Raw genomic sequence first — 62,363 nt, forward strand, 5'->3', positions numbered from 1 at the left:
TCTACATAGTTAGAAATCATGTGAAAGTTACAGCATCAGTTAAATCCTTAATTTTTTTTTTAATAAAAGTACAATTTGCTACTTTATATCCGAAACACGTGACTTCGAAAATAAGTGAATTTGTAGTTTTTTTTAATTATTTCAAGATATCAATTTATACTTATTTACTTTTATAAGGCTTTTTTTTTACGTCATGTAAATATGTACATAAACTGAACCCAACAATAAAATAAATTTACTATCTTTTCAATAATCTACAACAATAAACATTAAATAAGAAATAAACATACAGAAAACAATGTCAGAAACTTTTAATTTAGCCCTATTTTTAATCTGTGCACAATGGGAAATTCAAATTTAAGGCTTGGCAACTCTAGACATTACGCGAAGTGAAGTTAGTAAATGACGTATTTCGACGTCGTAACAACACGCTCTGTGAATTTGTATTTTTACAAATAAAACAAACTTTTATACGTATATTTACGTAAAAAATTATGTGTAGTGTAACAGAGTGGTGTAAACAGTGTTTTTAAGGAGTGTTACAGTGCTAAATATAAGGTTAGTGTCTTAAATTTGTCTTTTAAGCTACGTTTTCATTGAAATATCTACGTTCCGTCAAGGTAATTAAAGTTCGAAACAACTTGTAGCTCTGTTGTTTTCTAGGTTTCTAACAAACTATTTGGACAGTTTTTTGCTCAGTCTCGTTATTAAAAACTGTTTTTTTTTCATGTCCACTTCTTAATTAGTAGATTAGCCAAGTTTGAGTTCCAAGAGTTAAAAATTTTGCCAATTTTTTTTCTTGTTGAATGTAATTAGAAATTATAATTTTAAAGAAAGTCATTACAACTATATAGTTTTAATTTTGCTATGCTAGACACAAATTGATATTTGAACTATTTTACTTGAATGAATACAACAATTCACTCCCCTTATTTATACATATAACAAAAACTTTTTTTTTACTTTTTATCCGCATATTTCATGTAATAATTTAGGTAATTTTAAAAAACATAAACAAATAAAGTTTTTTTTTGTATTTCGTAAACATCCGCCTGAAAAAAATGGCGGTTCAATGAATCTAAAATTAGAAGTGCAGACGCGTGAGTCAGGAATTCGGGATACCTACCATGATTACAATTCTGAAAATATTCCGTATAAACTATATTAAGTACAAAATAAAAGGTCAATAGGTCATCTTACAGGACTAGTGTGAGTTGAAGAGTAAACATTGAAAGGTTCCGTACCTACCATTATCTGGAAAAAACGTCCAAAAATCACGTTCGTGATTCGTGGACAAAATATATATTTTATGCGACCAAGGGGGTCCAAGGGCGACCAAGGGGGTCGCATAAAATATATATTTTGTCCTACATAGTCTTTAGTACATAAGTATTTGTTGTTATGGCGACAACAAAAATACATATTTTTTACCCCTTTCGCTGTGGGTGCAGCGTGAGGGACTGTCAGACTCACCGACTAAACGCCATGATCCTTCTTATGCCCTTTACTTAGGGCTGCCTTCTCGAATTTCGCCAAACCCGGACAATCATTAAAAAAACCCGGACATTTGGCGTAAATGGACACTTCTTGAAACACCGCCCGGACGACCCCCGGACGGCCTCCAAACGAGGACAAATCCGGGGAAACCCGGACGGATGGCAGCTCTACCTTTACTTATGAACCAGGGCCGCGGTAACTCGCGCGAACAACCCCGCAGTAAGAACCTTAGGCCTGATAAATTGGTCGAACCAAGGCCTACACGCAACACTCATTGTGTTGTGGAGGTTAAAATAGCAGTGATCGGACTAATAAATACCTATTTACCATAAGCCTTCTAACAATTTGTCCTTATATGGGGTCAATGGGTTCGATTCCCGGGTCGGGCCGAAATCGCTTTGTGGGTTTTCTTAAACTTTCACAAAGCAGCCCGTAGTCTGAAAGTTGGTGATTGATTCACCCGTGCATCGGAAAGCATGTAAATGTCGGTCCAGCGCCTGATCTCTTTCCTGTCGTGTCGGATTGCCGTCCCATCGGGTTATGAGAGTGAAGGAATAGGGAGTGCACCTGTGTCTGCGCAAATGCTCGTGCACTATAATATGTCCTGCGCAGCTGGCTGATCTCCTATGAGAACAGCCGCCGTGGCCAAAATCGGCCGTGAACGCCATTATTATCGCTGTCAATATTTGGATGGGTATCCATCATTGTTCCTCCATGCCTCGGAATGCACCCATCTACGGAGAGACAGCGGTAATTACAGTTTTAACCTTTCCGTCCGAAAAATTAGACTGATAGACCTTTTATCTCACGAAAACGGGTGAGCCATACTAGTGTGTGTAAATGTACATGCACATAGTGTTTGTATGTGTGCGCTCGCTCGCGCTCAGTAGTGGCCGAGTCCCGCACTCATACACACACTACGTGCATGTACATTTACACACACTAGTATGGCTCACCCGCTTTCGTGAGATAAAACTAAATATAGACCGAGATAAAGAGCCATTTATTCATAGTAAGCTGAAAATTAGAAAATTAATTTTTGAAGGTCACGTTTACAAAAGACAGCTCCAAAAACGCCCGCCTTTCATCACTTCCTTTGTTTTTGCTGGGAAGAAGAAATTTTGGAACAAACTCCCCAGCAACTTGACCATGAGCTTTTCAAAACCTTATCTAGTCAGGAGGCTAGGCAGATCAATGACTTCGAACTAGCTATGAAAAGAACTGATTAATTATAGATTTGTACGTGATATCCTATTAAAATTATTAGTACTGACATATGCGTGCCTTGTTTCAATAATTAGCAACGTCACACTGCAAACTTAGGTGTAATCGCCCGATAGTTTCAATATTCTATCTATCTGTTGATTTGGTTACTAGCGATAGATTGACATGAGCCCCATGCAAGTAATGTAAAATTCCTATCTCTAGTAAGTTAAACAATAGATAGACAGTATATTGGGAACTGCTTGAAAGGTTCTTCCCTCCTTCAGACAGACACGTGTTGCTGGGGAGTTTGTTGCGTCACTTCTTCCCAGCAATAGCACCTAGGATGTAGTAAAGGCGCGACTCCACCGCGGTGCACGGAGAGGCTACGCACGTGTATTAAGCTTCGCTTTGTAAGAAAATGTATGTGGTTGTGTCCACTGCAACCCACGGAGAGGCTACGCATGAATTGACGTCATTGATACACGCGTGGCTTGCTCGAATAGGCGGTTACATAGCTCAACGCTGTCAACGTGGGGCTACGTTTCCACTGGAGTACTCGAATAAGACCCACGACTATGTACAGCTCGGTTATCGCAGAGCAGTTGTTGTAAGCGGTTACGTAGCTCAACGATGTCAGCGTGGGTCTACCCGTGCGCCGTGCCACGCTATACATAGTCGTGGGTCATATTCGTGTACTTCAGTGGAAACGTAGACCCACGTTGTCAAACAAATGAATACACGCAGCTAAAATGCGCCGTGTGTCCGTGCACAGCGTGCACTGCGGTGGAGCCGCGCCTTAAAGGGTGGGCGTTTTTAGGACTGTCTTCTGTATTTCTTTGACGTTTAAAAGGTGATTTTATTTTGCTGCAAGTCTGCACTGTGCTCTCATAATTGGCATTTTAGCGTCATATCATATCATTATGTACCTCTATGTACCTATAGCTATAGAGTATTATGTTATCATTTAAATTGCTCTCATCCGTCCACTTGCGTACAATACGTCGTATTACATGGACTCGTACAATCTGCATTGCTAAAAATATCTGACACAAATTGACATTGCTTGCAATTCCTGACCTGACTAATACGTGCGAAAATTACTAAAATATGCGCGAACTATCTTGGTAGAATCTTGTCAAAACAACGATTGCCTTTTGGTGAGAAATTCATCAAATGACGACTCCCGCTGTGTGTGCAGCGCTCGGGAGTATCAAACTCTTACTGACTAACACCCCGCCATGTTTTTTTTTTTTTTTTTTTTTTGGTATGGCATCTCGCAGTTCAGCCTAGGAGGCCGTGTACTGCTTAACCGGACTTTACCCCGCCATGTTCCTTCTGAAGCCCTTTATATACCAGCGCCGCGGTAACTTAAGGCGAGGAATTGGTCAACAATAATTCCATAACCGGCACGCGCATCTAAGGCGCCAAAAGGGGTCGGAGCGTCTGAGCGGGGCGAGGATAACAATACGCGCGCTAGCTTATAACTAAAAGTCGTAAGCGACAAAATGGTTTTGTAATTTTATTATTTAGAAATGATAATTTGATAAAAATTCCTTCTACAATTTTAAAGAGTATGTACATACTCAACTACTAAAAAAGTTAAGAGGTTTAAATCGGTCCCGTTTGCCCATAATATGTGAATCTCTTTTTAAAAAGAGGTATGTTTGATATATTTTTCTCTGTTATAAAAGTTACCTAATCATGTTTCTACGTCTAACAAAATAAGGTTTATATCATGAACTTTCAGGTAACCAAGTTGTATTTTGATCCGTTTTGTATTTACTGAGAAAAATTGAAATCCTTGGCGCCAAAAATTCCAATTCGTCCTCTTAAGCGAACTATCCCACAGCCCCGGCAGGCTTAAGCCTCGCTTAGTAAATCAACCACTGATAGCATAAAATAGTTTAAATACAACTCTTATCAAATAACTTTGCCACTCTGAAATCCGCCTTCCAGGGTCGTTCGCGCTCATGACCGCGGCGGTGGTACATGGCGGGCTTAAGAAGGAACATGGCGGGGTTTAGTCAGTACTGAGTACGAGTCTGACACTCCCGAGCGCTGCACACACTGCAGGAGGCGTCATTTGTTGATTTTTCATCAATAATAAAAGTCAACCATTTTCGCACGTGTGCAATTATGTTTTAGTACATTTTAACTATTATACAGTCACTTCGAACGGCAAATTATTTCTCGTAGTATTAAATATTAATCATGTAAGCTAATGACTGGGAAAGTACCCCCATACATTTAATTACTATTCAACATCTGGTATTAAATCAATGCACTCGTGTATAATAATAATTCACATTATGTATGCATGAGTGATCATGTATTGTTTTGTTTATTTATGAAACATTAGCAAACTTTAGTGTTCTTTTATATTATGTTCAAAGATAAAAAAGTATTTATTACTATAGTATTAAAGTCTGAAATCAGCAAAAATGTATTTAATATGCTAAGAAAATTGTTGTGCTTACCATTTTCAATAGAAAAAATCATGTTTGTTGTATGGGAGCCCCTTAAAATACTTATTCAACTCTCTAACTATCACGGTTCATGAGATATAGCCTGGCGACAGACGGACAGCGAAGTCTTAGTAATATTTCCCTTTGGATACGGAACCCTAAAAACACAGAAAAGTCCAAAACAGTATGCCTAACTGCGCCACGCGGTTTCACCCATGTAAACTTCTCTTACCCGGATTAAACGTAGTCAATGTCTTTAACATCATCAGTATCTATACACATAGTAAAATGATAGGAAAGTCAAAACTGTACATTGAATATTTTTTTTAAAGAATACTTGGGGGGTGATTTTTAGAATTTTTGTCTGGATGTCTGTTTGTCTGTATGTTTGTCCCGGATAAACTCAAAAAGTACTGCATGGATTTAAATCAAATTTTGCATATTATCACGCTATCACCTACGGGGGTTGAGTTGAGGTTGAGAGAATAAATGATTAAATAACCGAAATTGGAAATTCTATATTGCTCACGCAGACGAAGTCGCGGGCAACAGCTAGTAAAAATAATAAAGCTGCATTGTATAAATATTTCCTCTTACACCGCGTGGATGAGAGTTCTGCTCGTAACCTTGGAGGCGCGCGTTCGATTCTCAGAAATGTATCATTCATTTTTTATTAAGATTGTAGATATCTTTAAAGTAACTGTTAATAACTCATGTTTTTGTTTAACTAACTAAAGTTCTCACAGTTCAAATCCATCCTCCAAGCCTTTTTCCCAACTATGTTGAGGTCGGCTTCCAGTCTAACCGGATGCAGCTGAGCACCAGTGCTTTACAAGGAGCGACTGCCCTATCTGACCTCCTCAACCCAGTTACCCGGGCAACCCAATACCCCTTGGTTAAACTGGTGTCAAACTTACTGGCTTACAGTTCAAATGTAATCCAAAATTCTTTGCTAAGTACATATATCTTGGACACCTTAGGAGCATAGGTTTAATAGGAACCTGCAAAGGCCTATTTGAAATAAAAACATTTGACTTTGATCAATGACCGATTAAAGGTGAAGGAAAACATCCCGAGGAAACCTAGGCTAAGATGTCTTATAGTCTGAAATCAGCAACCCGCATTGAGGAAGCGTGGTGATTAATGCTCAATCCTTCTCCGTGTGAGAGGAGGCCTGTGCCCAGCAGTGGGACGATAAAAAAAAAAGGCGGTAACTATTTAAAAAACAAAAAAACACGCTTTTAAATAATTTAAAAATAATTCGGACATTTAGTTTGATGAGAGAAAGCGTGGAGCGTTTATGTAATCTTAACTCTTTTTCGTATTCCTGACAGCAAACCCTTTCATTTGATACCCTATCATGGGCGTGGATTTCAAATAGCCAGTCCGCCATTTTGGGGAGGCCACCATATTGGATTTGTAATGACGTTTCTTAGCTAGTCATGTATTGTTATCAGAACTCAGAGCGTGTGCAAAATTTCACCCTAATCGGATACCGGTTCAAATTAAGATAGCAAGATTTCTGAGATACATTGTTACAAGTGAAGATAATATAAGCGTGTTAATAACCCAATGAAAATACATAGCACCTAACACGTGCACATTTTATCTCTTATGGGTCTCTAAAGTTGCAACATTTGACCAAAGTTCAACAAATAAGCTAAAACCAACAAAACAAAGTTGCGGATAAAATACATTGATGAAAAACCCCAATGACATTATCTGACCTTTGTTAGAATATACAATATATTCTATCTTTAATAGTGTTCTTAAAACATCATAGACGCGGTTTCCCAATATTCTATCCTCATTCATTCCCAATATTTTATCTATCTGTGATTCGCTTACGTTACGAGCCAAGTTATTTTAAATTCCTATCTCTAGTAAGCAAGACAAATGATGATGATGTCCTCCTAGCTGATTATCGGCTACGGCGGCTGTTCTCTCTCATGTAAGATCAGTCAACTGCGCAGGACATATTATAGTGCACGCACATTTGCTTGCACACAGGTGCAGTCACTATTCCTTCACTCTCCGACGGATGGGACGGCAATCCGACACCACCGGAGAGAGAGATCACAAGCAGGACCGGCAAGACAGAAGAAAAATGGAAATTGGGAATGCTCGTAATTTAACTTCGCTTGTTTTTCTGTTGATGGGTGACCAACTATTTCATAACGACTTCCTCCGTGTATCGAAAGGCTTGTTAAATTGGTGTCGCTGTCATTTTAACATCTTCGGCAGTCGTTACGGGTAGTCAGAAGCCAGAAAATCTGACAACTAATCCTACCATTGCTGTCGAAACCTGGGTCGCGCCGAAATAGCTTTGTGGGTTTCTGAAACTTTCACAAAGCAGTCCTTAGTCTATTTGTTGTCTATAAATACACCCTCTTGTGTCGCCGGCGTCCCCGAATGCTACTCAGTAGCAGTCGTTACCATTCCACGTCAGAGGCCGTCAGGCGGAGTTGAGTACACTCTGACACTAGGGCTTGTTAGGTGATTAAACCTGCAGCTCACTCGACAAACAAGAAAGTTAATATTATACCTACAAGGCCAGCAAGATGTGAACAAATGCAGGTGTTTTAACATCCATGACTTATTTAAATTGTCTTCGATCTTAGAATTATTGTTATTTTATAGACTAGTTTAGTCTGGCTACTATTGTTAACGGGGTTTCTTCCGATCAGGTGGTCCCAATGTATATTATTTATGATCGTCATTCGTGGTGGTCTCAAGTATGAGTGTGGTATCGATTCTAGGTCAGGCAAGTACCAATGCAACTTTGTATGTACTTTCTAAGTATATCTTGGACACCAATGACTTAGTTTCGGATGGCACGATAAACTGTAGGTCCCGGCTGTCATTTGTCATTCATCATTGTCAGTCGCTACGGGTTGTCAGAAGTCTGACAAGCAGTTTTACCTAGGAGTATTGGGTTGAGGAGATAGGCAGTCGCTCCTTGTGGCACACTGGTACTCAGCTGCATCTGGTTAGACTGGAAGCCGACCCCAACATAGTTGGGAAAAGGCTAGATAGATGATGATATTGTGATAAGGTTGAAAATCTTTTCACAAATTGAGGTAGGTTGATGTCCTGCCGTATATACCAATAAATATTATTTAAACATTATTATTTATTTATAATTGCTGTAGCCGAGTTCACATCGAGATATATTTTTATCTTCTCGCTTAAACCGGTTGCGCGAAGACAGGTTTCTAAGGAAAATCAAGTGTAAAACTGCTTAGCGAAGGTTTTTATTTGTTTTTATTATTATAAACAATAATACGTGACTTGATGTTTTGTGTTTTTACCTAGGTATCGTGGTACTTCCCGTACCGGGATAAAATATACCTAGCCTATGTTACTCAGATATAGATCTCAGTGGCGTGCACTTGGAGAGGCCTATGTCCAGCAGTGGACTGCGATAGGCTGATGATGATGATGATGATGATGTTACTCGGGGATAGGGTAGCTTTCCAACAGTGAAAGAATTTATCATATCGGTTCAGTATTTTCGGAGCTTTCCCAACTGTGTTGGGGTCGGCTTCCAGTCTTACCGGACGTAGCTGAGTACCAGTGCTTTACAAGGAGCGACTGCCCTATCTGACCTCCTCAACCCAGTTACCCAGGCAACCCGATACCCCTTGGTTAGACTGGTGTCAGACTTACTGGCTTCTGACTGCCCGTAACGACTGCCAAGGATGTTCAATGACAGCTGGGGGTTCAGGGTAAAAATATACAACCAAAAAAGGTTCTTTGTAACATTAGTATAGATTAGAGATTAAAGATCAAAATATATAGGTATCAGGTGTTTTATAAAAATAATAAATAAATTAATGTAATAAACAAAAAATCCCACAACCCACAAATGTTCTTGAACTTTTAACTCTTTTTTTCGGTAAATTTTAATTTTTATTCGGTTTTACCGATTTGGTTACGATATAGTAAAAGCCAGTGCGGTTAATACGGTAACTGTTAAGGTCGTAAAACCGCAAATCTGGTAGTTAAGGTGTTTTATTTGAAGTATTCATTAAGTATTATGGGATTGTTTTTAGATTGGTATGTAAATGTCTGCAAAATTGATGTTAATAGATTTTAGGTAATATAGGGTACCGATTTTAGGGTTCCTTACCTAACCTAATCTAACCGGCTGTAGCTGAGTACCAGTGTTTTACAAGGAGCGACTGCCTCTCTGACCTCCTCAACCCTGTTACCCGGGCAACCCAATACCCATGTTATGGGATTTATATGAATAGGTTTTCAAACACAAAAAAGCAGGTCAAAACACTAGTTTTTAGGGTTCCGTACCCAAAGGTTACGACTCGGGACTCTATTACTAAGACTTCCCTGTCCGTCTGTCACCAGACTGTATCTCATACACCGTGATAGTAAGACGGTTGAAAATTTCATATACACATAAAAAACCCAATACTGAAAACTAGCATAATATATATGTTTTCGGGACTTCCATACAAAAAAACGTGTTTTTTTGGCCGTTATAGATAAACGTACGGAACCCTGCGCGTGGAAGTCCCGTTCGCACTCAGCCGTTTTTTTTTTTTTTCAGAATAATATACTTAGTTTTAATACTTAAAAAACGCCTGCGAAAGTGTCTACCACTAACTTAGGATTTCCGTGACCCAATTAATTCTAGAAAGTACATAAATAAAAAGCTTGGACTAACATGTATTAACATAACCGGATTTATCGATTTTCCCACTGTAACAGTGATTTTCCCAGCCAATCAACTACTTACTTTATAGTTTAATAATGACGTAAGTATTGTTACGTCATAATGACCGAAACACGGGTTTTTGTTAACTAAACCTGGGGCCCGATTCTCCTAAGTTAATAATGACAAAATCGAATAGAAATCGAATCGCAATATGATCGCAATAGCAGTTTTAACCATATCGGGCATTCTGCTACTAATAAAAGACCAATCGTATTCGATTGACATTTGATTGGTGTGCGATTGGTCTGCTATTTTGGTGATTTTGGTCTATACGGTAGTTTGCTGTACAATCATTTTGCAATCGTAAATCATTTGCAGACAAAATGATTCATTATTGAATGACAGAAAAGGATAAAAACGTTTATTTCAAAGAAAAAATAGCGGAATGCCACATACGCTTCAATCGTAATCGAGTCGGGATTGGATCTCAGTCGAACCGAGTCGAACGTGAATCGTATGACGCTTAAATAAAATTAGGAGAATCGGGGCCCTGACCTTGATAACTCGATGAAGTGAATTGACAGGTCACTCGTAAAAACAAACACTTAAACTTAGTCTATGTTATTGCTCAATTCATTGGGATATGGTGCTCGTGGCTAAAAACTAGCCACACGGATCAATTGACCATAAGGTTAACGTTTGCATTGGTCGGTCATGACAAGTTCTTCCGAACTTCGGAAGGTACGATAAATTGGTCCCGGCTGTCTTTACAGGCAGAAGCCAGAAAGTCTTACCAAGGGGTCAGGTAACTGGGTTGAGGAGGACAGATAGGCAGACACTCCATTTGTTGACCGTGTTTCGGAGGGCACGATAAACTGTAGGCCCGGCTGTCATTTGAACATCTTTGGCAGTCGTCAAGGGGTAGGCAGAAGCCAGTAAGTCTGACAGCCAGTCTTACCAATGTGTCTCGAGTTGGCCGGGTAACTGGGTTGAGTAGATCAGATAGGCAGTCGCTCCTTGTGGCACACTGGTACTCAGCTGCATCCATTTGGACTGGAAGCCGACCCCAACATAGTTGGGTGCAAGCTCGGAAGACATGTCACACTGCGCAGTAACATCTTTTAAGAAAAAACAGTCTACTGCGCAGACAATGCTAACTTCATACTATACGTCAGAGCAAGTTTACAATACGTATTAAAGTCGGGAATTATAATTAATTGCTTTAACAATTATAGCGTGTTGTGAGCGTGATAATGTCAATGACATAAAATTTAATTAAGTCATATTTTGTAAAATCCCTTAATTTAGCTTTTTTGTGACGTCATAGTTTTGAAAAAGTCGTGGTGGCTTAGTGCAGTGTTTCCCAAAGTGGGCGATAACGCCCCCTTGTGGGCGCTGCAGGTCTCAAGGGGAGCGGTAAGAGACCCAGAAAGAAAATAGGGGCATTGTGTAGAGGCCTGAGGGGTGATTTGTAATTTTATTTAGCTAGGAGGCCTCTTAGACAACGACTTGTGAACATCAACTAATATGAATTACGAGATTGCTCAGACTCGGTTCTATATTTCTCTCCACGTAATTCATATATCTGTCCTATTTTACTGAATATAGAAAAAATAAAAATCATGTCAATGTCAATCAGTCGCTCCGTTTCGTAATTAAAGTAGACACAAACAAACAAATAAAAAGGCAACAGACACACTTTCGCATTTTGATAGTTATTAGTACTCGTAGATATCTATCATGTTTTAACAAGTTTTTGTTAAATAACCCGAATTGTGAATTCCTGTATCAGTCGGCTAGTTCAAGTTGTACGACCAGGATGGCACGGGCAGAAGAGACAAGTCACTGAGGGTGCCATTCTAATCTGCAAAGCCTAGGTTCACTTCATTATTCAAATTTTTAACAAAACTACAACAGTGCATGCGCAAACAAGGCATGACGTCGAGGCGGCACTGGAGGGGTGCCAGTCCGGCTGTCACCCCTCTCTTTCTCGTTTATTTATGTTTTTTCCCGGTTTACTTAAATTAATTCCTCAAAGTTATTAAAAAAAAAACAGTTTTTTCAACATTTCTGGTTTATTCTGCGCCCTTTGAGTCAGTCAAAAAATTTTGCGCTCGCTGCACTCGCGCCTTTCACTTAACAGTGACTATTTTCTAATTTCTTTAGGTATTATTGCGTCACAAAAATCAAAAAATTTGCGCTCGCGGCTTCTTCTCTTTGCAGTGTTTTTTTTCCACACTTGTTGAGGTACTTTTGTGCCCCAAAACTAAACAATTTGCGCGGTATTTTTAACTTGTTTTGGTACTTTACTCTTCCAAAACTCAAAAATTTCGCGCTCGCGGCGCTCGCGGCTTTTTCACTTGTGACTGGTTTTTATAAAACATGTTTGGGTTCTATTATGTCCCAAAACTCAAAAATTACGGGCTCGCTTCGCTAGCGCTTCAAAAGTTTGCAGTGATCTGTCTCCGGTTTCTTTATGAGGCAAAAAGCCATGAATGACCATATTGCACCATATTTTGTCGTTTTTTTGGTGGGTGCTCAGTAGGTAGTCCGCCCCGGTTGCCACCCGATGCTACGCCGCCACTGTAAGAGTCAACTTGAGACCTAAGCGCCGCGGTATGTTACCTACCTGCGCTCAGGTTTCAAGTTGCGGGTTATAGTAAAAGTTTCGTTTAGAACTCTCCGTTATATAGGTCACAATAATTAATTATTTAATTTGAAGTTATAGTGGTTTTTAAATAGGTGAAAAAATGGGGGGCGCTAAAAAAAATATTTATTCTCAAAGTGGGCAGTAGACAAAATAAGTTTGGGAACCACTGGCTTAGTGGGTAAAAAAGAGCCAACCTCCCGAGGATGAGGGCGTGGGTTCGATTCCAGGTCATGCAAGTACTAATGCAACTTTTTTAAGTTTGTATGTACTTTCTAAGTATATCTTGGACACATGACTGTGTTTCGGATGATCAGTAGTCAACTTTTCAGCAAAGTTATTTCACGAGGGATATATAAAATATATTCGATAGATGAATATTAAATTTTACTAACATAGGTTTAATTGTTCTTTGTTTAATAACTCATATGGATGTCACTTATCTATACTAATATTATAAAGCTGAAGAGTTTGTTTGTTTGTTTGTTTGAACGCGTTAATCTCAGGAACTACTGGTCCGATTTGAAAAATTCTTTCAGTGTTAGATAGCCCATTTATCGAGGAAGGCTATAGGCTACTTTTTATCCGGGTTCGTGCAGAGGTTCCCACGGGATGCGGGTGAAACCGCTGGCAGAAGCTAGTCCGAAATAAAGATTATTTTATATCTTAGATATTATACATCATTGTATGTTCAGGCTTTTCCCAAACATAATAATTGATAAACAACAAATACAATGATGCACATTTATTGCATTTCCCGATATTTCCTAATAACTAGTTTAGTATTAATTGAATTTCCCAATAAACAGCGATAAAGTTACTAATTCTAGTACATAATATCTTTGACAACTTAACTAGAGGGTTTATCCAAGAATTAACCAATTGCGTAATTGCGGATCTTACGACTATTTACTACAGTGTCTTATGCAATAGAACCTCTCAAGTATGAGGGCGCGGGTTCGATCCCAGGTCAGGCAAGTACCAATGCAACTTTTCTAAGTTTGTATGTACTTTCTAAGTATATCTTAGACGCCAATGACAGATTAAAGGTGATGGAAAACACCTCGAGGAAACCTGGACTTTAAAAATCTGTAATCAGCAATCCCGGCTGTCACTGAACATCCTTGGCAGTAGTTACGGGTAGTCAGAAACCAGTCTAACCAAGGGGTATCGGGTTGCCCGGGTAACTGGGTTGAGGAGGTCAGATAGGGAGTCGCTTGTTGTAAAGCATTGATACTCAGCTGAATCCGGTTAGACTGGAAGCCGACCCCAACATGGATGGGAAAAAGTCTCGGAGGATGATGATCTTATGCAATAGAAATCTGTAGCTTTGGCTCAATAGCTACGAAATATATTTTAGTAACCTTTCACTTCTTCTTCTTTCTCCTGCCCTGTTCCCAATTTTATTTGGGGTCGCCGCAATATGTCATCCTGTTCCATTTTCCCCTGTCACTCGTCATACTGACACTCACTCCCTTCCTATTCATGTCATCTTTCAGGCAATCCATCCATCTTTTCTTAGGTCTTCCTCTTCCTCTACATCCTTCTACATTCATACTTAGCTCATTACATGCCCATACCATGACAATCTTCTACTTCTCATCTTTTCTGTAACTGGCGCAACTTTTTCACTCATCCTCCGAGCCTTTTTCCCAATCATGTTGGGGTCGGCTTCCAGTCTATCCGGATTCAGCTGAGTACCAGTGCTTTACAAGAAGCGACTGCCTATCTGACCTCCTCAACCCAGTTACCCGGGCAACCCGATACACAACTTTTTCACTATTGTACTAATATTACAAAGCTGAAGAATTGGTCTAAGTAAGTATTTATTTATTTTTGTCGTTGGCGCAATGGTCACCATGCTGGACTGCCCACACCATGATCCCGGGTTCGATTCCCGGTTCGGTCGACATTAGTGTGATGGGCATACATATATAGTTTATCAGTTGTGTTAACACAGCTAGTAGTACGTTAAGCTTCTGTAAAATTCAATAAAAAGTTTTCGAACTCGTGACCTAAGGTTATTGTAATATTATCTAATCTTACCAAACCTATTTCAAAGAATTATAAAATACAATAAGAGCGCGCGCACATTACAAACTTAGTAGGCCGACTTCCAGCCCGTTGGTAGGAAAAAACATTTTGTTTTAGATAAGCGTGAATTCCATCAAAATTTTAAGTCGGCATGATACCGAACAAATACTTACATGATCGTTGTTACGTGTGTACTTCCATTCATCTTCATACTGATTTATGAGCCCAAAAAAACTATCGGCCTACTAAAAGTTTGTAGTGTGCGCGCGCTCTTAGGGTTTTCCCTAAACGCAAGCTCACTATCACTAGTTTTTTTTTTTTGATAATACTGTAGTCTGCTAAATTATTAATTTTGTTGATAAATATATTTCATGTGACTAAAGATCATTTCCCGAGCCTTTTCCCAACTATGTTGGGGTCGGCTTCCAGTCTAACCGGATGTAGCTGAGTACCAGCCCTTTACAAGGAGCGACTGCCCTATCTCACCTCCTCAACCCAGTTTCCCGGTAGGTACTCCTTGGTTAGACTGCACACAGACAATATTGCTTTTAATTATATTTACATATGTATTTTAAAAACACATAAAAAAACGGCAAAGTGCGAGTTGGACTCGCGAACGAAGGGTTCCGTACCATTATTTAAAACTAGCTTCTGCCAGCGGTTTCACCCGCATGCCGTGGGAACTACTTCCCGTACCGGGATAAAAAGTAGCCTATAGCCTTCCTCTATAAATGGGATATCTAACACTGAAAGAAATTTTCAAATCGGACCAGTAGTTCCTGAGATTAGCGCGTTCAAACAAACAAACAAACAAACTCTTCAGCTTTATAATCCTAACTAATATTATAAATGAAAAAGTAACTCTGTCTGTCTGTCTGTCTTTTCTTCACGCCTAAACTACTGAATCGATTTGTGTGAAATTTGGTACAGATATAGTTTGAAACTTGAGAAAGGACATAGGATAGTTTTTATTACAAAAAAATATAAAAATAAAAGGAGATCATTCAAGTCTCGAACATTTTGTACCCAAAAATGAAAGTGCCGGCCAGAAGAAAAAAATAGTAGATTCTTGTAGAGAATAATGCCCTGAATATTTTTTACTATTACAAGAATTGTCTACAATTAACCCCCAGGCTGCTATTTGACTTTGAAAATAGCAAAAAATCCCACAATATTTGGAGCATTACATTACGGCCCCAAACTGGAGAAGGCAGCCGCTGCCTTCAAAGGACTCCTGCCCAACCTGGGAAGTCATCAAATGACCCCCCTCCCGCTGTGGGGAAGTCAGATTCCTACTGACTAAAACCCATCATGGGGAAACCAGGGCCGCGGTAATTCTTTCGAACAATCCTGCAGCCCCGATAGGCTTTGTCCCCGCTAAAAATATCATAGTATTCTTTTCGAGGATGCCCTGACGATTTTTTACTTTTATAAGGAACGTCTTCGTTAACCCCCAGACTGCTATTTGAGTTTAAAGTGAATATAAAATCTATACTTGAATGTTACGACAAATACGTCCGCGGGACCCACTGGGGTTTGCTGACTGTCTGAGGAGGGCTTGGGTCAACGCTCGGCGCCGACACAGGCCTGTTGTTTCCAAGGAGGCGGAGGGACGATGAGCCTCCCTAAACTCATCGCCCACAGACCGACATCTATGGTGCCGGGAGTCTTCTCGACAAACGATGCGCGTGGTGTCTTCCACGTCCACGGCAGCGGCTGGGATGAGATGCGCGAACTCTCAGTTATTCCACCGCCTCCTTCTCTGGCATGCTTCACAGAAGGAGACGAAGGCATCCCATTCCCCCTCGCCCCTATAGAATTTCGAGTGGGTCATAGTCCCTCTGTCTCCTTGGAGACAGACAACATGTGTCGTCGGCATGCATTGTTTACGCCCCCCTCAGAGAGTTAGCAAACCGCAGGTGCCCCACCAGGGCCAAAACCTGCCGAGGCTGCGGGATTGTTCGAAAGAGTTACCGCGGCCTGGCTACATGGTCAGAAGGAACATGGTGGGTTTAAATCAGTAAGAGGCTAATCGGAGCTAATCAGTGTAGCAGGGGCCGTAATCGTAGACGTTCGGTCAGTTAACAAAAAAATAAAACCGACTCCCAAGAACACTGAAATGCAAAAAAAATACTATTCTTAGGTGCATCGGCCTAGAAAGCGGTGGCGTATAAACTCAGGAAAATCCATTAGGCACTGTGTTTTTTTTGTAAAAAGTTTTTTATTTTTGGCTTTTCAGTGACAAGCATTGTTGTCACTATCCGCATTTGTGGAAAGATCTCATTAATACGAATAATATAAGCCCGATAAATAAAGCCCGAAGAATAATATAAACACGAGGTAGTTTACATATTCAGTTGTCGAGTTCCCTCGACCTTCTCCGGTCTCCATCATCAGGTCAGCTCCAAACCTTCACAGTTGCAAAGGTCTCGTCAATACAAATAACATAAGCCCAAACACGAGGTAGTTTACATATTCAGTTGTCGAGTTCCCTCCACCTTCTCTCGTCTCCATCATCAAGTCAACTCCAAACCTTCACTGTTGCATAGTGTTATCAGACGTACACCTCATTGTCAAGTTTTTTACCTATGCACGCCTACAATTTTCAAAAGTTGCCCTCGATTTCTCAGGGTTTCCATCATCAGATCCTGACCGGGTGATTATGGGACTACCTGGAAGGTATACCCTAACAAAAACGAAAACAAAATTGCAAATCTGTTCAGGCGTCTTCGACTAATCTGTGAACATACATAAAAAAAGATCCCGACGAATTGAGAACCTCCTCCTTTTTGGGAAGTTGGTTAAAAAAATACTGTGGACGTTATTTGCCATAACATTCAAGTATAGATTTTTTATTCACGGTTCTCCCACTTTAAACTCAAACAGCAGTCTGGGGGTTAACCGAAGAGGTTCCTTATAATTGTAAAAAATCTTCAGGGCATCCTCGACAAGAATCGTACGATATTTTTGTGGGGACAAAGCCTATCGGGGCTGCAGGATTGTTCGAAAGAATTACTCCGGCCCTGGTTTCCCCATGATGGGTTTTAGTCAGTAAGAGTCTGGCTTCCCCCCAGCGGGGGGTCGTTTGATGACTTCCAGGTTGGGCAGGAGTCCTTTGAAGGCAGCAGCTTCCTTCCTCAGTTTGGGACCGTGATGTAATGCTCCAAACATTGTGGGATTTTTTGGTATTTTCAAAGTCAAATAGCAGCCGGGGGGTTAATGAGGGTTTTCTAAAATGTGAGGTGGCAGCACCGAGTCGTCAGGTCCAGGTAACTGTCAAAGTGCTTATCTTTACTATGAATAGTGAACGATTTTAGTGTTTTTTTTTTATTTTATAATTAAAGCACTGCATTATTGTTTTACTATTGAGGTTGAGTAAATAAAAAAAACTAAATCATATTGTGTTAACAAATTTTTCAACAAGCTTTTCCTTAGTACCAGTGACTTTTGCACCCTCTCTCTTAGCTCAATTTTTAGTTCAGAAACCTTATTCTGACCGTAGTCCATAATAAAATCAATAACACTTCCAATATAACAGAATTTCAAAGTTCGGACCCTACAATTCCATACTATTTGACAGCTGTTTGGACCTGACGCATACGAAGCGCCGCCTGGCGGCAGAAAAAGTATCGAAAACCCTCATTGTAGACGATTCTTGTAATAGTAAAAAATGTTCAAGGCATTATTCTCTACAAGAATCAAGTATTTTTTTACTCTGGCCGGCACTTTCAGTTTTGGGTACGAAATGAATGATCTCCTTTATTCCGGACATATAGCGCCACCTATTGTCAAACCAAAAATCTACCGGAAGTTACTATTCCACGCGAAAGAAGTCGCGGGCAAAAGCTAGTATTATTATAGATGAGCAAAAAAACACGTTTGTTGTATGGGAGCCCCCCAAACTATTTCTTTTATTTTAGTTTTCAGTATTTGTTGTTATAGCGGCAACCGAAATACATCATCTGTGAAAACTTCAACTCTCTAACTATCAGGGGACGGACGGACAGACAGCGGAGCGAAAACAATAGGGTCCCGTTTTATCCTTTGGGTATGGAACCCTAAAAAACACTTTTCCTCCACTTCAAATCTGCCATTTGCATTTATTTATCTGTGAAATAATCATCAACATTATAAATTATTGTCAATCGCGGATTCGACCAATGGGCGGCAAGTACACGGCTGGTTGTGGTTCGGTTCTCGTTATAGTAAATGTTGCGGCTCACCCTTAATCAGTAGTGTGACAAATGTTATCGGGAACGGTCGTGTGAACTTTGCAAATAAATAAATTAAATTAAATTAATTGTTGCTGTGGTTTTTAACATTGATTAAGTGTGATTATGTTTATTGTGTTATCAACAAATACTGTGCTTGTTATTTTTTTATAATTTCAATAAGGACGTTGGATTATTTCTGTGGAATGTAAGTGTGATTTTTGATCTTAATTTTTTTATGTTTATTTGTTTACATTTGAGTGCAGTGAATTTGGGGCAGTTTAAAACAGCAAACAAATTAGTATTTTATATTAACTGATTTAAAGAAGGTTCATAGATTGGCCTTCATGTATGTACGTTTGGATGAACCGTTTTTGATTTTAGCCGATATAAGTAGTTTTTTTTATTTGGTTTTCTTGGCATCTTACTATTGTGATCTCTCTCCGGTCCCATCGCGCTATGAGAGTGAAGGATTAGTGAGTGCACCTGCGTCCAAGCAAATGTGCGTGCACTATAATATGTCCTGCGCAGCTGGCTGTTCTCCTTACATGAGAACAGCCGCCGTGGCCGATAATCAGCTAAGACGTCATTATTATTATATGTTTAACACGTGTTCGTGTTTTGTTTTGATTATACCGTTCATTCTACGAAATATATTGTTTTTTCGTTTAAGGGGAGTCCTTGAAAACTTATTTGTGCGTTTGTACGATACCTAACTATGTTATGACCGTGATATCCAGATGGTAATTCAATTTTTGTAACCGATTAGAAAAATGGAGTTTTGGTAATATGTCCTGATATACCTTTTGTGTATAATTATGTTCCGTATAATAATAGCTATACTTCCGACATTAAGGCTGCTTTTGCTTGCTTGCTATATTATTGCCAAGCTTAATCGAAACGCATCCAGTAGTTTAAGTGTGAAAATTTGCAAATATTTATTATATAAAAATGAATTGCTGTTCGTTAGTCTCGCTAAAACTCGAGAACGGCTGGGCCGATTGAGCTGATTTTAGTTTTAAAATGTTTGACGCAGTCCAGGGTAGGTCTAAACGGTGAGCAAATAAGGAAAAAAAAATGCGAGTAAGATTCCCGGGACGGGAGTGATTAGACAAAAAACTTACGGAATGCCGCAGAACCACAAAAGTAAAGTACTAGGACAGCATAATTCACCTTAGTAAAGTATACCAATAACGAAATTTCGATGCAACTGCTCACCATGTACCAGAGCGGCAAAAAATTGGGCAAAAACGGCTAGTATTTAATAAAAACTTATGCATTTCTTATATGTATTTGAGCATTGAATACCACTTTTACTGTCTTCTTTGTAGAAATAAAACATGTTTTTCAAAGGCTGTAAACAATAATATACTTTGACATTTGGCCTCAATCGCGATACTTCGTTTTACTCTTGTGAAAACATTTTAATTTTTAAACGTTGTATATATTGTGATGTTGCAGTACTCTTTTTAATTATTTTCCTAGCCTGTATTGTCCCACTGCTGGGCAAAGGCCTCCCCATTTCGTCTCCACACCTAGATCTTTTGAATGTTCCCACCAATCAGGATTGTAGGCGTAAATCATCATCATCCTCCGAGCTATCCCAACTATGTTGGGTCGGCTTCCAGTCTAACCGGATGTAGCTGAGTACCAGTGCTTTACAAGGAGCGACTGCCTTGTCTGACCCCCTCAACCCAGTTACCCGGGCAACCTAATACCCCTTGGTTAGACTGGTGTAAGACTTACTGGCTTCTGACTACCCGTAACGACTGCCAAGGATGTTCATGATGATGCCATGATTGTAGGCGTAAATAAATGAAAATAATACCCGTGTCCTGATTTTAATACCAACAAGTGTAACCACCGGATGCTAAGCGTATTCACTATCAGTATCATATTTTTGTTTTTAACATTAAAACTAAATAATCTATACTCAATACCAATATGGTAAACGAGAAATCATTTGTTTGTTTGTACCCTAGTTGCTTCGAAACTATTGAACCGATTTCAAAAATTATTTCACTGTTGGGGCGCTACACTCTTCCCGAGTAACATAGGCTATATTTTATCCCGGTACGGGAAGAAGTTCGCCCGGGACAGTGATAAAACTGTAGTACTAAAGTGGTATTAGTGGTAAGTAGTACCTATTATCGCTCAATAACATATTTTGTTAGTAATTTCCTCGTTATTTTGTACATATTTGATTTAAAATCATTAGTAAAAGGCTATTTATTATATTTATGATAACAGATATAATTACTACATATCTGAAATTAAATATGTTTAAAATCCATATGGTTCTAACAATGTCAATGTTATCCCAAAAATATATCGGGTGTGTCGTAGGTACCTAATCACATTAAATCCTATAACATATACTTTATGATATGCTATGGCGAATTGTAAAAAAAATAACCTAATCCATTAAGTGGTTTAGCCACTGGAGTCATTTTTAGTTTTCATAATTTACAACATCATGTGTAAATCAGAGATAAAGTTAGGAGTATCGAATGTTTTATCAGTTGACAGCTGTCAGTTTTCAATGGAGAATTTCCGTTGTTTGTAATGACTGACTTATAAATGGTGTTCTAATTCTCGCATATTTTTATTGTATATTTACTTTGTTTAAAAAAAAAAACATTTTTTTTTATTTATTTTTTCTATGTGCTAATCGACCTATATTAACGTGTTTCATTATGGAGTAGGTACGAAACACCCGATATATTTTACGTCCTTCCAAAGTTGAGGTTTTCATAATTGATAAGTCTAAAGTACAAGTGCAAGTTAATGGACTTTTTGACCGTTAGCGGGAAATTCATAAAAAATATTTTTTCTATTTTTCTAATTTGTCACCAGAGCTTATCATTCGTGCCAATAACTCAGTTTTTTTTTCTAATTTAAAAGTCTCTCAATAAACTTCTTAATACATACAAAATATTATTTCGCACTAAAAATATAAAAAATATACCTAAGGTTCGATACTTTCGAAGCCCCTAGAATACAAACCATAATGGCCTTACTACAAAAATTTTAACCACTATTTTACACTTGTCTAAAAAAAATGTGGCTCCAAAATGAACCATATGTCAACGTCATAATTTGACATTTTTTTAGACAAGTCTTAAACTGACGTTAAAAAGTTTTTGTGGTAAGACGGTGAATGTTTCCTCTTTATTATATTTTATATTAGTATAAATTACTTTTCGACTTAGGTAAAAAATCAAAAAAACATTTTCAATATGAATTTTCCAAACGTCGCATTCACCTTATTATGTAGAAACTAGTTTTAGGTTTTTCCAACAATATTATTGTCGTTTTAAACTAAATATATAATAATATGAATAAACGGTCAATCGTATGACCCGTCGAAAGATAATAGTGTGTTGTATATATCAGTTTTATATATTTTGCATGCTATCTCACTATGTATGTATGTATATTCCTGCTATCAGTAGGTACATATCAAAATGTACATACACGTGTGCTCGTTAAAATACTACATTTATAAAAATCGTTGGGTAGTCCATCCTCCTCCGAGCCTTTTTCCCCAACTATGTTGGGGTCGGCTTCCAGTCTAACCGGATGTAGCTGAGTAGCAGTGTGCTCCAAGGAGCGACTGCCTATCTGACCTCCTCAACCTCTACTTCAAAATAGTTGGGTATTATTTACCATCATTCAATTGTTGTAACTTACCCCTTTTTAAGGTTCCTTATCCCCAAAAAACGGGACCCTATTACTAAGACTTCGCTGTCCGTCCGTCACCGGGCTGAATATTTTTGGATAATAGTATGGAACCCGTGATTACCTATCTGACCTCCTGAACCCAGTTACCAGTTAGGGCAACCCGATATTTCTTGATAAGACTGTTTATCGGTCTTTCTGGCTTCGGACTACCCGTAACGACTGCCAAAGATATTCAGATTACTGCCGGAACCCAACAGTTAAAGTGCCTTAAGAAATACGGAGGAATTCGTCCTGATAAAATAGTCACCCATCCACGGAGTGACCGCGCCAAGTGTTACCCTATGCTTGAGCCGTGCGTCCCTTAAGTAGCTACGTAACTTTCCGTAAGCCAGAAAACAGTCTCATCATCCTCCTGCCTCTATCCCAATTTTATTTGTGGTAGGCGCAGCATATCTTCTTCCATACTCTTCTATCTGCCGTCATCTCACAAGTAACATTTTTTCTAACCATGTCGACTTTCACACACTCCATCCATCGTTTCTTTGGTCGTCCTCTTCCACTATATCCGTCCACATTCATATACTCATCACCTTCCTCACAGTATGACTTTCATTCATACAGAATTCAGTCTGACATAATAATGTAGTCTATATAATAATAATAAATATCAGGGTTGCCCGGGTAACTGGGTTGAGGAGGTCAGATAGGCAGCCGCTTCTTGTAAAGCACTGGTACTCAGCTGAATTCGGGTAGACCGGAGGCCGACCCCAATACCTATAGTTGGGAAAAAGGCTCGGAAGATGATGATAATAATGTAGTCTATTAGAATATTTGGCATACAGGAAAAATTTTACCTCAAATAGCGTCTTAAAATACTAAACTGCAGAACAGCTGAAAAAACATCGCTGTCATAAAAAACTCGTTCCCGCCTTCTCAGTGTGTAAAAATAACTTCTTGCTACGTACACAAGTGCTGTATGAAAATGTCTACGTATATAATAGATATGTATGTAGTCTTCACTCGTCGCCGATTTGCTCATTAACTTATAACAAGTTGGATAAAGTAAGAAGAGTATACATAATGTATAAATCACTTACTGGTTTGTCCACCAGGATTCAGATGAATCGCCAATCTTTTTGTCGTCACGGAGTGTAGTAACAAATATTGTCGAAACTAATCTAGTTGTTTAAGTTATTGTTCCCATGAAAGCAACAGTGTAATGTTTTTATTGAGAATATTATGCGAGTCCCATTAAATTCTAAGCAGCTTCCATATATTTTCGATCACAAGCAACGCTTGGCGCGATGGGTGGGTGACCATCTTGTCATAACGAGTTCTTCCATGTTTAATAAGGCACGATAAACTGAAGGTCCCGGCAGTCATTAGAACAACTTTGGCAGTCGTTACGGAAGCCAGAAAGTCTGACAACCAGTCCTGCCGAGGGATATTGGGTTGCCCGGGTAACTGGATTGAGGAGGTCAGATAGACAGTCGCTCCTTGTAAAGCACTGGTACTCAGCTGCATCCCATTAGACTGGAAGCCGATCCAAACATAATTATGTAAGGCAGATGACCATTCCTCATAATTGAATCGGTTGAATAAAAATGCAAACGAGATAATATAAACGCCAATACTTCCCTTATCTCTACAAATACACACATGTAGTACATTACCATGAATTTAAATATATAAATATACTGCTTTATCGTACTTTATTGATATAATTGCAGTTTATTGCAAACCAGTGCTGCGCTGTTAAAAGGGGGCGTACATCTGTGTCACAAAGGATTTGCAGTTTATAGGTGAATCATTCTAATCAATCTTATGGAGAGAGATCACTTAGGATTTAATACATGTAGGTAGAGGATAAAATATATAGGCTACTTACTACCCGGGTAGGGTAGGTATGGATTCTTCTCTATGGATAACTTTCTTAAAGTTATATGTCCTTTCTATGTATATCTTTGTTATTTGTTTTTCTATGGACCCTTGTTGCCAGTTGCCAGAAATAAAGGAATAAATAAGTACCTTGGACAGTAATGACATATCTCGAGGATATATAAAGTTTAAAGCGCATTCCTTCTCTGTTTGAGAATAGACTTCATCATCTCCCGAGCCTTTTCCAACTATGTTTGAGAAAAGACCTGTACCGTTAAACAGGCCAATGATGCTGATGATGATGAAAACCTTATCAATTTTTATAACCGCGAAACACCACTGGGCTATGACTATTTCTCTTCTTTCTTCAGCTACCCACCAGTACTTTTCCAAAGCCTCTAAAATTAAAGATATGAGGATAAACTCGAAGCCATCTCGAACAGATTTAGAGGTATATTTACGATCAGATTCCATCAGGAATTCATTTCATGCGGTTATTTTTGAACACAAACACTCGGTGGCCTGATTTTCGAAACAATATTGCAATAGTGAAGCCAGTGTGTCTGACAACTAGTCTTGGGTTATTGGGTTGCCCGGGTAACTGGGTTGAGGAGATCAGGTAGGCAGTCGCTCCTTGTAAAACACTGTTGCATCCGGTTAGACTGGAAGCCGACCCTATTATAGTTGGGAAAAGGCTCGGAACATGATGACTTTATTTTACATTATAAAGCTCAGGATCAATATCTGGAACCCTATATTTGATTAAAAAAAAACTTATACGGTAAAAGTACTTTCTACCCGGATGCGCAAAGTTGTTCCACTGGGATTCAGGTATGAACAGTTCACCTATTTATAAAATTCGACTTAAAATTCTGTTTTGTAAAAGTTCATACTCAGCTAAATTATCTAACATGCTTATCGAACTTGTATGTAGTAGGCAAAACATGGAAACAAAAAAAGCATAATTATAGTGATTGACATTTAATATGATTTGTGTGAAAACCCAGTTGATAACATATTTATATGTTTGTGTTTGCAAACATGTGGCCGAGTTTCAATAGTCACGTAGTACACAGAATGTCTATTGTCAATCCCTTCTTTCTTCATCATCATCATCATCATCATCAGCCTATCGCAGTCCACTGCTGGACATAGGCCTCTCCAAGTGCACGCCATTGAGATCTATTTTCGGCTTCTCGCATCCAGCTCCTGCCAGCCGTCTTGCGCAAGTCATCACTCCACCGTGCCTGAGGACGTCCTACACTACGTTTGCCCTTCTTTCTTACTAATGTTATAAATGCGAAAGTAACTCTGTCTGTTTGTTACGCTTTCACCTCTAAACCACTGAACTGATTTTAATAAAATTTGGTACAGAGACCTGGACCTTGAGAAAAAACATAGGATAGTTTTTATCCCGGACTTTTGAAGAAGTCTCTTGGAAACGCGATATAACCGAACTCTATGCGGGCGAAGCAGCGGGCGGAATCTAGTAATATAATAAATTAGCCTGATGCTGGTTTCCTACTGGGCCTACTAGGAGTTAAGGGTGTTTGTAAGATTTATTTCTTCACAACATGACGGGAACAACCTAAGCTTACAGTTGATCGTATTGTAAATATGTAAATATCTATGTAAATAAATGACAACCTAAAAAAAAACTTACAGTTTAAGCAATTATCTGCCTAGCTTTTGCCCAACATTTTTGGAGTAGGTTTCCAGTCTAACTGAATGCTGCTGAGTATCAGTGTAAAGACTGCCAAAGATATTCAAACAGCCCCGGATCTAGGGGGGGGCAAGCCGGGGCCCATGCCCCGGGCGGCAAATTCAGGGGGCGGCAAAATCAGGCGGCTGCCTGATTTTAAATCCTACATCACAGATTACCATAATAGTTACCTACAGGGCCGTCTTAACCTATGGTGCAGGGTGTGCGAATAACCCGGGCGCCTCGGTCTCAGGGGGCGCCACGGGACGCCCCACCACCAGAAAATTTCGATGAAATTACACCCGTTTGATAAGGAAGTTCCATTGTATCATGATACTGACAAGCAAAGTTTCAAAAAAAGTCGCCTTCGCTATGTTTAATTGATCATTTTGATTATTTTTCATAACATCCTCCAACTAAGTGAAAAAATTCTCGCTCGCTACGCTCGCGGTTAAATTACCGTTTCTGTACTGTTTTCCTGATTGAACCCAAATAGCACTCGCTCTAATCACGGTTTCTTTTTATTTGTACATGATTCCCAGTTTAATTTGTGAGTCTTCAAACAAATAACTTAAAAAAGTTCGCGCTCGCTGCGCTCGCGGCTACTTGTTGCTTGACAATGTAAGTATTTTTGTGTCGTAGACTCAAAAAATTTCACGCTCGCTCCGCTCGCGCAATGTTACACAGCCATTGCCTTGTTGGCTTCATTAGTCTAATCCGCGCTATCTTACCTTTTATAAGTCAAATGTAGCGAAAAAATATATTTATTGAGTCCTCAAAAACAAAAAAGTTTGCGCTTCCGATTGCTTGCTACTTTACTGCGCTTTTTACCTACTTATTAACTTTTTGTGTACATTAATCTGTCTCCAGTAGCGGCTTTAGGGTAGGGCGCGGTTGGGCGACGGCCCAGGGCGCCGGACATAAGGGGCGCCGCAGGCGCCCCCAACCAATCCTTGATCAGAATTTTACTTCTATTTTTGTTTTAAATTTCATCAAAGATCGCAACTTACAAGAACTGTATCCAAATGTATGGATAGCATCAGGGCCGCCTTAACCTATGGTGCAGGGTGTTCGAATAACCCTGGCGCCGCGAGCTCAGGGGCGCCGCGGCACGCCTCTGGACCAAGAAATTTCAATTAAATTAATGTATTGTCATACAATGCCGCGCGCGTTACATACTTTTAATTTAATGTCCCAATACTCAAAAAAATTCGCGCTCCCTTCGCTCGCGGCTTCTTCATTTCACAGTCGCCTTTTATTATATATGTTAAGGACTTTTAGTGATCCAAATCTCAAAAAAGCTTTTTCGGGCTTGCTTCACTTTATAGTTGTTTTTATTTTTGAAATTTTTTTTGTCTACAAACGACGCTACCTTTTTGCTAGGCAAAAAGGTAGCGTCGTTTTTAAGTCCTTTTATTAATAAGAAAGTAACTTCTAGTTTCTATTTATGGTACTACTTTAAGTCCCAAAATTTTAATTCATACTTAGGCGCCAACACCAACAAAGAGCTATCTACGTTTGGGCTACATTTTAAGTCATTTTTGTTTTGAGTTCTAAAATATAACAAAAAATTTCGCGCTCGCTTCGCTCGCGCAATCACAACCTGTGTCCCCGTGTTTTTGCATTCACCAACCAGCAATAACTTATGTACGATTGGGCTACATTTTAGGTAATTTTTGCTTTGACTTGTTAACTATAAAAAAAAATTCGCGCTCGCTTCGCTCGCGCAATCGGTAACTACATATTATGTCTCTGTTTTTCGTATGGGTTTGAATTGTAGTTGGGGGCGCCGTAGAAATCTCGCCCAGGGCGCTAGTAGAGTTAAAGCCGGCACTGTCTGTCTCGACTTCATAACTTAAACCTGGCGAACAGTTTGAGCCTACAATGATTTGGACACATTTTTTTAAGTCCTTTACCTACCAAAAAAGTGACTTTCGGTGGTGAAAATAAACATAAGTACGTAGGTAGGCGGGGCGGCATTTTTCAGTTTTTGCCCCGCCTAAAAAAAATTGAAGATCCGGGGCTGTATTCAAATGACAGCCGAGACCTATCATTTAACGTATATACCTTCTCAACACTTTGGAACTCGTAAAAAGTCACCCGTCCAGGAACATCAAGCATTCTTTAACTAACTTATGTTCGATGGATCCATACGGCTCCCCAGTAGATTCCACTAGGGCTAAAGTCTGCCTTGGTTACCGCAGCGCTGGTACACAAAGGGCTTAAGAAGGAACATGGCGGGTTTAGTCAGTAAGGCCTCGGCCTCGAATTTTGCGGGCAGCGGGGCGGCAGCGGCGGCGGCGCGGGAGCGGCAGGATCTTACGCGTATAATCAAATGGACCGGCCCTCGAATACAGCGGCGCGGGAGCGGGCAACGAGCGGTGCACTCCAGTCAAGCGGTGACCGCCCGCGCCGCCGCCGCTGCCGCCCCGCTGCCCGCAGAATTCGAGGCCGAGGCCTAAGAGTCTGACACTCCCGAGCGCTGCACCCACAGCGGGAGCCGTCATTTGATGATTTCCCATAAAAAAAAAAAAACATACGGGTGGAGCCATGGCCTCTTAAAATTCGTCGATAAGCAACTTCCTGTAGCTTCTTAGAAGTAGTTACAGTATTTTTCAGCGGTGTGACGTCATGGTTTCCTGAGAATCTCGAGGTATACGTGACGAATTGTACACACAAGAGTCTGTAGCCCAGATACGGCTGAATAAATATATAGTTTGGTACAATTGGTAGCAAAAAATTTGGGCTAGTTGTACCATTTTTGATGTTAAAAAAAGTCGTGGTGGCCTAGTGGGTAAAGAACCAACCCCTCAAGTTTATGTGTTCGATTCCAGGTCAGGCAAGTACCAATGCAATTTTTCTAAGTTCGTATGTACTTTCTAAGTATATCTTGGACATCAATGACTGTGTTTCGGCAAAGAAAAGGTTCGGGAGATGATGATCTAGATTTGATATAAATAATTAAGTATAATTAAATGTGTTTACTTGAACTTTACCTAAAATAATATTATTATCGGCACACTAATTATATAATTATCAAATTATATTTGGTTTTCCTTATCATCTTACTGAGGGAAAAATGTTATATAAAAGTTTCGTTCAAAATAATTTTCTAAATATAATGAGCAAAAGACAAATAGGGTAAATAGATTTTGTGCGAATTGCAAAAACAAGCCTAGTTTACAACTATCTTTTTCCCACGGTTTCACCTGGGTACGTCGCAACTACTGCTCGTACCGAGATAAAATATACCCTATGTTACTCGGGTAAAGTGTAGCGCCCCAACAGTGCAATAATTTTTCAAATCTCTTCAGTAGTTTCGGAGCCTGAAACAAACAAAAAGTCCTGTTTATAATATTAGCTACAGATTAAGATTAAATAAATTGTTAACTTTTCATTTCGTTGATATTTTTTTCGGGGCCTAATTTCTTGCAATACAGTGTAAACGTTTTTAACTAAAAGATGTGCGAATGACTCACGTATGGTTAATGTTTGTTTTAAGATATATTTTTAATACTCTTTGCGTATACTAACAAACACGTCATTTTTACCTCAAGACGTTTATTTACGGGCTAAATACCTGATCTCTGTAATGTGCGTACTACCATTCATCTTCATACTGATTTATGAGCCCAAACAAACTGTCGGCCGACTAAAAGTTTGCAGTTTGGGGGTACCCTAAGGGTTCCGTACCCGAAGGGTAAAACCAGACCCAATTGTGTGGGTACGTCTCCCGATTTGGATTTTGTTTATTTTTGACAATATAGTACATTTCATCATAATATCATTTTCATCATTTCATGACAATAAAGTATTTTTCTGAACATAATATCTACAAAGTCAGCGCGTTACAATATAGCACCTCATATCATTTTCACCGACTTTTTTTAGACTTTTCTAATGTACATATTTAACCGGGTTCCTAAAAAGGAGGTACCCGTACTTTTTTTCGCTTTTCAAACTTCTCTTTTTAAACCAACTTCCTAAAAGAAGTAAATTTTCAACTGACCGCGTACCAATATTATTATTTTAGACAATATATTCTTTCGATTTTCAGCCGACTTTCCAAATAGAAAGTATTTTTCTTTGTAACAAATGTTTTTCTCCCATTCCAGTGATGCCTACCCCAAGTTAACACAATGCTGCTACTACTGCTAGCGGGGCTCGTATCCGCAGCCCTCGCGTTCGACTGCCCTACAAACTGCAGCTGCGCCACTGGGGACGAGTTGGAGTATTACTGTCCCGTGGCAGACGCTCATGTGACCTTCAAGGGCAGGTTCCATGAATATGCTATTGTACATTGTCAGGTATGTACCATGTTAAAGTTAAGTTAGTACATACATACATAAATACATATACACACGTCCGCACCCTCAAAAACACACACACACTAACTCATAAACACACACTCACAAACACACACATCCACTCCCTTGAACACACACAGACATCCACTAACTCAAACACACAAACACATGCCCAAACTTACTCATACCCACAAAAACATTCACAGACACGCGCACACCCTCAAATTAACACCCTTAACACCACAAACACACACACAGGCTCCCACACACGCCCACAAACACACACACCCGCATCCGCACTCTCAAACACACACATAAACATAAATATTCATATAAAAAGTTAGCCCGTAAAATTGCATAGACGAAAATTACTCAAAGACACAAGCGACAAAATTATTTGACACATACTTACATGCAATATACATAAATGATTGATTATTGTATACATAATGAAACAACTCAGTTCTCATTTTCAGGAAACTTAAAGCTTATTGAGAAAGAAAGAAAGAAAATCAGTTTAATTGCGCAAAATATAAGACGACGCATAAATGCCCCTAACAAAATGAGCATAACATAGATAAAAAGATAAAAAGAACATAACACAAATTTAAGGGAAAATATGCGTCCTACAGCGCGCAATACGGCCCTCGCTCAGCATAATGCTGCGATTGGAAATCCAGTTTCAATATTATTCCCACTTTTTCAAATAAAAACAATTAAATCAATGTTTTGAAAAATCTTTATCTACATCAGACTAAAACAAAACTCCATTCTCTTTCAGGGAACAAATTTCACCTGCGATGACCTCCCCACCATCAACTTCGGCAACTCCATGCCTCTCCCGTCTCTAGGCGTGAAGACCTGTCCTCCCTCCATACTGCCGTGCCTCAACCAGGCACTGAACACGCCATCCATAGGCTACGTGACGCTCATTGATACCACTGAGCCATTGGAGCTTGAAGATGTTCAAGAGTTAGGGGATGTGAAGAATCTGGTCATTATGAATGGTAAGTCATTCCCTCTTTAGGCTTGAAGACCTGAAGACTGCCGTGTCATCATCTATCATCAGCTTCAGAGCCTTTTCCCTTACTATGTTGGGGTCGGCTTCCAGTCTAACCGGATGCAGCTGAGTACCAGTGTGCCACAAGGAGCGACTGCCTATCTGACCTCCTCAACCCAGATACTAGCAACCCTTGGTTAGACTGGTTGTCAGACTTACTGGCTTCTGTCTACCCGTAACGACTGCCAAGGATGTTCAATGAAAGCCGGGACCTACAGTTTAACGTGCCCTCCGAAACACAGTCATCGGTGTCCAAGATATACTTAGAAAGTACTTACAAACTTAGAAAAGTTGCATTGGTACTTGCCTGACCTGGAATCACACCCACATACATACTTGAGAGGTTGGTTCTTTGCCTAATAGTCTACCACGACTTTTTAGTGTGCAGTGTACTTTCTTGAACACCAATGGCTGATAAAAAGGTGAAGGAAAACATCTTGAGGAAGCCTGGACTATATAGTCTGAAATCACCAACCCGCATTGAGCAAGCGTGGTGATTAATGCTCAATCCTTCTCTGTGTGAGAGGAGGCCTGTGCCAAGCGGTGGGATGATAAAAAGGCTGTAACAGTAATTTTAAAACTATCATCTTTCGAGCCTTTTTCTCAACTATGTTGGGGTCGGCTTCCAGTCTAACCGGATGTAGCTGAGTACCAGTGCTTTACAAGGAGCGACTGCCCTATCTGACCTCCTCAACCCAGTTATCCGAACAACCCAATACCCCTTGGTTAGACTGGTGTCAGACTTACTGGCTTCGTATTCGTACTTTTAAAACCGCTAAAAAATAATTTCTTAAATATTTTTTTAATATCCAAAATTTCTCATTCTTTACAGGAGCCGACAGAAAAATACCAATTACAGTCATAAACTACCTGAAAACTCTTGAAAATTTCCGTATGACGAGCACACCACTTTCTCTTCATAGTAATGATTTTAGCAATTCTACTCCGTTGGTATTTCTTGAGTTGTCAATGGCTGGTATTAAGGAGGTGCCTGATGATGCGTTCAATGGCTTGGAGAGGTTGAAGACCTTGAATGTGTGGGGGAATCGTTTTAGTGAAGTGCGTGTTAATGCGTTAAGAGGTGAGTTTTTGAGAATTAATTTAAACGTAGTTGTAAAGTGAAAAGTGAAGAGGTAATCAGGATTATAGAATTTGTAGCTTCTGTCAATGGGTTCACCCACGGTTCACCCTTTCTGACAGAAATAAGTACTTTTCGCATCTGGAGAAAAAGTCGCTTATATGTTATTCTGATAGCTATATTAGCTATACTGCAAAGGATTCATACATATCAGTTCAGCCTTTCGTGAGGAAGTAACAAACATCGACACCTCGATACTTACTTAACATTTTTATTGGTCTGATTACCATAAAGCAGAAAAATTGAGAACTGTCATAGAAATCTATAGTGAATGAAGTTATAGTTTTGAAGATAAACAAATTCGTTTAATTTCTTTCTTTGACGTTTTTAACAGCCTTCAAAATAATAAGCTTCTCAGTTTAACCCGTATGTTTGTGTAGGGTTAGGCATCTCGCGTTTGGCTAAACCCAAACTGCAGTTTTTTTTTTTTTTATATATAAAAGCAATCTAGTATATTGTTTTACTCATCTATTATATTTCTTCTTACAGGTCTATCCTCCCTACAAATTCTCTCACTAGACTCCAACCACATAGCAAAGATGGCAGCCGGGTCATTGAACCACGCTCCCTTACTGAAAACCATATCGCTGGTCAGAAACCAGCTGGTAGAACTGCCTCCAGGCTTGTTCCAGAATTTGACGAAATTGGAAAATGTGAGTAATAATAATAATACATCCAAGGACAATTGTCGGCCACGGCGTCTGTTCTCATGTAAGGAGATCAGTCAGCTACGCAGGACATATTATATTTTAATTATTTAAAATACTTCTTGCACAAATAGTACAATGGCGGACTTAACGCCTTAGGCGTTCTCTACCAGTCTACCTTTGGGTGGCGGAGAGAAAGCGTTGGTAGGTGCAAACAAATCCGAAAAATTATATAATATAATTATAGTGCACGAGCATTTGCGCAGACACAGGTGCACTCATTATTCCTTCACTCTCATAGCGCGATGCGATGACAATCCGACACCACCATTTTGAGAGTAAATTGACCATCTCCCGAGCCTTTTCCCAACTATATTGGGGTCGGCTTCCAGTCTAATCCGATGCAGCTGAATACCAGTGTGCCACAAGGAGTGACTGCCCTGCCTGACCTCCTCAACCCAGTTACCCGGCAACCTAATACCCTTTGGTTCGACTGGTGTCAGACTTACTGGCTTCAGACTACCCGTAACGACTGCCAAGGATGTTCAATGACAGCCGGGACCTACAGTTTAACGTGCCATCCGTATAAATATATTTTTACATATATTTTTTTTCTTTCATTTGCATAATATTTAAAATATATTTTTTCTAAATTTCAGATAACAATTCAATCGAACGCCGTAGCCCTAAGACTACATAACCACTCATTTTCAAATCTACCCTCATTAAAAAACCTTATATTAGAAGATTGTGGAATAAAACTACTAGAACAGCCAATTTCCGGTTCCTACAACATACAGCACCTATCTTTATATAGTAACGAAATAGAGCACATACCTTTATCTTTCTTCAAAGATATGCCATCTTTGCAAAGATTGGATTTGAGTTACAATAGGATAAAGAAATTGGATAGTGGAGTGTTTCAGGCGCTGAAAAATTTGGAGTTTTTAAATCTGAATAGAAATCATTTAGAAGTATTGCCTGAGTGAGTATTTATTTTAATTTATTTAGTAACTGTTTCTGGAAATTTCTTAGAGAACTATTTCTATTTACTATGATAAAATGTAGTCTATATTCTCTATGTACTTTATGATGATGTAACGTTTCGTCAAAATTCTGTTAATGTTTTTGAAAATGTAACAAACATACAATATAATATACTAGCTACCGCCTGTGGTTTCACTCGTTTGTTTCCTTAGGGAACTACAATACATATCCGGATAAAAAGTCTCTTTATGACTGCCAAGTTTTATCAATATCCGTTCAGTAGCTTTTGCAAATGTAACAGACACACAAACAAACACACTGTTACGTAGGTATACACAGACACACACAGAAGCATATATCGGGTGTGTCGTTCATAATCACATTAAATGTAATGCGTTAATATACTGGTTAATTTATGTCGATTAATACAAAGCAAAAATAAACAAAAATAAAAAAATGAATTTTTCGAACAAAGTAAATAGAATAAAAATGTGAGAAAATTAGAACACCATATAGAAGTCAGTCATTACAAACGGCTGAAATTCTCCCTTGAAAACTGACAGCTATCAACTGATCAAAACATTCGATACTCCTAACTTTATCTCTGCTTTACACATGATGTTGTAAATTATGAAAACGAAAAATGATTCCTGTGGCTAAACCTAATATTTTTACAATTCGCCAAAGAATATCATAAAGTATATGTGATAGGATTTCATGTGATAAAGTACGACACACTCCGTATGTATACACATTCATACACACACATATATCTCTAGTGTAGATTTGTGTGTTTGTAAGTATGCGTGTGTTTACACATATTTTACCTATTATCAACCTTTTTCACCATGTTTTAACCAATAAATATATTCTATTTTACTAAAATTTTACCTATTTTTGTTCCAGCTTCCTATTCTCAGGCCTCAAGAAACTAAACCACGTTTCAATAGAAAACAACTATTTAACCCACATCAGCGAATTCACGTTCCAAGGAGCAATTAACTTACAAACGATATCGCTAAAATCTAACCAGCTAACATTACACCCCTTCCCGCAGTCAGTCAACGAGGATTACTATACGAACTTGAACGTTATGTCGCCCTTTGAAAATTTACTCGAGTTAAAGAATTTGTATTTAAATGATAACTCTATAAATACCATGTTTGAAGACTGGAACCTTATATTGACTAAATTGGAAAATTTGGACTTGTCGTATAATAATTTTACGATGCTTCAGGTGAGTTCATTTTTGTTATATTCTATATAGATATATTACTGCCAGGTCAGATAGGGCAGTCGCTCCTTGTGGCACACTGGTACTCAGCTGCATGCGGTTAGACTGGAAGCCGACCCCAAAATAGTTGGGAAAAGGGCTCGGAGGATGATGACTGCCAAGTTTCATCAAAATCGTTTCAGTCGTTTTGTGTGTGAGGGAGTGACAAACAAACACACAAACTTATCCTGTATGTAAATCTGATGTATAAAATTGATTACTGTCAAGTTTCATCAAAATTCAATAAGCCATTTGTGTGTGAGGAAGCGACAAAAACATACACACTTGCAAACTTTTGCCTTTGTAGTTCTAGTAAGACTAGCTACTACCCGTACCGGGATAAAATATAGCCTATGTTACTCGGGAAGAGTGTAGCGCCCCAACAGTGAAAGAAATTTTTCAAAAAAAAATATTATTTTCTATTATATTAGTATAGAAATAAGCCTTGTACATACATTTTTGACCATAATAACTTTTCATTCATTCATATGTTTTCAGCAATTAGATTTCCAATTTTTAAGCAACAAAGTCACCGTTGATCTCCGACACAACAACATTACTAGCATAATATTAGATAACGCTACATCACCGGATGACTTCAAATCACCAATTGACTACAAATCACCAGAAAGCTCAAAATCATCAACAAGCTCAATTTTACTCGACAACAACCCACTTATGTGCGATTGTGGTATGTATAACCTAGCTTTAAGGCTAAAAGGATATAAATATATAAACGCAGAACCTAAATTTGTACTAGGAAACGCCAAATGCGAATCACCACAGAGACTAAATGGTGATTTGTTCATAAACGTATCACCATCTGACTTAAATTGTGATTTACCAGTCGAGGCTTGTATGCAAAATTGTTCTGTATGTGAAATGAGACCGGGAAAAGAAGATTTGTTCTTCAAATGTACGTCTAAACCTCAATTTTTCCCTAATCCCTTAGATTTTAATGCTAAAACGATATCTCTAAGATTGTATGAACAACCAACTTATATTAACGATTTAAATCTCCAATTACTAAATCTATCTAACATAGGATTAAAAGAAATTACTTTTGAGCCGTCCAATTCAGTTAAAAGTATAGATTTTTCCAAAAATAATTTGACAAAAATACCTGTAGAATTCCTAAAATTGAATACTACATTGTACCTATCAAATAATCCTTTCAAATGTGAATGTGGTAATACGGAAGAAATTTTACTACTAAAACAGAGTCGTTATATAAAAGATTTAGACAAAATTACTTGTGAAAACGGTGACAAAATATTACTTAAAGATATTAACTCTCTCTGTAGCTCTAAGAGAGCAGCCGTCATAGCTATTGCCACATTTTTAGTCCTATTTTTAACCGTGGCTATTTTCCTAGCCATTATATACCGATTTTCAAGAACTATTCTAGTTTTTCTTATCGAAAAAGGCTTATTTCCCAGCTGTTTCGTCGATGATCAAGTCGACAAAAATAAAGAATTCGATGTTTTCATATCTTATGCTCATAAAGACAGAGAATTTTTAACTAAATTGCTACCAAAATTAGAAACTGATTTTGGCTTGAAAACTTGCGTACACTATAGGGATTGGGCTGTCGGTGATTTCATACCGGATCAAATAAATCGTTCAGTAGAAAATTCTAGGAGAACAATAATTCTGCTTTCTGACAATTTTTTAGAGTCTGACTATGCTAATATGGAGTTTAGGGCTGCCAATAATTTAGCCCTAAAAGAGGGTAAGACTCGAGTAATATTAATTTTACTCCACGATATAACGAAACATGAAAAATTGTCAGACGAATTGAAACTACATATGAAAATGAATACATACTTAAAATGGGATGATTTTAGATTTTCTGAAAGGTTGGAAAAAGCTTTACCGCTGAAAAATAATAAGAAATTTGTTCTAACGAATGTTTTTAAACAAGTTCAGGAGAAATCGGTTAAGCCTGGTTTAAACGTACATTTGAATAGTAACGGTCAGTTAGTTAATATGGCAATTAAAGATGTTGTTTAATTTTAACTGTGGTTTAAGTAAGACTGGTATTTCAGGCAGTCTTATACAGTACCTGTGTTTTTTACCCGACTGCGCTCGATAAGAGGGTTATGTTTTATGTTATCAAGCAGTTTTTGGTCTATGATCTCTCTCTATAAGTTATATGGCATCAAAATTTGTCTAGTCTCAAGTGAACGTAATTTTAAGTAGTAATCTTAAAATCAACTAGACAGATTTTGATGAAATGTTAACACAGTTTAAGTACATGAAATTCATTTTTAATGATCTGGGAATTGAACCTAATATCAGTTTAAGTACCTTTATATCGGCAGCCAAAATAAATATTGAACATTGAATCTCTTTGAGTACACACTGCTAACTTTTAGTCGGGCGATAGTTTGTTTGGGCTCATAAATCAGTATGAAGATGAATGGTAGTACGTATATTATAAAGATCAGGTATTTAGCCGGTATCAGACCGACTGAAAACTTATTGGAATAAAAAGAAAAAAATTGGTCAACTATCGGCCGACTTTTTTAGTTTGCAGTATGGGGATACTCAAAAATTATCTTAGATTTAATAAAAGGAGCCATTTTACTATATTTAAGTCTTAATTTTTAAGTTTTTCTTTAATTTTAGGTATATGTAATCTCAAAACGTGTTTTCGAAAATTCTTGTACAGTGACGTTTTTTTTTTAGAAATTTTGTAAAAAATTAGCCTTTTTTAATAATATCCTTACTTTAATGAGCCAATTTTGCAGCATTTTTCTACTATATTTGTAAGTTAAGTTAATTAGTATTTTGTATATAAATGGAGGGTTATATCTAAGTATACATTTTAGACTAAAAAGTTGATATTTTTTGTAAATAATTTTGAAAGAATTCTGAATATTTTTAAAACTTTTTTTAAGGATGGTGCCTTATTTTTGACTTGTGGTGCTTATTTTGACTCTAACTATACATTTTTGTAATAAAAATTAAAGTCTTTACATATTTTGACCAAAAAAACAAGGTCCGTTTTTCCTAAAATTGGTTAAACATATTTTTTTGGCAACGGCGACTGTTCTCATATAAGGAGATCAGCCAGCTGCGCAGGACATATTATAGTGCACGAGCATTTGATATTTTTTACGTAATCAAGTAAATTGTATTTTGTAACTAGTATCTAAGCTATTCGCTGATTTATGTTATTTTTTTTTCTTATTATTTTAAAGGCACATTCTAAGCAATATTTGTCGTGAAATCAAAGCAATAATTATTGATATTAATATTTAAAATTAGCTTTAAGATTTTATAACTGATCTGATATTATATAAAATAAATGTACAGCTTAAATACTTGATCTGTAAATATTTTTATATGTCATATTTTACAATATATTGAACTGATTCTTCAAAGTACAACATGTCAAATAACTTTTAAGCTACAATTCACGGAGCCATGAGCCAAAATGTAAACAAAGAATGACACTTTTTCAAGATGGCGGGTATAACCCGACACACATTCACATTTTTATGTAAAATGTTCGCAGTATCTGTGCTCTACAATTTAGTAGCGTTCCATGTTTGATAGTCAAGTATTTTAGGTTCTTTTACATGTAAACGATTTAATACATATTGAATTAAAATTAAGAAAATCATTTACGGCATTTATTATATTTGATTTTATATAAGTCTGAAAGGATTACATAAGTTCTACAGACGTCGTTCTAAAATGTTTTAAGTGTATTACTTCCGTAGTTATATTTATAAAATATGTTCATTTCTATCGTGAATCTTATATAGAACCCTTTTTATGATTTTTTTACCATTTGGCTCATGGTTCCGTGAATAGGGTATAGTTAAACTAGCCTTTCAACCAAACAGCTAGCCCATTGACTGAAAAGCGCCGTTCAATCACTCGCCTATACATCGTTTAGCCGATATGTTATTTCATAAACCACACCTGATAGTTTAAGATACTTTTTAGTTTAATATTTTGCTCTGAACTTCATAATCTCGGCAGTCTATGGAATGTCTATGGTTCTAGTCAGATTTCAAATATATTCTGACTTATACTTATCTCTAATATGAATCTTAATTTTTGCCTATACTAATATAAAAAGGGGAAATATTTTTTTGTTTGTCTGTACCTACTCCGAAAATACTGGATACCTATATTTATTATTTCACCCGTGTCCGCGGGAACTACTGCCCGTACCGGGATATAATATAGCCTGTGTTACTGGGGAAGAGTGTAGCGCCCCAACAGTGAAAGAATTTTTCAAATGTGTTCACTCTTTTCGGAAGCCTTTTTGGTAAAAACGTAGAATGTTTTCTTTTTATTATATTAGTATAGATAAATATAATATATGACATATACACAAATATCGTAAATGCAACTATTGTACACTTTACATAAATATATTATTGTAAATAACTGAAATGGAATACATAATTATTACAGTAAATACTTATAAATTAACAAATTCACTTTTTTACTTGCGTGTCTAACCTTAACCTTACTGAAGGAGCTAATTCCTTACTGAAGGATTTGTATGACATTCCGTCACTAAGGAGTGACTCAAGTAATCATTAAATGTCTCTGAGTAGGGAGGTAAATCCGTCATAAGGTCTAATGATGGAAAAAAATCAATAATAAATATATTTCTATCAATGTGAAACTATTATCCATTTGAGCACGCACTAAACGAAAGAAAAAAATCTTGATATTACTTTCATATAAAAACTTGATCTAAAAATAAAAAACGACTAAAAATCAATGTAAATACAATAATAACAATTACTTAATTAATTGAATCATTATTTTAAGCAGTATTTTATTTGTTTAATATGTATTTGTGTAAAAAGTCTTATCAAGATTTTTAGTTAAGGTACTATTCAAATGACCAAAAGTTAGTAATTTTTAAATACTAAAGTGAATTTATTAATTTTGTAAGGAAATTATAAGCAATAAAAATCTTCCAATGCATGCAAGAATGTTATTATTACAAGACTTTTTATAAATAAAAAAAATAATCGTAAAATCAATGTATTTTTATTTATTTCACACCACTTTTTTCAAGAGATTTCAAATAGATTTAGTTTCAAAATCATTTATTCTAACTTAGTTGCAAAACAGTACTTTTTAAACGTCAAAAAGTATTTCAAATATAAAATGAAAATAGAGCCAGGTATATAGAAGAGATGTGATAAAAATCAATGCTCAATCCTTCTCCATGTGAGAGGAGGCCTGTGCCCATCAGTGGGACGATAAAAAGGCTGTAACAGTGATAGAAATAGGTAAAAATAAAAGGTCGCTTGTATACCTAATCAAAATAACCTAATCCATTCAGTGGTTTAGCCACAGGAGACATTTTTCGTTTTCATAATTTACAAAATCATGTGTAAAGCAGAGATATAGTTAAGAGTATTGAATGTTTTGATCAGTTGACAGCTGTCAGTTTTCAAGGGACAATTTCCGTTTTTTTGTAATGACTGACTTTTGTTTGAAAAATTCTTTTTTTAAATTTTTATGTAAGTATGTTTTTTATATACCTATTCACAAGTATTTTAACGTATTTAATGTGATTAGGTACGACACACTTTGTATATGGGCATCGATATATATGTACTACGTACTAGATAGAACGTTCCGAACAAAAAGCTTGCCACACTGAAATGCACTGCAGACTGTGCATTGCCCAAAATGACAAATCAGAGCGATTTTGACACCTGCGTCAGATGGATGTCTATGAAACGACAATTATAAAATAGAAAATACATATCAAGGTATAAACTTACACATGTAAGCTATTCGAGAGTCAAGTTAGTAAAATTACACGCTGTTCAAGCTATTACAACGCTTGTATATCATACTTTTCATTTATAATTCAATTTTACAAATATGCATTAATTTGTTCCCGCCCGCCATCTTCAAATTATGGATTAAGAAAATCGTGCAGAAACAGATGTGCCATAAAACTGGCAGTAGGTAAAATATCAATGAAAACAGACTTCACTTTGTCATGGTATGTTCTTACTTTCAAGAAAAAATAATATGACCTCGTATGTATAAATAATAATCTCGACTTAGCGCACGAGGTTGTCGCCATGTGGAGTGTCGACACGGCTGTTATTGTGCCGATTGTCGTTACGGCCAATGGTCTAATAGCCAAGAGGCTGGATCAAGGGATTGATTCAGAAGGCAGTACTCCTTGATACGGCGCGTATTGTGAGGAGGTTTCTGTCTCTGGGACCCTAACCACCGGTAACTTGGACCCTGTGCCTGATATCGGTGGCAACCTATTTTTTATACAAGCTGTTGATTTGCATCCGTGCCATATTCAAGGACGTAATTATGCTACTGCTTCTCGACCCAAATCAACAAATAAATTGGTACGTTTTTTTTATTATTTTTTTTCGGAATTTCTTCAATGTCATCTAGCCGTATTTTAAACTTGGCGCCTGTGTTAAGGTACAAGTTGGCAGCCGACCGCAGGCGACAACTGCAGACGACGTGTCGCAACGACACTACTGGTTTCTATGTATTTCTATGAAATTCCCTCCGTAGTTGAATGAAGCGACGACATGTCGTCTGCAGTTGTCGCCTGCGGTCGGCTGCCAACATGTACCTTTACTGGCCTTAAAACCGTGCTGCGCCCTCATACAAACGCAAACACAAAGCATACGGAACAATCATTCATAATTTTCAATCATAAAATTGGGTTAATTCTGAAATACTACGACATTAAAATGACAAAAAAAGGAGTGCATATTAGCTATTTGCCGTCTACTGTAATTCAAATCGATCATTTACTTATTTTATGTCCTCCTCCTGAAATATAGCACAAATGCAAATCAACACCTTGTATTTTTAAATGTTTTTTTATTTTTATATTTAATATTTAAAAATGTAATTAATATGTTCAAGAATAAATAAATGATAAGATAACTGACTAATACGGCAAGTTGAATTAAATCTAGTAATAATAATAAGGCTTGTGTTTAAACACCACCCAAAAAAGTACCTATTTTACTACCAAAAAAATTCTAAACGGTTACCAAAATGGATAAATGGTCACCAAATTCTATCCAACTTGCTTGCTGGCCGGCTCAACCGGCCAGCCTCAGCCGCGGCGGCGAGCGCTTCAACTACCTGCGCCTCAGCTCGCAGGCCGCCTCGCCCCTCCGTGCCTACGCGGTTTTGGTGACCGCCTAAATTATACCCTAATAATAACCCCATAGCGTCCATGGGATTATTTCAAAAATTTCATTTACTTACTACTGTTTTTTAAAATTAAATAATACTGTTTGTGTAAGTTGTAATTGTGTGTTTAATGTGTTTTCAGACATAATTAGATAAAAATAAGCTTGCAGAATTCCTCTGTAAGTTAACTGTTGAATAATGAAAACATTTTCCTTATCGGTAGAGTACCTAGTTTCTAGGTTTTAACCATCAAAATGAAGTTACTTAATTTGTCAATAGATGGCGTTGTGCTCCCTTATTTTATCCAGGTACCTTATTTTATACAGATAACACGCTCGAATAAACAATAATAATAGAAATAAATTATTTACGGCCTAAATGAACTGTTAGTAATGAATTATCGTAATCACTTAATTACCAGATCAAAAACGTGAAAGTAAGTAAGAGTTTTGGGAAAATCTAAGATTGACCATGTGTGCAGAAAATTAAAGTGGATTTTGTGAAATTTTTACAAAGCAGCCCGAAATCTGGCAGTTGGTGATGGGTTCGTGATGGTGCAAAGGAGGAAGCGCCGTCAGCGAGCCAACAAGAACCGCTGTGGCAAGGCTCCTGTGCACATCTCCCGCCTGCACTACACCACTAAGGCGGAGGACATCGTGGAGTACGTGCGCCAGAAGCTGAGGTACGCCCCGAGAGTGCAGCTGCTGGAGTCGCGCCATAACGCCAACTTCAAGGCGTTCGTGGTGCGAGTGCCGACGTGTTTCCTGCACCTCGTGTTGGACGAGAACTTCTGGCGACAGGGCGTGGTGTTCCGTCGCTTCCGCGGACAAGTGCCACAGAACCGCACGGAGTGACATAGTGCGTAGTGAAGTGTTACTAACATAGATTTAAGTTTTTTATATACTAACAATGTTTTGTTTAATATATTATGTATGTTGGTCTTTAAGGTATATATCTATCCGGGCCTATGCAGCCTGAAAATAAAGAGATTTGATTTGATTTGATACAGGCGTGCATCGGAGAGTACACGACACAGGAGATCACAAGTTGTGATCTCTCTCCGGTGGTGTCGGATTGTCGTCGCATCGCACTATGAGAGTGAAGGAATAGTGAGTGCACCAGCACCTGTGTCCAAGCAAATGCGCGTGCACTGTGATATGTCCGATCTCCTTATATGAGAACAGCCGCCGTGGCCAACTATCCGTTAGGACGCCATTATTATTGTTAATTGCCCGTACCATGCATTTTAGACTTTTACAGCAACATGACTATTCTATATCATACCATAACTATTTTAACTATATAATATACCTACTAAAAATAGTATAAAACTATGGTTTTAGTTAGAAAAATCATATTCTTACTGAATTCATTCAACATGAAGTTCTTACAAGTTGTACTACTCGCTCTAGCGGCGCTCGTGGCTTCTGTGGCTGCAGGGCCCCGTCCAATCCGTAAGTATAATTAATATTATAAAGCTAAAGTTCTGTTTGATTACTGAACCCGCTACTCTCAGGAACTCATCATCATCTCCCGAGTACCAGAGTACTAGTGTATTTATGAAGCGGCTGCATATTTTGATCTCGTTAGTTAAGATTATCGGGTTGTCCGGGTAACTGGGTTGGGGAAGTCAGAAAAGCAGTCGCTCAAAATTAAACACTGGTTCTCAGCTGCATCCGGTTAGACTGGAAGCCGACCCCAACATAGTTGGGAAAAGGCTTGGGAGATGATGATTTTTGGGTGTAAATGTACACATAACACACTAGTAAATATGGCTCACTCGCTTTCGTGAGATCAAATGGAGTATACCTTTATACGGGTACGCCACAATAGGGGCGGTAACTCCCCGCTTTGAGGAGTGGTTCGGGGGGAGTCATGGCGCCATCACCTGCGCATGACGCCTCACCAGGGCCGAAGCCTGCCGGGGCTGCGGTATGCTCGCGCTCATTACCGCGGCGCTGGTACATAAAGGGCTTACAGAAAGAACATGGCGGGGTTTAGTCAGTAAGAGTCTGACACTCCCGAGCGCTGCACACATAGCGGGAGCCGTCATTTGATGATTTTCCATAAGAAAGGTATGCTATACCTTTAGTATAGACTAAGCCACGAGCTTTAATGAGCTTTTAATATGGTATTATTGTTGACAGCGAATGTACAGAATCCTGTCGTGGTCGGGCGCATCGCTGAGCCGAATTTTGTGACGGTTCCCTTCAACTGCCCTCCTGGTCAGGAGATGAGTACAGATGGAGTTTGCCGTGAACCCTGGTATGCTCCAGAAGATGGTAAACCTGAAAATAAATCATAAAGTAAATAACCACTGGTTTCATAGTCTTTGAAATAAATAAATGAATAAAACTGTGGTCTTTTTTTCAACTTACATAATTCTTTTTTCCCCAATTTAATGTCCATCAGGTCCAATAAGCATTAATTACTTGCCTAGTTTCCAATGTTTTATAGTCTAGGCTACTCATCAGGGTCGGCGCAGCATGTTTTCTTCTTCCAAACTATATTTTTCACATCTCTGGTTGCTATCAACCGTTTCGGAGTTTCCTAAAATACACGTTGCCTTCTCGTCTTGTATATGGGTGAATGCTATCTGACTTGACTAATTTAAGATGTATGAATTTAGTCAATAGCGCTTTTAAGTAATAATAATAACCCCATACAGTCCATGGGGTTATTTCAAAAATATTTGCCCAACAAAATTAGGACCTCTGAATGATTACTAAAATAAAATCTACTGAAACATTACATTTTAAGGCATAAAACACATTTACTATAAAGTTAACGTTAACACGTAACCATACCGCGATGTAGGTTTCGCACAACTCGGAGCAACGCCATCTGTTGAGCAAATGTAGTAACGTGCTGTCTGGAGCTTTTATGTTGGTTTTCGAACATAATCAGATAAAAATGAGCCTAAATAAGTCACCGGTAAATTAACTATTTAACACTGATGACATTTTTCTAATCGTATCATATCTTTAGTTCTTAATATTGAACCATTCAAACAAACTTTTTAGTTTTATAATATTGTACAGATTAATTTCATTTCAATTTCACGGACTAGCAAGCGCAGCGTAGGACGTCCACCAACGAGGTGGACAGACGACCTTATAAAGGTCGCCGGAAGACGCTGGATGCAGGTCGCCTCCAACAGGTATCTGTGGAGATCTAAGGGGGAGGCCTATGTTCAGCAGTGGACGTCCGCCGGCTGAGATGATGATGATGATGATTTAATTTCATTAAGTGCAGAAATGAAATGACGATACACGGATTCGTGCCAACTTCTACTTCAATACTTAAATGAGAAAAGTTAAAATTTCATCAGAAAAAAACTACTTCATTTTAGGAACACAAAAAAAAGCATTCATCCCACCATCTCGGAAAGAGTAGTTTTACCCTTTAATATCTGCACAAAAGCCGTTTTTATCCTCTAGAACGGCAAAGTGATTTGAATTAAGAACATCATAAGCAATAGGTACTCCATTTGTGACAATCTTGAATTTGTGACTTTTCAAACAAATACGTATTAAACAAATAAAATACTGCTTAAAATGATGTAATTTTTATTATTGTTTTTAAATAGATTTTTAACCTCGTTTCATTTTCAAACTGAGATTTAAAATTAATGAACTTTAATAGGTACTTCTTTTTAATTTAATACTCATATGTGCGCGCCATTTTGTTTTTTTTTGCATTTAATAATTTCCTCGATGAAATCAAATGAAATGGGATGAAATCATTATTTTTTGTTGTTTTGAGGTGTATTTTAAACCTCATTACATTTTTAAACTGAGTTTTTGCATAAATAAATTGTTATAGGTACATCTTTTTAATTTGCCATGTGTGACGTACGTGCCATTTTCTTTTTTTGAGTTAAGAAATTTCCTCGATGAGGTGGGATGAAAAGTTACGTGTTGCACTCGAGTGCAAAGATTTTTCACCTTGTGGTCTTTTGATTCCCTCGCTATCGCTCAGGATTCTAATGATTGAAACACTCGCTACGCCCGTGTTTCAATTTTAGAATCCTTCGCTTGCTCGGTCATCAAAATTGAGCCCGCGGTTACAAAGCACCTTTGCACTCTTGTATTACAAATAACTAGGTATTATTTTATTCTTGGATAGGTGTTTCGGAGGGCACTCCAGAATTCTTGGTTACGAAGGAACATAATAGGTTTTAGTCATTAAGAATCTGACACTCCCTCACGCTGCTAACCCACAGCGGGAGGAGTCTTTTACGCCTTCTATGGAGCCGAGCATTTTTTGTAACATCCAAATTCGTTGACAGATGTCTCAAAGAACCAAAATGCCTCGTTGTTCATTCGTAACTGATATACGTATTTGACGCCCGATCTCCCAGCATTATGACATCGGAGGTCATTTTTCCTTACTCCGTGGTTTAAGTAAGACCAAAACTGTAACTTCTCGATAAGCAAGTGACTCACGGACCTTCCGTCCACTGATACATTAAAAGCGGTCAAGTGCGAGTCGAACTGGAGCATGAAGCTTAAAATCATAAGTAATAATAATAATAACCCCATAGTGTCCATGGGATTATTTCAAAAATATTTATACCCCTAATCTACAATTCGATTCGTAAGTAGTTTCAATTGAGCTTATATAGTCAATGTTGCTGAAAGCACGTTTGCCTTATTAAACTCTTGTAACGTAACCATACCGCGATGTAGGTTTCGCACAACTCGGAGCAACGCCATCTGTTGAGCAAATGTGGTAACGTGCAGTTGGGAGGTATTATGCTCGTTTTCAGACATAATTATTTAAAAATAAGCTTACAGCATGCCTCTGTAAACCAACTATTTGATAATAAAAACAATTTCCTTATAGAAAGAGTAGTTCCTGATATTAACCATTAAAATAAAGTTTATTTAGTTTGTCGATAGATGGCGTTGTACTCCCTTATTTTATCCGAGCAAGAAATACCCTCTCGACGCGGCCGAAACCGCGGGAAAACAGCTAGCATTTAAATACGAATTAGATATATGTATTTATGTATTGATAACTTAATTTGATCATTTACGCTGTGCCTTTTTAAACAATAAATAACACGCTCAATACAAATAAATAATTATTTACGGCTAATGAACTGTTAATAATTAATTTTCATAATTACCAAATTAGAATTAGCTACCAGATCAAAAAGGTAAAAGTAAGTTCAGGGAAAATCTAAGATTGACCATGTATGCAGAAAATTGCAGTGGATTTTCTGAAATTTTGAGAAAGCAGCCCGTAGTCCGGCAGTTGGTGATTGATACACCCGTTCATCGGAGAGCACGTTAAAGTCGGTCCTGCTTGTGATCTCTCTCCGGTGGTGTCGGATTGTCGTGCCATCGCGCTATGAGAGTGAAGGAATAGGGAGTGCACCTGTATCCAAGCAAATGTGCGTGCACTATAATATGTCCTGCGCAGCGCACCTGATCTCCTTACATGAGAACAGCCGCCGTGACCGACACACGGCTAAGACGCCATTATTTATGTAATTTGCCCGTACCATGCATTTCAGACTTTTACAGCAACATGACTTCCATATCATACCATAACTATTTTAAATATATAATATACCTACTAAAAATAGTATAAAAACCATGGTTTTAGTTAGAAAAATCATATTCATACTGAATTCATTCAACATGAAGTTCTTACAAGTTGTACTACTCGCTCTAGCGGCGCTCGTGGCTTCTGTGGCTGCAGGGCCCCGTCCAATCCGTAAGTATAATTAATATTATAAAGCTGTAGTTCTGTTTGATTGCTTGAACCTGCTAACCCCAGGAACTCTTCATCTCCCGAGCCTTTTCCCAATTGTGTTGGGGTCGGCTTCCAGTCTAACCAGATGCAGCTGAGAGAGAACCAGTATTTTATAAGGAGCGACTGCTTTTCTGACCACGTCAAAACCGTCGTCTAATTACCCGTAACGCCTGCCCAAGATGTTCAAATTACAGCTGGGATCCATCAGTTTCTAGAGCTTTCCGAAACACGAAAGAATTCGGTATTCAAGATTATCGGGTTGCCCGGGTAACTGGGTTGGGGAGGCCAGATAGGCAGCCGCTCTTTGTGACACATTGGTACTCGTCTGCAGCCGGTGATCTATATCCTATATACGACTATACCTTTATATGGGTACGCCACAATAGGGGCGGTAACTCCCCGCTTTGAGGAGTGGTTCGGGGGGAGTCATGGCGCCATCACCTTCGCGTGACGCAGTTCCTCACCAGGGCCGAAGCCTGCCGGGCCTGCAGTATGCTCGCGCACATTACCGCGGCGCTGGTACGTAAAAGACTTAAGAAGGAACATGGCGGGGTTTAGTCAGTAAGAGTCTGACACTCCCGAGCGCTGCACACACAGCGTGAGCCGTTATTTGATGATTTTCCATAAGAAAGGTATGCTATACCTTTAGTATAGACTAAGCCACAAGCTTTAATGAGCTTTTAATATGGTATTATTGTTGACAGCGAATGTACAGAATCCTGTCGTGGTCGGGCGCATCGCTGAGCCGAATTTTGTGACGGTTCCCTTCAACTGCCCTCCTGGTCAGGAGATGAGTACAGATGGAGTTTGCCGTGAACCCTGGTATGCTCCAGAAGATGGTAAACCTGAAAATAAATCATAAAGTAAATAACCACTGGTTTCATAGTCTTTGAAATAAATAAATGAATAAAACTGTGGTCTTTTTTTCAACTTACATACTTCTTTTTTCCCCAATTTAATGTCCATCAGGTCCAATAAGCATTAATTACTTGCTGAGTTTCCAATGTTTTATAGTCTAGGCTACTCATCAGGGTCGGCGCAGCATGTTTTCTTCTTCCAAACTATATTTTTCACGTCTCTGGTTGCTATCAACCGTTTCGGAGTTTCCTAAAATACACGTTGCCTTCTCTTCTTGTATATGGGTGAATGCTATCTGACTTGACTAATTTAAGATGTATGAATTTAGTCAATAGCGCTTTTAAGTAATAATAATAACCCCATACAGTCCATGGGGTTATTTCAAAAATATTTGCCCAAAAAAATTAGGGCCTCTGAATGATTACTAAAATAAAATCTACTGAAACATTACATTTTAAGGCATAAAACACATTTACTATAAAGTTTGCCATATTGAACTCTTGTAACGTAACCATACCGCGATGTAGGTTTCGCACAACTCGGAGCAACGCCATCTGTTGAGCAAATGTAGTAACGTACTGTCTGGAGCTTTTATGTTGGTTTTCGGACATAATCAGGTAAAAATGAGCCTAAATAAGTCACCGGTAAATTAACTATTTAACACTGATGACATTTTTCTAATCGTATCATATCTTTAGTTCTTAATATTGAACCATTCAAACAAACTTTTTAGTTTTATAATATTGTACAGATTAATTTCATTTCAATTTCACGGACTAGCAAGCGCAGCGTAGGACGTCCACCAACGAGGTGGACAGACGACCTTATAAAGGTCGCCGGAAGACGCTGGATGCAGGTCGCCTCCAACAGGTATCTGTGGAGATCTAAGGGGGAGGCCTATGTTCAGCAGTGGACGTCCGCCGGCTGAGATGATGATGATGATGATTTAATTTCATTAAGTGCAGAAATGAAATGACGATACACGGATTCGTGCCAACTTCTACTTCAATACTTAAATGAGAAAAGTTAAAATTTCATCAGAAAAAAACTACTTCATTTTAGGAACACAAAAAAAAGCTTTCATCCCACCCTCTCGGAAAGAGTAGTTTTACCCTTTGATATCTGAGTGCAAAAGCCGTTTTTATCCTTTAGAACGGCAAAGTGATTTGAATTAAGAACATCATAAGCAATAGGTACTCCATTTGTGACAATCTTGAATTTGTGACTTTTCAAATAAATACGTATTAAACAAATAAAATACTGCTTAAAATAACTATTCAATTAATTAAGTAATTTTTATTATTGTTTTTACATAGATTTTTAACCTCGTTTCATTTTTAAACTGTGATTTCAAATAAATGAACTTCTTTTTAATTTGATACTCATATGTGCGCGCCATTTTGTATTTTTTTTTTTGCATTTAATAATTTCCTCGATGAAATGGGATGAAAACATTATTTTTTGTTGTTTTGAGGTGTATTTTAAACCTCATTACATTTTTAAACTGAGTTTTTGCATAAATAAATTGTTATAGGGTACATCTTTTTAATTTGCCATGTGTGACGTGCGTGCCATTTTCTTTTTTTGATTTAAGAAATTTCCTCGATGAGGTGGGATGAAAAGTCGTGGTGGCCTAGTGGGCAAAGAACCAACCTCTCGAGTATGAGGGCGCGGGTTCGATTCCAGGTCAGGCAAGTACCAATGCAACTTTTCTAAGTTTGTATGTACTTTCTAAGTATATCTTAGACACCAATGACTGTGTTTCGGATGGCACGTTAAACTGTAGGTCCCGGCTGTCATTGAACATCCTTGGCAGTCGTTACGGGTAGTCAGAAGCCAGTAAGTCTGACACCAGTCTAACCAAGGGGTATCGGGTTGCCCGGGTAACTGGGTTGAGGAGGTCAGATAGGCAGTCGCTTCTTGTAAAGCACTGGTACTCAGCTGAATCCGGTTAGACTGGAAGCCGACCCCAACATAGTTTGGGAAAAGGCTCGGAGGATGATGATGAGGTGGGATGAAAAGTTACGTGTTGCACTCGAGTGCAAAGATTTTTCACCTTGTGGTCTTTTGATTCCCTCGCTATCGCTCAGGATTCTAATGATTGAAACACTCGCTACGCCCGTGTTTCAATTTTAGAATCCTTCGCTTGCTCGGTCATTAAAATTGAGCCCGCGGTTACAAAGCAACTTTGCACTCTTGTATAACAAATAACTAGGTATTATTTTATTCTTGGATAGGTGACTGTTTCGAAGGGCACTCCAGAATTCTTGGTTACGAAGGAACATGATAGGTTTTAGTCATTAAGAGTCTGACACTCCCTCACGCTGCTAACCCACAGCGGGAGGAGTCTTATAGGTACGCCTTCTATGGAGCTGGCTGAGCATTTCAAAGAACCAAAACGCCTCATTGCCCGCATTATGACATCTGAGGTCATTTTTCCTTACTCCGTGGTTTAAGTAAGACCAAAACTGTAACTTCTCGGTAAGCAAGTGACTCACGGACCTACCGTCCACTGATACCTTAAAAGCGGTCAAGTGCGAGTCGAACTAGAGCACGAAGTTTAAAATCATAAGTAATAGTAATAACCCCAAAGTGTCCATGGGATTATTTCAAAAATATTTATACCCCTAATCTACAATTCGATTCGTAAGTAGTTTCAATTGAGCTTATATAGTCAATGTTGCTGAAAGCACGTTTGCCTTATTAAACTCTTGTAACGTAACCATACGGCGATGTAGGTTTCGCACAACTCGGAGCAACGCCATCTGCTGAGCAAATGTGGTAACGTGCAGTTGGGAGGTTTTGAGCACGTTTTCAGACATAATAAGCTATAATAAATAAAAATAAGCTTGCACAATTTCTCTCTAAATTGACTGTTTGATAATGAAACATTTTCCTTATCGGTAGAGTACTTAGTTCCTGGTTTTAACCATCAAAATGAAGTTACTTTGTATGTCAATAGATGGCGTTGTGCTCCCTTATTTTCTCCAGGTACTGGGAAGAAATACCCTGGACGCTGCAGAAACCGCGGGAAAACAACTAGTAATTCACATTAGCCACGGACTGCGTTTATGCGGATTAATATGAATTAGGTATTTTTATAAATTAATAATAGTTACAGACTATTTACGCTTACCGTAAATTATAGATAACACGCTCGAATAAACAATAATAGTACAAAGAAATAAATTATTTACGGCCTAAATGAACTGTTAGTAATGAATTATCGTAATCACTTAATTACCAGATCAAAAACGTGAAAGTAAGTAAGAGTTTTGGGAAAATCTAAGATTGACCATGTGTGCAGAAAATTAAAGTGGATTTTGTGAAATTTTTACAAAGCAGCCCGAAATCTGGCAGTTGGTGATGGGTTCGTGATGGTGCAAAGGAGGAAGCGCCGTCAGCGAGCCAACAAGAACCGCTGTGGCAAGGCTCCTGTGTACATCTCCCGCCTGCACTACACCACTAAGGCGGAGGACATCGTGGAGTACGTGCGCCAGAAGCTGAGGTACGCCCCGAGAGTGCAGCTGCTGGAGTCGCGCCATAACGCCAACTTCAAGGCGTTCGTGGTGCGAGTGCCGACGTGTTTCCTGCACCTCGTGTTGGACGAGAACTTCTGGCGACAGGGCGTGGTGTTCCGTCGCTTCCGCGGACAAGTGCCACAGAACCGCACGGAGTGACATAGTGCGTAGTGAAGTGTTACTAACATAGATTTAAGTTTTTTATATACTAACAATGTTTTGTTTAATATATTATGTATGTTAGTCTTTAAGGTATATATCTATCCGGGCCTATGTAGCCTGAAAATAAAGAGATTTCATTTGTTTTGATACAGGCGTGCATCGGAGAGTACACGACACAGGAGATCACAAGTTGTGATCTCTCTCCGGTGGTGTCGGACTGTCGTCCCATCGCGCTATGAGAGTGAAGGAATAGTGAGTGCACCTGTGTCCAAGCAAATGCGCGTGCACTGTTATATGTCTGATCTCCTTATATGAGAACAGCCGCCGTGGCCAACTATCCGTTAGGACGCCATTATTATTGTTAATTGCCCGTACCATGCATTTTAGACTTTTACAGCAACATGACTATTCCATATATACCATAACTATTTTAACTATATAATATACCTACTAAGACTAGTATAAAAACCATGGTTTTAGTTAGAAAAATCATATTCTTACTGAATTCATTCAACATGAAGTTCTTACAAGTTGTACTACTCGCTCTAGTGGCCCTCGTGGCTTCTGTGGCTGCAGGGCCCCGTCCAATCCGTAAGTATAATTAATATTATAAAGCTAAAGTTCTGTTTGATTACTGAACCCGCTACTCTCAGGAACTCATCATCATCTCCCGAGTACCAGAGTACTAGTGTATTTATGAAGCGGCTGCATATTTTGATCTCGTTAGTTAAGATTATCGGGTTGTCCGGGTAACTGGGTTGGGGAAGTCAGAAAAGCAGTCGCTCAAAATTAAACACTGGTTCTCAGCTGCATCCGGTTAGACTGGAAGCCGACCCCAACATAGTTGGGAAAAGGCTTGGGAGATGATGATTTTTGGGTGTAAATGTACACATAACACACTAGTAAATATGGCTCACTCGCTTTCGTGAGATCAAATGGAGTATACCTTTATACGGGTACGCCACAATAGGGGCGGTAACTCCCCGCTTTGAGGAGTGGTTCGGGGGGAGTCATGGCGCCATCACCTGCGCATGACGCCTCACCAGGGCCGAAGCCTGCCGGGGCTGCGGTATGCTCGCGCTCATTACCGCGGCGCTGGTACATAAAGGGCTTACGAACATGGCGGGGTTTAGTCAGTAAGAGTCTGACACTCCCGAGCGCTGCACACATAGCGGGAGCCGTCATTTGATGATTTTCCATAAGAAAGGTATGCTATACCTTTAGTATAGACTAAGCCACGAGCTTTAATGAGCTTTTAATATGGTATTATTGTTGACAGCGAATGTACAGAATCCTGTCGTGGTCGGGCGCATCGCTGAGCCGAATTTTGTGACGGTTCCCTTCAACTGCCCTCCTGGTCAGGAGATGAGTACAGATGGAGTTTGCCGTGAACCCTGGTATGCTCCAGAAGATGGTAAACCTGAAAATAAATCATAAAGTAAATAACCACTGGTTTCATAGTCTTTGAAATAAATAAATGAATAAAACTGTGGTCTTTTTTTCAACTTACATACTTCTTTTTTCCCCAATTTAATGTCCATCAGGTCCAATAAGCATTAATTACTTGCCTAGTTTCCAATGTTTCATAGTCTAGGCTACTCATCAGGGTCGGCGCAGCATGTTTTCTTCTTCCAAACTATATTTTTCATGTCTCTGGTTGCTATCAACCGTTTCGGAGTTTCCTAAAATACACGTTGCCTTCTCGTCTTGTATATGGGTGAATGCTATCTGACTTGACTAATTTAAGATGTATGAATTTAGTCAATAGCGCTTTTAAGTAATAATAATAACCCCATACAGTCCATGGGGTTATTTCAAAAATATTTGCCCAACAAAATTAGGACCTCTTAATGATTACTAAAATAAAATCTACTGAAACATTACATTTTAAGGCATAAAACACATTTACTATAAAGTTTGCCATATTGAACTCTTGTAACGTAACCATACCGCGATGTAGGTTTCGCACAACTCGGAGCAACGCCATCTGTTGAGCAAATGTAGTAACGTGCTGTCTGGAGCTTTTATGTTGGTTTTCGGACATAATCAGGTAAAAATGAGCCTAAATAAGTCACCGGTAAATTAACTATTTAACACTGATGACATTTTTCTAATCGTATCATATCTTTAGTTCTTAATATTGAACCATTCAAACAAACTTTTTAGTTTTATAATATTGTACAGATTAATTTCATTTCAATTTCACGGACTAGCAAGCGCAGCGTAGGACGTCCACCAACGAGGTGGACAGACGACCTTATAAAGGTCGCCGGAAGACGCTGGATGCAGGTCGCCTCCAACAGGTATCTGTGGAGATCTAAGGGGGAGGCCTATGTTCAGCAGTGGACGTCCGCCGGCTGAGATGATGATGATGATGATTTAATTTCATTAAGTGCAGAAATGAAATGACGATACACGGATTCGTGCCAACTTCTACTTCAATACTTAAATGAGAAAAGTTAAAATTTCATCAGAAAAAAAAATCGGTAAAAAAACTTTTAAGTTAAACGGTTTTATCTTATGTGCACTGAAAACTAGAAAATAAAAAAATAGTTACTTACCTGTCAACCTACGTAGGTGGTCTTGGTCATATTAGACTAAAATAAAAACGTGGGGCCCATTAACTGTTGCTGTAGTACTTTCTTCTAGAGGTATAATAGGTGTGGATTGCATCGACTTACTATAATCGTAACTGGAGATTTTGACAATCAATAAATCAGCCGTAGCGGCTTCACCAGCGAACGCCGAGCTCATGATCTACCAAAGTATAAAGATATGCTTTGCCATAGGTAGGATTTCAGAGGGGCCCCACGTTTTTATTTTAGTCTAATATGACCAAGACCACCTACGTAGGTTGACAGGTAAGTAACTATTTTTTTATTTTCTAGTTTTCAGTGCACATCAGATAAAACCGTTTAACTTAAAAGTTTTTTTACCGATTTTTTATTTTCTAGTTTTTAGTATTTAATGAAAATGCCTACCGAATATTCCTCATTCTATCTAATTCATTTAGTGCATCATTATTACACGGTCTCTTACCTGATAATTTATTACAATCTAATTCCTCAATACATAGCCCTTCCAGGTACTTTTTTTTTAACGACCCCAAAAATCATCACATGACCTCTCCTGCTGTGGGTCAGCAGCGGTGAGGGACTGCCAGACTCTTGACTAAGAACCGTTTTGTTCCGTCGTAGGCCTTTTATGTACCAGGGCCGCGGTAACTCTTTCAAACAATCTCGCAGCCCAGGCAGGCCTTGGCCCTGTTGGGCCCCGCTGGAGTTACTGACAGTTTTCTACTTGTGAAGCCCTTTCATTTGATACCCATATTGGTGGGATTGATAAAAAATTGTTATCAGCCATTTGGTAGCGGCGGCCATCTTAGATTTCAATTTTGCATAGTAAATTGTATTCTACTTGTTGAGACCCATCAACATGGGTATCAAATGAACCTAAGTTATCCGCCATTTTGTAGAGGCCGCCATCTTGGATTTTAATTTTATATAGTACATTGTATTCTACTGGTTGAGAACTTTCATTTGATACCCATATTGATGGGATTGATAAAACCTACGTTATCCGCCATTTTGTAGCGGCCGCCATCTTGGATTTCAATTTTTTATAGTATATTGTATTCTGCTTGTTGAGCCCTTTTATTTGATACCCATATTGATGGGATTGATAAAACCTACGTTATCCGCCATCTTAGATTTCAATTTTGCATAGTAAATTGTATTCTACTTGTTGAGACCTTTCATTTGATACCCATGTTGATGGGATTGATAAAACCTAAGTTATCCGCCATTTTGTAGAGGCCGCCATCTTGGATTTTAATTTTATATAGTACATTGTATTCTACTGGTTGAGAACTTTCATTTGATACCCATATTGATGGGATTGATAAAACGTACGTTATCCGCCATTTTGTAGCGGCCGCCATCTTGGATTTCAATTTTTTATAGTATATTGTATTCTGCTTGTTGAGCCCTTTCATTTGATACCCATATTGATGGGATTGATAAAATCTACGTTATCCGCCATTTTGTGCCGGCGGCCATATTGGATTTACAATGTTATTGATATTACTATATTGTATTGTCATCGGAATTAAAGGTGTATACAAAATTTCAGATTAATCGGTTGACAGGAAGAGGGTGAAATTTGAATTACTAAATTTGACCCAAGAATGAATAAAACAAACTGGGTGAGCTAAATAAAACCGTTTAAAAAAAAATCGGTAAAAAAACTTTTAAGTTAAACGGTTTTATCTTATGTGCACTGAAAACTAGAAAATAAAAAAATAGTTACTTACCTGTCAACCTACGTAGGTGGTCCCGGTCATATTAAACTAAAATAAAAACGTGGGGCCCATTAACTATTGCTGTAGTACTTTCTTCTAGAGGTATAATAGGTGTGGATTGCATCGACTTACTATAATCGTAACTGGAGATTTTGACAATCAATAATCAGCAGTAGCGGCTTCACCAGCGAACGCCGAGCTCATGATCTACCAAAGTATAAAGATATGCTTTGCCATAGGTAGGATTTCACAGGGGCCCCACGTTTTTATTTTAGTTTAATATGACCGGGACCACCTACGTAGGTTGACAGGTAAGTAACTATTTTTTTATTTTCTAGTTTTCAGTGCACATAAGATAAAACCGTTTAACTTAAAAGTTTTTTTACCGATTTTTTATTTTCTAGTTTTTTGTATTTAATGAAAATGCGTACCGAATATTCCTCATTCTATCTAATTCATTTAGTGTATCATTATTACACGGTTTCTTACCTGACAATTTATTACAATCTAATTCCTCAATACATAGCCCTTCCAGATACTTTTTTTTTTAACAACCCCAAAAATCATCACATGACCTCTCCTGCTGTGGGTCAGCAGCGGTGAGGGAGTGTCAGACTCTTGACTAGAAACCGTTTTGTTCCGTCGTAGGCCTTTTATGTACCAGGGCCGCGGTAACTCTTTCGAACAATCTCGCAGCCCAGGCAGGCCTTGGCCCTGTTGGGCCCCGCTGGAGTTACTGACAGTTTTCTACTTGTGAAGCCCTTTCATTTGATACCCGTATTGGTGGGATTGATAAAAAATTGTTATCCGCCATTTTGTAGCGGCCGCCATCTTGGATTTCATTTTTTATAGTAAATTGTATTCTACTTGTTGAGTCCTTTCATTTGATACCCATGTTGATGGGATTTATAAAACCTAAGTTATCCGCCATTTTGTAGAGGCCGCCATCTTGGATTTTAATTTTATATAGTACATTGTATTCTACTGGTTGAGAACTTTCATTTGATACCCATATTGATGGGATTGATAAAACCTACGTTATCCGCCATTTTGTAGCGGCCGCCATCTTGGATTTCAATTTTTTATAGTATATTGTATTCTGCTTGTTGAGCCCTTTCATTTGATACCCATATTGATGGGATTGATAAAATCTACGTTATCCGCCATTTTGTGCCGGCGGCCATATTGGATTTACAATGTTATTGATATTACTATATTGTATTGTCATCGGAATTAAAGGTGTATACAAAATTTCAGATTAATCGGTTGACAGGAAGAGGGTGAAATTTGAATTACTAAATTTGACCCAAGAATGAATAAATAATAAATAAAACAAACGGGGTAAGCTAAATAAAACCGTTTAAAAACTACTTCATTTTAGAAACACAAAAAAAAGCTTTCATCCCACCATCTCGGAAAGAGTAGTTTTACCCTTTGATATCTGAGCGCAAAAGCCGTTTTTATCCTCTAGAACGGCAAAGTGATTTGAATTAAGAACATCATAAGCAATAGATACTCCATTTATGACAATTTTGAATTTGTGACTTTTCAAATAAATACGTATTAAACAAATAAAATGCTGCTTAAAATAACTATTCAATTAATTAAGTAATTTTTATTATTGTTTTTACATATATTTTTAACCTCGTTTCATTTTTAAACTGTGATTTCAAATAAATGAATCATTCTCATCAATCATTGATACTCATATGTGCGCGCCATTTTGTTTTTTTTTTTTGCATTTAATAATTTCCTCGATGAAATGGGATGAAATCATTATTTTTTGTTGTTTTGAGGCGTATTTTAAACCTCATTACTTTTTTAAACTGAGTTTTTGCATAAATAAATTGTTATAGGTACATCTTTTTAATTTGCCATGTGTGACGTAAATGCCATTTTCTTTTTTTGAGTTAAGAAATTTCCTCGATGAGGTGGGATGAAAAGTTACGTGTTGCACTCGAGTGCAAAGATTCTTCACCTTGTGGTCTTTTGAAAAATTGAGCCCGCGGTTACAAAGCAACTTTGCACTCTTGTATTACAAATAACTAGGTATTATTTTATTCTTGGATAGGTGTTTCGGAGGGCACTCCAGAATTCTTGGTTACGAAGGAACATGATAGGTTTTAGTCATTAAGAGTCTGACACTCCCTCACGCTGCTAACCCACAGCGGGAGGAGTCTTATAGGTACGCCCTCTATGGAGCTGAGCATTTTTTTTAATATCAAAATTCGTTGACAGATGTCTCAAAGAACCAAATGCCTCGTTGTTCATTCGTAACTGATATACGTATTTGACGCCCGATCTCCCAGCATTATGACATCTGAGGTCATTTTTCCTTACTCCGTGGCTTAAGTAAGACCAAAACTGTAACTTCTCGGTAAGCAAGTGACTCACGGACCTTCCGTCCACTGATACCTTAAAAGCGGTCAAGTGCGAGTCGAACTAGAGCACGAAGTTTAAAATCATAAGAAATAATAATAACCCCAAAGTGTCCATGGGATTATTTCAAAAATATTTATACCCCTAATCTACAATTCGATTCGTAAGTAGTTTCAATTGAGCTTATATAGTCAATGTTGCTGAAAGCACGTTTGCCTTATTAAACTCTTGTAACGTAACCATACCGCGATGTAGGTTTCGCACAACTCGGAGCAACGCCATCTGTTGAGCAAATGTGGTAACGTGCAGTTGGGAGGTATTATGCTCGTTTTCAGACATAATTATTTAAAAATAAGCTTACAGCATGCCTCTGTAAACCAACTATTTGATAATAAAAACAATTTCCTTATAGAAAGAGTAGTTCCTGATATTAACCCTTAAAATAAAGTTTATTTAGTTTGTCGGTAGATGGCGTTGTACTCCCTTATTTTATCCGAGCAAGAAATACCCTCTCGACGCGGCAGAAACCGCGGGAAAACTACTAGCATTTAAATACGAATTAGATATATGTATTTATGCATTGATAACTAAATTTGATCATTTACGCTATGCCTTTAAACAATAAATAACACGCTCAATACAAATAAATAATTATTTACGGCTAATGAACTGTTAATAATTAATTTTCATAATTACCAGATTAGAATTAGCTACCAGATCAAAAAGGTAAAAGTAAGTTCAGGGAAAATCTAAGATTGACCATGTATGCAGAAAATTGCAGTGGATTTTCTGAAATTTTGACAAAGAAGCCCGTAGTCCGGCAGTTGGTGATTGATACACCCGTGCATCGGAGAGCACGTTAAAGTCGGTCCTGCTTGTGATCTCTCTCCGGTGATGTCGGATTGCCGTGCCATCGCGCTATGAGAGTGAAGGAATAGTGAGTGCACCTGTGTCCACGCAAATGTGCCTGCACTATAATATGTCCTGCGCAGCGCAGCTGATCTCCTTACATGAGAACAGCCGCCGTGATCGACACATGGCTAAGACGCCATTATTTATGTAATTTGCCCGTACCATGCATTTCAGACTTTTACAGCAACATGACTTCCATATCATACCATAACTATTTTAAATATATAATATACCTACTAAAAATAGTATAAAAAACCATGGTTTTAGTTAGAAAAATCATATTCATACTGAATTCATTCAACATGAAGTTCTTACAAGTTGTACTACTCGCTCTAGCGGCGCTCGTGGCTTCTGTGGCTGCAGGGCCCCGTCCAATCCGTAAGTATAATTAATATTATAAAGCTGTAGTTCTGTTTGATTGCTTGAACCTGCTAACCCCAGGAACTCTTCATCTCCCGAGCCTTTTCCCAATTGTGTTGGGGTCGGCTTCCAGTCTAACCAGATGCAGCTGAGAGAGAACCAGTATTTTATAAGGAGCGACTGCTTTTCTGACCACGTCAAAACCGTCGTCTAATTACCCGTAACGCCTGCCCAAGATGTTCAAATTACAGCTGGGATCCATCAGTTTCTAGAGCTTTCCGAAACACGAAAGAATTCGGTATTCAAGATTATCGGGTTGCCCGGGTAACTGGGTTGGGGAGGCAAGATAGGCAGCCGCTCTTTGTGGCACATTGGTACTCGTCTGCAGCCGGTGATCTATATCCTATATACGACTATACCTTTATATGGGTACGCCACAATAGGGGCGGTAACTCCCCGCTTTGAGGAGTGGTTCGGGGGGAGTCATGGCGCCATCACCTTCGCGTGACGCAGTTCCTCACCAGGGCCGAAGCCTGCCGGGCCTGCGGTATGCTCGCGCACATTACCGCGGCGCTGGTACGTAAAAGACTTAAGAAGGAACATGGCGGGGTTTAGTCAGTAAGAGTCTGACACTCCCGAGCGCTGCACACACAGCGTGAGCCGTTATTTGATGATTTTCCATAAGAAAGGTATGCTATACCTTTAGTATAGACTAAGCCACGAGCTTTAATGAGCTTTTAATATGGTATTATTGTTGACAGCGAATGTACAGAATCCTGTCGTGGTCGGGCGCATCGCTGAGCCGAATTTTGTGACGGTTCCCTTCAACTGCCCTCCTGGTCAGGAGATGAGTACAGATGGAGTTTGCCGTGAACCCTGGTATGCTCCAGAAGATGGTAAACCTGAAAATAAATCATACAGTAAATAACCACTGGTTTCATAGTCTTTGAAATAAATAAATGAATAAAACTGTGGTCTTTTTTTCAACTTACATACTTCTTTTTTCCCCAATTTAATGTCCATCAGGTCCAATAAGCATTAATTACTTGCTGAGTTTCCAATGTTTTATAGTCTAGGCTACTCATCAGGGTCGGCGCAGCATGTTTTCTTCTTCCAAACTATATTTTTCACGTCTCTGGTTGCTATCAACCGTTTCGGAGTTTCCTAAAATACACGTTGCCTTCTCTTCTTGTATATGGGTGAATGTTATCTGACTTGACTAATTTAAGATGTATGAATTTAGTCAATAGCGCTTTTAAGTAATAATAATAACCCCATACAGTCCATGGGGTTATTTCAAAAATATTTGCCCAAAAAAATTAGGGCCTCTGAATGATTACTAAAATAAAATCTACTGAAACATTACATTTTAAGGCATAAAACACATTTACTATAAAGTTTGCCATATTGAACTCTTGTAACGTAACCATACCGCGATGTAGGTTTCGCACAACTCGGAGCAACGCCATCTGTTGAGCAAATGTAGTAACGTACTGTCTGGAGCTTTTATGTTGG

General features: G+C 38.4%; 2 protein-coding genes across 3 annotated transcripts; both read left to right on the forward strand.

Moving 5' to 3' along the window:
• The first annotated feature begins 402 nt into the window (after positions 1–402).
• On the forward strand, positions 403–40,428 carry LOC124644450 (protein toll-like). 2 transcript variants are annotated; one of them, XM_047183804.1, is made up of 8 exons: positions 403–558; positions 30,115–30,306; positions 31,088–31,313; positions 32,199–32,447; positions 32,994–33,157; positions 33,811–34,136; positions 35,045–35,375; positions 35,910–40,428. In XM_047183804.1, exons 2-8 carry the CDS (start codon positions 30,139–30,141, stop codon positions 37,422–37,424), a joined length of 2,979 nt encoding a protein of 992 aa, XP_047039760.1. In that variant the 5' UTR covers positions 403–558; positions 30,115–30,138; the 3' UTR covers positions 37,425–40,428. The 2 variants fall into 2 exon arrangements, with proteins under 2 accessions (XP_047039760.1, XP_047039759.1); XM_047183803.1 differs by lacking the exon at positions 403–558 and adding an exon at positions 18,764–18,943.
• Positions 40,429–48,201: 7,773 nt separating this feature from the next.
• On the forward strand, positions 48,202–61,823 carry LOC124644361. The gene is made up of 7 exons (XM_047183673.1): positions 48,202–48,317; positions 49,061–49,216; positions 52,575–52,722; positions 53,334–53,488; positions 54,177–54,331; positions 60,743–60,866; positions 61,610–61,823. The coding sequence occupies exons 1-7, from the start codon at positions 48,242–48,244 to the stop codon at positions 61,774–61,776; spliced, it is 981 nt and encodes a 326-aa protein (XP_047039629.1). The 5' UTR covers positions 48,202–48,241; the 3' UTR covers positions 61,777–61,823.
• Positions 61,824–62,363: the final 540 nt, after the last annotated feature.

Source organism: Helicoverpa zea, chromosome 30 (genome assembly GCF_022581195.2).
Source record: "Helicoverpa zea isolate HzStark_Cry1AcR chromosome 30, ilHelZeax1.1, whole genome shotgun sequence".
Taxonomy (NCBI): Eukaryota; Metazoa; Arthropoda; class Insecta; order Lepidoptera; family Noctuidae; genus Helicoverpa; species Helicoverpa zea.

What these genes read in the sequence shown, in the direction of transcription:
- LOC124644450 (XM_047183804.1), top strand. Translation starts at nt 30,139, where the DNA reads ATGCTGCTACTACTGCTAGCGGGGCTCGTATCCGCAGCCCTCGCGTTC. An exon ending in GAATCTGGTCATTATGAATG is followed by an intron (nt 31,314 to 32,198) that starts GTAAGTCATTCC and finishes CATTCTTTACAG; the next exon opens with GAGCCGACAGAAAAATACCA. An exon ending in ATTTGACGAAATTGGAAAAT is followed by an intron (nt 33,158 to 33,810) that starts GTGAGTAATAAT and finishes TCTAAATTTCAG; the next exon opens with ATAACAATTCAATCGAACGC.
- LOC124644361 (XM_047183673.1), top strand. Translation starts at nt 48,242, where the DNA reads ATGAAGTTCTTACAAGTTGTACTACTCGCTCTAGCGGCGCTCGTGGCT. An exon ending in TGCAGGGCCCCGTCCAATCC is followed by an intron (nt 48,318 to 49,060) that starts GTAAGTATAATT and finishes TATTGTTGACAG; the next exon opens with CGAATGTACAGAATCCTGTC. An exon ending in TAAACCTGAAAATAAATCAT is followed by an intron (nt 49,217 to 52,574) that starts AAAGTAAATAAC and finishes GAAATCTGGCAG; the next exon opens with TTGGTGATGGGTTCGTGATG.